This window comes from Puma concolor, chromosome B2 (genome assembly GCF_028749965.1).
Source record: "Puma concolor isolate L17-30 chromosome B2, mPumCon1.1.hap2, whole genome shotgun sequence".
Lineage (NCBI taxonomy): Eukaryota > Metazoa > Chordata > Mammalia > Carnivora > Felidae > Puma > Puma concolor.
The window spans coordinates 19,135,662-19,187,500 of NC_141671.1; the positions used below are offsets into that span (position 1 = coordinate 19,135,662).

At 38.0% G+C, this 51,839-nt stretch overlaps 1 long non-coding RNA gene across 1 annotated transcript; it reads left to right on the top strand.

Annotated features, from left to right (window-relative positions):
• The first annotated feature begins 3,008 nt into the window (after positions 1-3,008).
• Positions 3,009-44,800, top strand: LOC147580779 (uncharacterized). The gene is made up of 3 exons (XR_015251077.1): positions 3,009-3,123; positions 34,352-34,434; positions 44,682-44,800. It is a non-coding gene; the product is annotated as an uncharacterized LOC147580779 (long non-coding RNA).
• The last annotated feature ends 7,039 nt before the right edge of the window (positions 44,801-51,839 follow it).

Genomic DNA, 51,839 nt, shown 5'->3' on the forward strand with positions numbered 1-51,839 from the left:
ATCTTCGCCCTGCAGGGGCTTACTTGAGCCCAAGCATACTCCTCCGCTGAGAAATACACACACACACACACACACACACGCGCGCGCGTACATGATGGGAAGGTCTACCAGCACTCTATTCACAATTCAGGACCATGAAGCTTTCTGGAACAAACTTCAAACTTGGAGGAGTAAAGCAGATGCAATTGGCTGAATAAGAAAGACGTAGTTAGAGGAGTTAGGTGGGAAATGTACCCTGTTAATCAGATGTGTTCTCTGGTTCAGTCATCTCATAGTGGGATTCCCAGGGAGAGGGGGACCACACGGAAAGAGCAACCTGCTGAAAGAGAGAAACTCCTCAATGGAATTATGGGAGACATGGGAGTTTACAATACAGTATAGTACATGCTACCTTGTGACGCATTGGGTTGTGTTATATGCATATACTGTGTTCCCTATACTATAATTCTGTAATCCAAGGTGTCACAGAGCCTGCTGTGGGACAAGATAAGTAAGCAGATTGTGAGTTCACGTGAAACCCTCGGATGGACTCTCAGAAACAAACAAGTGAGCTTTTGGAGGCAGGTGACATTCTCATGAACTCTTTTTAATGCAATCCCGTTTTAAATCCTACATTGGTGTGATCTGGAAAATGTCTGTTAACTTCACAATTTTGTCCTGGGGTGAAAACGGTAGTTTGGAATTCATTGGTGGAAATGCTTTTGGATAAAAGAAGAGCCACAAGAGAAGTTAAGAAGTCAGAATGGTACAGAGTATATTTGAAGAACTATAAGGAACTGTAGGATTCCAGCACACGTTTGGTGATAGATTTGGGCAAAGGAGTAACTGAAGGTGAGAAATCCAGTAAGAAGGCCATCGCATCAGCCCAAAGAAGAAGAGATGGTAAGGGCTCGACATAGGATAGTGGCAGCGAGATGCAATCAACAGGGTTTCTTCAAGAGAAATGTTAAAATCGAGTCAACCGGATTTGGCAGATGAAAAGTTGTGCCATAAAGAGAAATGAGAAAATTATAGCTCGGGTATCTAGGAAGATAGTCTTGCTTTTATAAGAGGTGAGGTACCTAAAGGGACTGATTTCAGATAAAAGTTGACCAATTGGTTTTGATCAAATTGAGTATACATTTTTTAAAGTTTGTTAGTGTGTTATTTGTTTATTTATTTATAGAGAGAGGAAGGGAGAAAGACCAAGAGAGAGAGGGAGAGGGAAAATCTCAAGCAGGCTCTGCACTGTCAGCCCGGAGCTGGATGCGGGGCTCAACTCGCAAACTGTGAGAACATGACTTGAGCCAAAATCAAGAGGCAGACGCTGAATGGACTGAGCCACCCAGGCGCCCCTTGATCAAATTGAGTTTAAGGTATTGGGGAAATTAGTAAGACTGTGACCAGCTTGGAGTTGAAAAAAAAATGGATTTAAATTCAGGAGGGACATATGGGTGTCATCCTAATAGAGATGGGGCCTAAATCACAAAAAGGACAGTGGGAAAACTATAGGAAAACCTTAATTTAAGGGACAGAAGAAAGAAAAGGGTAGAGTCAACTGAAAAGGAGCAATCTGAAGAAGTAGAGGGGCGCTTCGTGGCTCAGTTGTTTGACTTCGGCTCAGGTCATGATCTCGCAGTTCATGGGTTTGAGCCCCGCCTTGGGCTTTCTGAACTCTCCACTCTCAATGCAGAGGGCAGAACCCGCTTCAAATCCTCTCTCTTCTTCTCTGTCTGCCCCTCCCTCTCCCTTTTTCTCAAAAATAAACATTTTTTTTTTAAATGAAGTAGAAGGACCAGAATGTGGTATCATGAAGGCTATGGAATTTTAAGCATCTCAAGAAAGGAGCAGGGGGTGGGTCACATCAGTAAATTACTCTGTTGAAGCACTACTCAAATTTTAAATGCATACAAATCACTCAAGGATCTAGTTAAAATGCAAGTTCTGATCCGGTAGGTCTGAGTCGGGCTTTAGACTTTGCAGCTCCTACGTGATACATGATACATTCCTCATCCTTGAGGAATGACGAAAACATAGTTTGCTTTGCAAATCAAGTACATTTTGATGCCTTTTTAAAGGATAGGTAGGGAATGAGGCACAAACCAGACTGCAATGACCAGAGGAGGGAACAAAAAAGAAGAAATGAAGGCAGTGAATATAGAAGACGCTCTCGAAAATGAGGTGAAGGAGTTTCAAGAGCAGCTTAATGGAGTGAAGGGTTGAGAGAAGATTGTACTTGTGTGTTTTTTTTTTTTTTAATGGATGAATACTTACCCCTCTCTTAATAAACGATGGGAAAATATCTGGAGGAGGAAAAATCAAGAGTGTAAGGGTCTGTTGGGGAGAATTCCCATCATAAGCAAGATAGATGGGAGAGGTTAGTCCTGGAAAGCAGAAAGGATAATTCTTCCTCTGAGGTAAAGGAGAAAAGGGAAAAAAAAAAAAAAAAAAAAAAAAAAAGCAGAGTAGTTTAAAAAACAATTCTTTGATACTTTCTATTAAGAAAAAATAAAAAAAACTAACAACAGCATAAAGAAAAAAAATTTTTTTGCTTGTGAAATTTAGGAAATGTAATAAATCACCAAGGAACAATAGTGTTACTTGGAATTCTAATTTTTAAGTGTCTTAATCTTATTAAGTACTTTCCCTTCTGGGCCCTCTCAAGATAAGCTACTGTTTTCAAAATTGCTGTAGGTTTTGGCCTGAGGACAAAATAAGGATGAACAGGGCTCTGATACCTTCTGGAAAGGCTGAGCCACACAAGTGTAGAGAAGTACTTTCTTAGAGAACATGAGATTACTATGGCATTCACTTTTATCCAGCATTATTAAGATATATTGGGACTATGTTATACTGTGAGATGGGTCAAGGATATAGGGGTCAGAAATATGCCCTCCGTTGGGGGGGGGAGCATAAGACTAGAACCATGTATCCAGGAAATCCATCTCAAAGAACCTTTGAAATAATATGATAGCTCTATCCTGATTCCCTAATTATTTTTTGCTTCAGCCTGTGATCCCGCATGGGTGCTACATGAATGCCATGTTCCTTTGCAAATAGGCATTTCATCCATCTTTGGAAGTATATTTCTTGGGGAGTCCATGGTCTCCTTCTTACTAGATCTCTCTCATCAATGACTATAACGTAAGTACTGTCATATATAAGAGGAAACAAAGAGCCCCTATTTATTCTTGCGTCATGTGCCGCATATATTGAAATCGATTAATATGATGTGAGTTTGTTAGTACGAAGCAGACCACTCGAACTTGACTAAAGATAAGAAAAAAAATTAAGACCCACTTGAAATTAACCAAAATGTGGATGAATTCCGAAAGAAGTCTATTCACACTTAAACATAAATTTGCCTGGAATCTGTGGTTCAACAAACCTAATAAAAACAGTGCTTTCTAAACTTTGCCTATACATCGAATCTTCTGTGGGGTTTTAAACAAATACTCTTGTCTGGGCTCTGCCCCAGAACAAATGTATCAAATTCTCAGGGGGCAGGACCTGGACATCACTATCCTTACAAAACTCCTTCTGGTGATCCGAATGTGCAGCCAGAGTTGAGAAGCACTGATGTGCAGCTGTTGATTGCTCTGGTTTTCTTCAATTCCTACAAATAAAGCAACGTGATTTCCACCTGAGGGTATTCTTTCATGCTATTTCCTGTATCAGGAAGAGCCTTTAACTGCCACTCTTTTTTCATCCTTCATAATCTAGTTTAAGACTTCCTTCCCAAAGAGGCCCTATTCAGTGCCTCCACTGAGTTACCCCAGGGTTCTTTCCCTTCGTGACAATTGTGCCTTCATCTGTATGTCTCCTGATCTAGACTACAAGCCTCTTGAGGATAGGCCCTAGGTCTACATCTTCCATCGCTGTACTTGGCCGTCAACAATTGCTCAATCCAGATTTGTTAAATAAATGAGTGAATTAATGCACTTCTTAGGTAATTCTGGATTACCAAAGGCGAGAGGTACGGAATGATTTTCACTTGGCCGTGACGCTGTGGTACAGGGGAAAGTAATATGGACCCAGAGTCTGAAAACCAGTGTGAATCACAAGTTTACTGCTCCGTATTCATGAAAGCTTTGTGAGATCGTTTCCTTATGTACATGAAATAAGGATAGTAGTGGCTGAATTTTTGATTTTCAAGTTTGTGGAGAGAATCAGATAAAATAGTAAACATTCTGGTAATTCATTAATCTTTTAATTTGGTTTGATTCTATTGTGTTACCTGAAACTGCTCTCTGTGACAGAGCAGAAATTCTTGCGTCCTCTCTAGCTTTGGTTCCTGAAGATGAGAACAAGGGTGGGAGGTGGCCTAAATATGGTAGGCGTTGCAGCCATGCTGGGGATGATACACTCTCAGAAGGGACTTTGAAACAGATGTACTTTTTTTTTTTTTTAAGTTTATTTATTTAAGAGAGAGAGAGAGAGAGTAAGTGTGAGTGGGGGAGGAGCAGTGAGCGAGAGAGAGGGAGGGAGAGAATCCCAAGTAGCCTCTGCACTGTGAGTCCTGAGGCCTCAAACCCAAGAATCGTGTGATCATGACCGGAGCAGAAACCAAGAGTTGGACGCTCAACCCACTGAGCCACCCAAGTGGCCTGAAACAGACATACTCTTAGATATAAAGCCTCCCTCATCTCTCGAGATGAAGCCTTGAGCTCCTTCTGAAAGCACTGGCTCCATTTCATCTTCAAGCCCCTATTTACTTGACTACATCTTAGAAAAGTCAACGTAAGGAGGTGTTGCTGGACTGCAGACTCTGTGAGGAGGGCTGGGATCTTCGTTTTGTTGATTCGTGTACCCACTGCTTACAGCAATATTTAGCACATCACAGATTCGCAGTAAATATTTGTTGAATGAGTAAGAGCATAGGTTCTGAATGCTATCTGACCTTACGGTTCCTTTCTATGGAAATAAGTCAAGCAAACAGGTTATTTATTTTATTTTTACAATCAACATACAATAAAATTTACTTTTTTTGGAGTGCTAATGTAATTTAGCACCTACCCAGATTTGTGTGATTAGCACTGCAATCAGGATAAAGAACCATTCTATTACCCAAACACTTTCCTTTTTCTTTCTGCTGTCTGCTGTGGGCCCCCCCACCCCTTACTCCATCGCTCCCACCCCCGCCAGTAAGCATTGATACTCACTGATCTCTTTACCATCACTAAAGTTTTGTACTTTCAAAATTGTTGTGGAGTACAGTAATTTTTTGTTGACAATGCCTCCTTTTAGCCAACATAGTGCCTTCGAGACTCATCTGAATTATATGTATCAACAGCTCATTCCTACTCCTGGCGGGATAACATGCCTGTGAATGGATGTCGCATCCTTTAACTGTTCACTTATTAAAGGACACAGCGATTGTTTCTATATTTTGGCGATTATGAATAGAGTTGCTATAAATATTCACATACAAATTTTCGTGTGAGTATAGTATTTATTTTTCTAAGAGATATACCTAAGAGTAGAATTGCTGGGTTGGAGGCTATGTATATTCTTAACTTTATAAGGAACTTCCCCTTGTACAGAGTGGCTGTACAATTTTGTATTTCTGCAAGGAGCACATGAGACTTTCAGTTGCTCTGCACCCTTGTCTACACTTAGTATTGTCGGTTTTTTCCAAAAGTTTTTCTAATTCACATTCAAATGAAATTTGAAATCATAATTTCAATTTGTGTTCTTTTAGTGGCTAATTTTATTAACCATCTTCATATATGCTTACTGGCCATTTATATTAATATCTGCTAAAGTATCTGTTCAACTATTTTGCCTATTTTGAATTGGGTTGTTGGTTTTTCTGTTGTTGAATTTTGAGAGTTCTTTATACATTCTGGACACAAATCCTTTGTTGGATACGTGGTTTGCAAATGCCTTTTCCATGTCTGTAGCTTGCCTTTATTTCTTTCTTGCTTTCTTGCTTTCTTTCCTTCTTTGTATTTATTTGTTTATTTTTGAAAGAGAGAGAGAGAGAGAGTGAGAACAAGTGGGGGAGGGGCAGAGAAAGAGGGGGACAGAGGATCTGAAGTGGGCTCTACATGGACAGCAGAGAGCCTGATGTGGGGATCAAACTCATGAACAATGAGTTCATGACCTGGGTTGAAGGCAGATGCCTAACCAACTGAGCCACCCAGGTCCTCCTGACTTTTTATTTTCTTAAAATGTCTTTCTCAGCACAAAAGTTTTGAATTTTGATTTATCATTTTTTTTAACGGATTGCACTTTTGAAATCGTATCTATGACCTCTCTTCACCTAATCCTAAGGCACAAGATTTTCTCTTATGTTTTTCCTTTGGAAAGTTGTAGAGTTTACATTTTATGTTTAGATTGATGATCCAATTTGGAGTTAGTTTTTGAATAAAGTGTGAGGTGAACGCTGAAGTTTTTTTTAATTATTACTATTTTTTCTTTTTAGACATGTGAATGTCTAGCTGTTCCAACAGCATTTGTTGAAAACACTATTTTTTTGCCACTTAGTTGCCTTTAGCCCTTTGTCAAAACTCAGTTGGCCATGCATATGTCTTTCTATTTTAGTGACGTATTAGGTGGCTTGGTGGGAGGCCTCTGCCCAGCGTGTACCATTGTGTTCAATCTAAGCCACGAAGTAGAGGCATAATGGAGGGAAAATTAATTAGCCACAGTGGGAACAGAAGCATAGATAGAAAGTAGCTGAAGGCCCATAATACTGGAACTCAGAACAGGGAGCCATAGAGCTCAGTTAGTATATTCATTAGTATATATCATTATATAATATTTTACATATTATTATATAAGAGGACTTCCGTGTGGATGTCAGAGCTCCAGTACGTGTGGCCAGTTTTAGACAATTCTCCACATGTTCCCCAAAGTCCTTAGGCCACCTTTCTCTCATGTGTAAGAAAAGGAAAGCAGTTTTCAGGCACTGTTAATTATCCCAGACCATAGTGGCATATACTTTCAGTTAGTAATTTGAAAGTCCATTGTTACCTTGTTTCTATGGAAGAGTTATGAATCTGATATTTGAAAATGGTATATATATGACTTCTTTGCTTTTGACAGTTGGAGTTGGGTTTGTGGAGACACTGCCCCCCAACAATTTCCTGTTAGGTGTATTTCTACTCACTCAGCTAGCTTTTAAGGAATGAGTGCATCTATAAAATGCATCCTAGATTGCAAGAACTTGGAATGGTCACTTCAGAATCACCACTTGGTGAGATGTTGAGGCACTTTTTAGATATGACATTTGTTCTTTTGGGCTTCTTGATTTTCAAAAAAAAATTTTTTTACGTTTATTTATTTTTGAGAGACAGAGCACAGGTGGGGGAGGGGCAGAGAGAGAGAGAAGGAGACACAGAATCTGAAGCAGGCTCCAGGCTCTGAGCTGTCAGCACAGAGCCCGGCATGGGGCTCGAACTCACAGACCGTGAGATCATGACCTGAGCCGAAGTCGGATGCTCAACCGACTGAGCCACCCAGGCGCCCCAAGTTTCTTGATTTTCAAATAGCATAAGTGAGTATGAGTTGATTATAATGCATGCAAAATTGAACCTCAGGGAACCACCACAGTATGTTTCCAAGTGATTAATCGGCACAAAAACTAATTACCTGCAATTTGAAGATGATTTTACTTAATATATCAGGGAAATTCATCAAATTATTTTAGATCAGAAAAATCTTTTGAAGTATTTTAAGTAATTAAAAACTGTTAAAGTGTCAAGTGGTCAAGATCAGTCAATCTTTCTTTCTCTTTCCCCTTCCTCCCTTCCACCCTCCTTTTCCTTCCTTCCTTCCTTCCTTCCTTCCTTCCTTCCTTCCTCCTTCCTTCCTTCCTTCCTTCCTTCCTTCCTTTGGTCCTTCCTTCAGATCAATGAAATTGTCATTTTGTAACTTTATTTATAAACTAAATACAATTTCCAATACGTGCAACACTAAACTCCCTAAATTGGGCTCAGCTAGGAAATTTCCACAGATGTGTTAATTGGAGGTGTAGTAAGGATTTCTTTCTCTCCCTCTCTCGCTCTTTCTCTCCCTCTTATATATATATATTTATAAAATATATATTTATAAAATATTTTGAAATATTTATATATTTATAAAATATATTTATATTTTTATAAATATAAAATTTTATAAATATAAATATTTATAAAATATAAATCTATTATATAATATATTATATATAATATATATTTATAAATATAAATATTTATAAATATATTATAAAATATATTTATTTATTTTATAAATATATATTTTATAAATATTTAGTTTTATAAATATATATTTTTATAAATATATTTTTTTAAATATATTTTTATAAATATTTATATTATATATATTTATGTATACATTTGTTTTAAGCTTTGCCTTATTGCGTGAGTTTTTTCACCATCCACTGCAGTTAATTACAGCAGTGGTTTCTGGTCTGATCCACTGCAATGTCAAAGTCATTTCAGAAAACTGCCGGAATCGAAAAAGCTTTAAACAGTCATGCAGGTCTTTAATTGTAAATTAGTTTTGACAGAACTCCGACGCAGAGTCTTGCCTGGTTCCAGAGCGATGCTAGCTGACAACCTCTCACTGCTCCAGGAGCAAAGGAACATGTGGAAGGAATTGTTCTTTTACATTTCACAGCTTGTCATTTCCTCCTCAGGGCAGCCCCTGACCCCTCTGAGAGATCCCGACACCCATAAGGGAAGTGTTCCCACTGATGTAAAGGAAGTAGAGACGCACTTTAACGCCAAGGAGGGAGGGAGAAGGGTGTGTCAAAGGGATCTGGGGAGCAGAGAGAGGAGATGGGCTTAAAACGTTTCCAGCAGGTTAGAATCCTGGCTGTGTTGCTTCCTTTCATGAGGGAAGGATGAAACATTATTTGGAAGGGTTCAAGAAATTCTGGAGGGTTTCAGGCTGCCTCTTTAAAATTCTTGTTTTGAGTGGAAATGGCAATAAAAATGAATGTGTCACGTGTGAACGATCGGAATAAAGGTTTGAGGGAAAAGTACGAATACGTGCTTGCTGCCCTATTCCAATATGTTTCTAATTACAGAGTGTGTGTGTATTAGACTGATAACCGCAGATTACAATTTGTGCTTTCGGGACATTTTACACCCTCAACGTTTTATTTGCTCTCATATATTCATCACGCTCGGTTTTTCCTCTGTACCTGGGCTGTTAAATAGCTTGGCGAGGAAACATAAAAAAAAGGCAATTCACTTGTGTTATCATTCAAACGGATTTGTCATTCTTCCCACTCAGTTGACTTGGGCCATTTCAAAACTCTTCAAGTTATTGATATTTTAAGAATCACTAATAAAGTCATTTTTGGAAACACTTTTTGAAATAATTGAAAGGATACTTACTTTCCTGAATGTGGTCGTTCATGCAGAGGTAATAAGTACTGACTCCTCCCTCCACACACACACTGTTTTGTGGATGTGTGTGTGTGTGTGTATGTGTGTGTGTGCGCGTGTGTGTTTTGTAGTCTATGGGTTGACAAATGCAAGCATGCCTTGTCTGTTCAGCAACTGCTCAAACAAATGAACTATCCATGAAAATAATCTGATTTTTCCCTGATGAAATCTCTCTTATTTAATCTGTGGATACTCAGTGCCTCAGTATTAGACAAATACCCTTGCAAAATGATATCGCAGGAGTGCATGTTGACGACAAATACTGTCATAGTTCTGGACTAAATACGAACCACCACCATCGACCTAGCAGTTTGGGAAATTTTGAACCTTTCCAGAAAGGCTTGGGAGTATTTTTTAAGGAAGGAAGGGTCGCTGTAGACCTGGGATAAAACAAACTTGTCTTTGGCCCCACTCTTCAACTGAGCATTCCAGAAGTACCCAACGCTAAATGCACAGTTTGGACAAGTTGGAAATAAGGACCTGTGGCGATAACATGTACTAAATGAATTATCAAAGAAACCATGGCCGAGGAGAATTTGCACCTCAGACATGACAAAGCAGCGGGCTTTCCGACATGACTTTACAACTGCTCTACTTGATAGGACTGATTTTAACTACAGCCTCTTTCATTTTTCTTTTTTTCAGTATTGTTTTATGGTGGTCACAATATAACATGAGATGCACCCTCTTAACCAATGTTTAAGTGTGCAATACGGTGTTGTTAATCATGTGGCTGATGTACTACAGCCAACTTCTAGAATGTACTAATCTTGCATAATTGAAACTTTCTGCCCATTGATGAAGGGCCCCCTATTTTCCCTTCCCTCCCCAGCCCCTGGCATCTACCAGCCTACTCTGATTCCCTGAGTTTGACAACTTGCAACTCTTCCTGGGAGTGCAATCATGAGTAGACATTTTTCCAAAGAAGATGTACTATAGGCTCTTTCTATAAGTACTCCGCAGGGAGCACTGCCTGTGGTCTAGCACTGTGCTTTTCAAACTGGTAAGACCACATATGAAAATGAAAAGCAAACACTATTGTGAGTCATCCCAGGAATAAATGAGTTCATTAACTCTTTCTAAACGTGAGTCTGGCTTTGAACACTTTAATGGTCTGACTCACTTAGTGCACCTTGTTCCAGTGTCTAACTTCTTATGAACATACAGTTGACTTCGTTCCAAGTGGAAATAAGTTAGAATAAAAAAGGCCAGAAAGGGGAAGTAATTAATTTTATCCAGAATGTTCCACTCAGTCTAATTAGATGATCCATATGGAATAAGAAACAGGAAATATAAATTAGAAAATAGGATTTTGAGTGAAACAATATTTCCTTCAGCCAGTCTTTTGGAAGTCTCCTTATTTCTTAGAGAAATCAGTCTGTTCTTGAATGCGGACACCTTGGCAATGAGTGACAGAAGAACTTGGCACTTTGTAACACCACACTTAACACGTGGTCTTTGAGTATTTTGCATTACTAGAAGCCAGCGAGTTTGACCCACTTTTATTTGCAAAACCTTTTTTTGGTTAAGATTATTTGCCATAACGTGTTAAATGACCACTAGACCTTAACTATTTCGGTAGGGCCTTGAGCATTTAGAAGTTGGTAGGTTTGAAGCTCTCGTGAAAAAAAAAATCCTGCAATGGTTTTGACGTGCATAGACATAAACATAGAGAAGGCACGATGCTAGTTTTAAAGGCACTGATGGTTCCTGGAGTGCAGTGAAGAGACATAGGTTGTGAAAACATGATTTAGTGAAAAGCAATGCAGAGCCCAAACCACAAATATTTTTGCCCATTTTATCCACCCTGTCTTTTCAAACGAATTCTCTTTAGTTAGTTTCCTTATGGTTAGGCCGGTGTATTGTTTTTATCAGCAAGCATGTCTTCTCCGGCGTTAAGATGTTATCAATCACACATGCACATACTCATGCATGTGTAAATTCACATAAAACTTCCTAAGGTCAAGTATTTAAAAAGTGTCATCATTTTTTTTTAAAAACACTATAGCATTTTTTAAACCATAATTAATAGCATTTCCTTTACCTCACACAGACTTATACTAAGACATCTTTTTTTTTCACCTTTTCAGACTTGCAGAAATTAAGCATCATGTGTGTGAATAATTACCATAAAATAAAGTTTTAACGAAGTGTAGTGAGTTAGTCGTTGGAGAGACGAGGAGTTTGTCGTTTCCCCCCCGTAACACATGTTATGCTGGCTAAAACCAATAGTTCTTGAATATGTGGTTTGCAAACATATCCTCTCAGTCTGCACCTTGCCTTTTCATCCTCTCAACAGGGTCTTTCATTAATTAGAGACTTTGAATCTTAATGAAGTTCAATTTATCAATCTCCTTTTATGGTTCAGCCTTTTAGTGTCAAGTCTAAGAACTCCGTGTCTAGCTTAAGACCCAAAATATTTTCTCCATTTTTTTTTCAAAAAGATGATCTATTTTAAGTTATTTTTAATATAAGGAATGGGGTTTAGGTCAATTTTTATTTTATTTTGTTTTATAATAATAATTATTATTTTTGGAATAGATGTTTAATTTCTTCAACACCATTTGTCAAAAAGGATATCTTTCCTCCAATGAGTTGGTTTTGCACCTTTCTTAAAAATCAGCCATGGAGAGGCACCTGGGTGGCTCAGTTGGTTAAGCGTCCCACTTTGGCTCAGGTCATGATCTCACAGTCCATGGGTTTGAGCCCTGAGTCAGGTTCTGTGTTGATAGTTCAGACCCTGGAGCCCTGCTTTGGATCCTGTGTCTCCCTCTCTTTCTGTTCCTCCTTCTCTCTCAAAAATAAATAAATATTAAAAAAAATCAGCCATTGAGCTTATTTCTTGAACTTTTTCTTCTTTCTCCATTCTAGTCCATTGATTTATGTGCTTATCTCAAGGCCGCACAGAAATGAATACTGTAGCCATATAGAAAAGCTATGGAATTGTTTTCACACACTGTTGGATTCAATCTACTAATAGTTTGTTGAGTTTTTAAGCTCCTGAGAGATATTGGTCTGTACTTTTGTTCTTATGCACTTTGTCTTGTTTTGGTGTCAGGGTTCAAATGGCCTCATTACATGATTAGAAAGTGTTCGCTCCTTTATTTTCTAGAGGAGATTAAATAAAATTTGTGTTAATTCTCCTGTATGTTTTTGTAGGATTGTACAGGGAACTATCTGGGCCTAGAGTTTCAAAATTGTGAATTCAGTTAATTTAATGGTTACAGGACTATTCAGATGATCTCTTTCACCTGGAATGAATTTTGGTTACTTTTAGTATTTGAGGAGTTGATCTATTTCTTCTAAGTAGTTGTACGTATGAACATTAGTTATTCAAAGCATTTCTTTTTCTTTTTTGTGACTGCAGGATCTGTAATAATATTCTGCTTAATTTCTAATATTAGTGAGTTGTTTCTTCTCTCTTTCTGTCTTTGCCAGGTTTGCTAGAGGTGTATTAATTTAATAAGTTTTTTTTTGGAAATTCAATTCAGTTTCACTGCTTTCTATTCTAATCATTATTATTTTCTTCCATCAGCTTGTTTTGATTTATTTTGTTCTTGTTTTTTCTAGGTTCTTGAGATAAGATCTTAGATTATTGACTTTGTCCTTTCCTGATGTAAGCATTTAGTGTTATAGATTTCCCTCTCACTATTACTTTAGCTGAATCTCACAAATGTTGATCTTCATTTTTATTCAGTTCTATTTTTTATTGCCTCTGAGGTTTCTTCTTTGACCCACAGACAATTTAGAAGTGTGTTCAATTTCCAAGGGCTTAAAGGTTTCCTCTTGTCTTTCTGTTATTGATCACTGGTCTGATTTCATGATGATCAGAAAAATTATTCTACATGATTGCAGTTATTTTCAGTTTGATGAAGTTTCTTTTATGGCCCAGGATATATTTGTGAATGACCCATAGGCACCTGAAAAAAATGTATATTGAGCTGTTGTTGGGTATAGCGTACATGTTTCAGTTGATATTGTGTGTTGATTGTGTGGGTCCGATCTTCTATATCCTTGTTGAGTTTATGTCTAGCGGTGCTATCATTTGATGAGAGGGGAGTGTTGAAATCCTTAACTATAATTGGGAAGTTTTCTATTTCTTTTTCAGCTCTATCAGTTTTCACTTCACGTATTTTGCATCTTTGTGGTTTGGTGCACGTGTATTTAAGTGTTATATTTTATAAGTAGATTGATCATTTAATTATTATATAATCCTCCTCTCTGGCAATTGTCTCTGCTGTGAGCTCTGTTTTCTCTGATATTCTCTCCGATATTAATCATCTATTTTATATGATATTAAGATAGCCAATCTCATTTTTAAAAAATTAATGTCTGCATGATATATTTTTTTCATTTTTCTTTTTGCTTTTAATCTACGTCATTGAATTTGAAGCACTTTTTTTTTGTAAATAGCATATAATTTGCCATGTTTTTAAATTTAGTTTCTCAATATCTGCCTTTTTATTGATATAGTTAGACCATTTATATTTAAGGTAATTGTTGATATGGTAAGGCTTAAGTCTGCCACTTTAACATGTATTTTCACATTATCTTTGTTTCTTATTTTTCTGTTCCTTTTTACTTCCTTCCTGTGTATTACTCGAATGCTTTTTGGGATTCTGTCTTGATTTATTTATAGTTTTTGAACATATTTCTTTGTGTAGTTTTCAAAGTAGTTTCTCTATAGGTAGCCATGGAAATATGTGACTTATCACAGTTTCCTGGTATCATTATTTTACCTGTTTGAGTCAAGTGCAGACACCTTACTCACATTTAAGTCCCTTTACCTTCCACGCTTTTAAATATAATCGTCTTGAATAACACATGGTGTTATAAGTATTGTCTTAATCACTAAATATGATTTATAACACTCACAAGGGAAAGAAGAGTGTATACTCTCATTTGGTGATCACTCCATTTTCCTTTTTTTCCTTCCAGATGCTTCAAGATTCCTTCTTTTATCGTGTCCTTTATCATTTCATGTTTGCAGAACTTCCTTTAGCCATTCTTTAAGGATATGTCTCCTGGTGACCGATTCTTTTAGCTTTCCTTCCTGCACCTGAAAGTGTATTTTCTTTCATTCCTGAAGTGTAGTCACTGAATATAGAATTTGTGGTTGGTGGTATGTATTTCTCTATCAGCCCTTGAAAAATGCTGTGTTGTTTCGGTGTGCACTGTTCAGTTTGTGCATCTGGGGCTCCCACCGGACCCTGCTAGTAACCTCGGAGAGGACAGAAGGAGCTTCCCCAGGCCTGGCCACCCGGTGCTCTGGGTGGGGAAGGGAGTCTCCTGCCTCAGGATGTTAAGAGGCTTCCTCGCCTAGTCACTAGTAGCAACAGGATCCACCTGCTACTGCCACTCGGCTACCTGTTGTGTCTTGGTCGGGAGGGCTGTCTCAAGCTGCAGGGGAGGAGAACGTAACCCCTGGATGCTCATTCCAGTCTGGCTTCTGGTTTACCCTCCTCTCCAATGCTACCGGACCCACTTGGTGGTGTTGGAGGGACTTCTTTCTGAAAGGTAGGTAAATGAGTCTACCTTCACCACTATCTGATGTTAGGACGGGTTTGAAGATGCTGGGTCTGGGTCTTCTGTTGGATGGTTGGAGGATGGGATTACGTTGCCTTGTCCTACATTGGTGCTCCGATTCCGTGGTCTGTAATCACTTCTCCTTCCTCAGTATACTTTCAGAATTCTCCCTTGGCTGCCTCTTACATTATTTCCGGAATCTACAGTTATGTTTAGAAGGAAGGAGAAGGGAGAGATGAGTCTAAGCCCTCTGGTCCTAAACAGAAGTCTCTTCTTATTGTTTAAGGTCCCACAGCATTTAAAAAGTTTCTTAGCATTTCATTTAGGGTTTGAAAAAATATGGAAGTAGAAAAATGTTTTTAATTGTGGTAAAAATAGAGATCGCCGGAAATTTACCCTTCTAACCGCTTAGGAAGTGTAGATGTCAGTGACATTTAGTACACGGACAGCGTCCCACAACCACCACCACCATCCATCTCTAGAAATTTGTCACCTTCCCAAACTGCAACTCTGTCCCCATTAAATACTAACTCCCCTTTCTTCCCTCTCCCAGCCCTGGACAAGCACCATACTAATTTGTGTGCCTATGAATTTGACTACTAGGTCTCTCGCATAAGTAGAATTGTAAAGTATTTGTTCTTTTGTGACTCGTTAAATACACCTAGCATAACACACCCTCATAAAAAGTGGTAAAATTTGAGTTGGCAAAATGTATTAGTCATTGAAATGTTTTAAAACATTGAGGAGGAAAGTTTTAAATTCGTAGCTAACTTGGGACCTTGAAACCTGTAAAGTCTGAGATGTAGTATGAACTCAACAGCGTGGCTATCACTATTATTTTCTTCAGTATTTTGTTGTTCCTTTCCTCCTTAGCATGAATAACTAAAAGTCAGCAGTTAGGGTGTGGAGTCAAAGCTCTGTTTTTGTTCCTTTTTGAGACAACTAGCCATAATCCCTGTCTATTACCAGAAATGCACCAATGAAGGAATCAGTAGAATTCAGATCAGTGCAGATTTAGTGGGGGTGGGGTGGGGTGGGGATAGACCTTCAATATGGGAGTCAGAGAGGCTTAAATTCGTACCTTGACTCTGACATTTAATGTCCTTTGTCAAATTCCTTAAACTCTGAATCTTTGTAGCTTCACCTTTAAAGGGGAGGTAACAGGCCCTATTTGGAGATTAGTGAAAATTCATGGTAAGAGTTATATACATATAATAGGTGCTCACAAAATCACCCTTGTTTTGTTGAGTTGATTATCATAATATTAGATACACCCTTGAGTATGTCTATATCCTGCTTCATTGTGGTATTGGGCAATGACTTTATTCTCACCTGTAATTTTCATTCAGCACTAGAGACTTACTAATGGGCAAAATTATTTACTCTTCTAAATAGATTTGGATGTTCTAAGTTCAACGAAAGTGTTCATTGATGATAACCAAAGAACACTCATGAGAAACATTAAAATATGTCTGCGCTCTTTCATGTGCTTAAGATGGGGAGTTTCATATTTTTAAGAATAATGAAAAAAAGATGCTTCCATGAAAAAAGGTAAAGTCTTCTCTTTGTTTAATGTTTATTTATTTTTGAGAGAGACAGGGACAGAATGCGAGTGGGTTAGGGGCAGAGAGAGAGAGGGAGACACAGAAGCAGAAGCAGGCTCCAGACTCTAAGCTGTCAGCACAGAGCCCGATGTGGGGCTCGAACCCACAAGCCGCGCGAGATCATGACCTGAGCCGAAGTCAGACGCTCAACCGACTGAGCCACCCAGGCGCCCCAAAAGGTAAAATCTTCTTAAGCATGGCAGAAATGGGTGATGCTTGAACATTATTCTTAGAAAGAATAGCCAAATGTCTTCCTGCTCTTACATTACGATAATATTTTATTAGGCAAGGCATGCGTGCATCAATCTATTTTTATCCTGCAAGGGCAAAACACTCAGAGATTTCTGCTGGATGGATACTGTGGCAGAAATATTTGCAGTTCTGTGCCAGCAATAAAGTTAATCAAATAGCTTGAATTAAATAAGTAGCATATGCAAATCTGTTTTTATAAACTGCAAAATACTGGATAAAGCATAACGTATTATTGCCAGTCAACTAATTGCTGAGTTTCAGAAGGAGTACCCAAGTGTCATGTGGTTCCCTGTGGACAGATTGTGGTTTAATGGTTTGGACAGAAGTGAAAGTAAGGATGGTTTTGTTGCATTTCTGCTGCCAATAATGTCAAAACATCCCCAAATATGAAACCATTAAGCTTCTTAACACTTGTAAGAAACCCAATTCATAACATATTAGGTACCCGTCACCTGTTACCAAGCACTTTGGACTTTGGAGGGAATAATCCCGGCCAAACCTGAGCTCCAATTTTTTGATACTTGCCCTTTGTCAGCGCTCAGATTTAAAGATCCATGTGTCCGTTAGTTCTTCCTGTGTAGAAAAGATAAGAGAATTTCTTGTGTCTTGACATTATGACAAACATTGGTTTATTCATGTCTGCGGCATCCAAGAAGTCACTGCTTCTAGGTTTAAACCATGCTGCTGGCAGAGAACGTTATCAACTCATTCCCTGAACTTATGTAATTCCTGGTTTGTTCGTTGTATCCTCCAATAGATATTGGACTATCACTCTAAAAGTGGTTGAAACATTTCTGTTTCCTAACTGGAACCTAGATATTAAAAAAATCACGTTTCAAAAATTGGGGACATCAATTTCTAATGTAGAAACACTATGCTAAGGCCGTGGTCTATGGTTACAGCCAGGGTCACTGCAACACGTCATCGAGAATTCATACTTTGGTGCTTATTTTGGCCTTTAGACTGTTCATTGGTACTATGAACTAGATTATATGCTTTTAACTGTCAGTTCTCTGAATGCATTTCAAGTCCATTTACTAAAATAGTCACTGTTAAGCGGTATATTTGGACAGAGTTGACACCTTTGACATTTTCTAAAATGGCAAAAATAACTGTATTTAAGGGTATGATTTATGAATGTCGTGTGCCTACAGAACTTCCACCTGATTACGGTTTTCACGTAAGCTTCTGGGACTCTTTCTACAAACTGCTGAAAGACAACTAATTAATGCCGTGTGATCAGATATTGAACACAGACAGACACACGTACAGAAACACATAAAAACATGATATCAGTCCCAAACCTATGATCTTGTTGCTTCTTGTAACCGCCTTTGTCTAACAAGAGAATGATTGAGGCCACAGCAGAGACAGAAGAAGGAAAGGAGAGAGAGGGGGAGATTGATAGTTATAGAACTGCCTTTATGAAACACATATGCTTTGGTATAAATAAGGAAAGCAACTTGCAATGATTAAAAAGTATTTCGAATCCTTAGTTGTCTTCTAGATTGCTGGCCTCTATTAAAAACTTCTTAAAATAATAGATAGCTTTAATTCTTCAAGCCAAAGAAAAATTATTATCATCTTAAAGATTTTCTATACTTATTACATAGATGTGACTTGACTATGGGGGGAAAAAAAAGCAAAAATCTCTTGTATTGCAAGTTTTAAATGTACCAGGCTAAGGTTTACTTAATTAGAACCTCGAGGCAATAAAGGAGCCCTTTTAAAAATTCTGTGATTCTTAATATGCTAAATAATGCAAAGCTTCGACTCTTCAAGCATGAGACACACATCTGGCAGCTTACCATTTAAATTACAGGGGGAAAATATTCCTCACTTCAGTAGTAATTTTCTCAAAGAAAAGAATAGAAAATGTATTATAACTAAATTTAATTTCTTTTTAGATTTCCATCCGGTCTAATTGCAGACATCTTTCTAGTTTCTTCGCATTTATATTTTTTTACCCATGTTTCCTGTACATTTTATTAATGTTTAATTTGAGATGCTTCTCACTGTTAGAGCTCTTGGAAAATTGGGGTGTATTTTACTTAGTAAATTGTTTTGAGAAATCTATCGGATCTCAAGTAATTAAGACAATGGTCTAGAAAATAAAAGGGATTGGAATTTCAGAGACACACAAAAATATTACTGACAAAAAGGCAACATTTTTCAGTCAGTTCCACTTTCAAGCTTTAATTTTTTTAGTATTAATGTTTTCTCTGTTTTGTCATTTTCTGGCTGTTTTTCATGCAAAAGTTATTATAAGCAGCATTCTTTCTTTGTATTTCTCCAAAGGATAGTGTCAGATCCTTGATTAATTTTACAAAGGTCATTTGGAAAAACCATTAAAAATATGCCAAGTAAAAAAGATTAGCGCAACAGGGAAAACACACTTTTATAAACATATGCATTTATATATAGATAGGGTACTGTAACATACAGTTTTGACAAGTGTTTTTTTTCCCTTTGTGCACCTCATACATTATTAAAAAATATGCCTGTTCCATTTATTTTTTTCTAGGTGATCCCAGCTGACACATTCCAAAGGCATCAGCAGGTTACTATTACTTGTAAATATTTTGTCTTTTTTCTCAATGTAAGAGGATCTGATAATTAAGTTGAGTAGTAGTTCCATAAAATAAAGTGAACTTTTTAAATAATTAACCTGTATTTGTATTACGAAAACATAAGCGTGGGTGCTAGCTTGCCCATGACAATAAATATATCCAATTATACTTTTTAATTAAAAACTTAAACAATAGTGAAACTTCCAATTTTGGCTCTGACAGAGTAGCTGGTATCAGACTAGCTCTTCTGTTAGAATCAATTATTAAACTGGAGAGAATGTATGAAACAGCTGTTCTGGGCATTGGCCATCAGGAAGAGCCAGACTTCCTGATTCTTGACAGAAGAGAACATTTTAAGGCAAACTCTGGATTTCTACCTGGGCTCAGTGTCCTGACAGTACAGCAGGGAGGTGGAATCCCAGCGGAGTCTCCCTGAGCTGAGGAGACAGAGCTTGGCATGCAGGACAGCTGAAGCAGCTGGGGTCTGCAAAGCAGAACGCAGAACAGAGAGATTTGCAGAAGGGAACTAAGAATTCAGTATAGGAAATCCACCATGAATCCTTGTTTCAGGGAGACTAACTAGGGCTTTGCTAGGTGAGCCTGAAAACAGAACAGAGATACTAGAGCTGGAACAGAGATGGAATTCAAACCAGGAGAGGCATGTTAATACCTCATTATCGATTTGACAGCAAATGGAGATGCTCAAAGTCTATGCAGTGGGAATGAAGAACATTTACAATTGCACACACGCACACACACACACAAGAGTAAAATACCTAGGAATAAACTTAACCAGAGAGGTGAAAGACCTGTACTCGGAACACTATCCAACACTGATGAAAGAGATTGAAGATGACCCAGACAAATGAACACATGTTCCATGCTCATGGATTGGATGAATTCGTGCTGTCAAAATGTTCATATTACCCCAATCTACAGATTCAACGCAATCATTATTAAAATACCAAAGGCATTTTTCACAAAACTAGAACAAATGATACTAAAATTTGTATGGAACCACAGAAGACCCCGAATAGCTGAAACAATCCTAAGAAGAACAAAACTGGAGGTATCACAATGCCAGCAAGATAGACTACAAAGCTGTAGTCATCAAAACAGTATGGTATAAAGAAAAAATGGAAACATAGATTAATGGACCAGGGTAGATACCCTAGATATAAACCCACATTTAAAAGGTAAATTAATCTATGACAAAGGAGATAAGAATATGCAATGGGGAAAAGATTCTTTTCAATAAATGGCACTGGAAAAACTGGACAGCTACATGTAAACTAATGAAACTGGACCACTTTCTTACACCATATACAAAAATAAACTCAAAATGGATTAAAGACCTAAATGTGAGACCTGAAACCATAAAAATCCTAGAAGAGAGCACAGGCAGTAATTTTTTCTGACATCAGCCATGGCTAACAGTTCTCTAAATATGTCTCCTCAGGCAAAGGAAAAATATGAAAAATAAACTATTAGAACTACATCAAAAAAAGAAAAAAAAACTTTTGCACAGCAAAGGAAACCATCAACAACAAAAAAAGATAACCTACTGAATGGGAAAAGATATTTGCAAATGATATTATCTGATAAGGAGTAAATGTCTAAAATATATAAAGAACTCATACAACTCAACACCAGAACCACAAACAATCCAGTTAAAAAATGGACAGAGGAACTGAATAAATATTTTTCCAGGGCAGAGATACAGATGGATAACAGACACATGAAGAGATGTTGAATATCACCAACTATCAGAGAAAGGCAAATCAAAACCACAAATTAAGCATCTCCTTACACCAGTTAGGGTGGCTAAAATCAAGAAGTCAATAAACAAATGTTGACAGGGATGTGGAGAAAAAGAAACCCACAGGCATAGTTGGTAGGAATTCAAATTGGTACAACTACTGTGGAAAACAGTATGGAGGTTCCTTTAAAAATGAAAAATAGGAATATCATATGATCCAAAAATTCTAGTACTGGGTATTTACCCAACGGAAATGAAAACTCTATTTCTAAAATGTATATAAACTCTTATGTTTTGCAGCATTATTTACAATATCCAAGATATGAAAGCAACCCAAGTGTCCATTGACAGATGAATGGATACACACACACACACACACAAAGCCATAAAAAAGGATGAGATCTTGCTATTTGTGACAAAATGGATGGATCGAGAGGGTATTATGCTAAGTGAAACTGGTCAGACTGAGAAAGACAAATACCATATGATTTTGTGCATTATGTGGAATCTAAAAAACAAAACAAATGAACTAACAAACAGCAGAATCTGACCTATAAATATAGAGAACTGGTGATTCCCAGAGGGAAGGGAGATAGGGGGATGGATAAAATGGGTGAAAGGGAGTGGGAGATACAGGCTTCCAGTTAAGGAATGAATAGGTCATGGGGATAAGAGGTACAGCATAGAAAATATTGTCAGTGATACTGTAATACCCTAACATGGTGACAGATGGTAGCTACACTTGGTGTGACTGTAATACAACATATAGAGAAGTTGAATCGCTATGTTGTACACCTGAAACTAATGGAGCATTGTGTGTCAACTATACTTGAATTTTTAAAGTCCTATATATATTAAAAAAATCATATGCTCTAAGTGGCATACTCTGAGACTGCCCTGAGGAAAACCTGCCACCATGCTTCAGCAAGATCATCAGAGGATTTATGGTTTTGAGATTGAGTTCTGATAAGTTCATGTGGCTTGAAAACCCTTGGTTGTTCACAGATAGGTTGTAACTAAATGTACATTCAAGCCTACAGAAGTTTAATGGGATTTGCCAGTAATCGAACTGTTAACTAAAAAAAAAAAATCAACACTTTCTCAAGGCAGATAACAGAATCCAGAGTCTTCTCTGGAGTACATTATATGATCTGCAATTATGATGTATGCAAAGATCAAGGGAATATAAATCTTAGACAAAAGAAAATAGTGAATAAAATAACTCCAAGATGATTCAAATATTATACTTAGCAGGAAAAGCCATTAAAACATTTCATTGTAAGTATGTTCATGAATTTAAGGAAATTAATTTCTCGTAAGTAAAGGAAAATAGGGTCTTTTTTTTAAAATTTTTTTTCAACGTTTATTTATTTTTGGGACAGAGAGAGACAGAGCATGAACAGGGGAGGGGCAGAGAGAGAGGGAGACACAGAATCGGAAACAGGCTCCAGGCTCCGAGCCATCAGCCCAGAGCCTGATGCGGGGCTCGAACTCACGGACCGCGAGATCGTGACCTGGCTGAAGTCGGACACTTAACCGACTGCGCCACCCAGGCGCCCCGGAAAATAGGGTCTTAATGAATGGTTAGATCATCCCAGCAGAGATCTGGAAACTATAATCAACAAACCAAATGGCAGTTATGGAACTTAAAGTCCAAGAATTAAAATAAATTAACCAATCTGAAGTACAGAAAATAAAAAGCCAAGACAGAAATGAAGAAAGACTCAAGAGACACAATGGGGAAATATCATATAGTTTTACATACATGTAATGCAAATCTTAGAAGGAAAGGAGGGTCATAAAATGGAAGAAATATGTATTAAAAGAGTAATGACTGAAATTTCCCAAATTTGATGGAATATATTGAATTATAAGTTGAATATCATCAGTGAACCCCAAAAGAATGTATAAAAGGGACACCTGTATTAGGAATATTGTAGCTGGGACGCCTGGCTGGCTCAGTCAGTGGAGCCTGCAACTCTTAATCTCAGGGTCATAGGTTTGAGCCCCATGTTGGGTGTAAAGTTTACTTAAACAAATAAAATTTTAGGGGCATCTGGGTGGCTCAGTAGGTTAAGCGTCCGACTTTGGCTCAGGTAATGATCTCACAGTTTGTGAGTTCAAGCCCTGTGTTGGGCTGTATGCTGACAATGTGGAACCTGGATCCCATTTTGAGTTCTGTCTCTCTCTCTCTCTCTCTCTCTCTCTCTCAAAAATAAACATTAAAAAATTAAAACAAATAAAATCTTAAAAAAATAGTATCAGAGTCAAACTGTAGAACACCAAAGTTAAAGTTAAAATTCTGAAAAGAGACAGAAGGAGAAAAAAGCCTTTATATGGAAGTGAATAATGGTATGAAAAATGGCTAACATTATCATTAGAAACGGTGGAGACCAGAAATCAATGTAATGACATATTCGAAGTGCTGAGGAAATGTCATTCCAGAATTCGTATCTGGCAAAAACATCCTTCAAAAATTGAGGTTGGTATGAGGACATTTTCAGATGAAGGAAAGTGAGCAAATATTTCTACAGCAGACCAGCACTACAAACAAACCATCAGAACTAGAGAATGTTCTTCAGGCTGGAGGGAAAATGCTACAAGATGATTGACACAGGAGAATGGAGAAGAACCAAAAATGGCACATACAGAGGTAAATACTAAAGACTAATTTTTCTGATACTTTTCTTAAAATGTAACTTACTATTTAAAAAAATAAAACGGCATTCTGTGGTGGAGATGTAAACCATGTACTGTTAAAAGACATGATTGTTATCATGGGTGGGGGGTAGGAAATAGAATCAAATTGTGAGCTTATTACATTTGTGAAATGAGAAGCACGAAGCAGACAGTGTGAACTGTCAGGTGTGAAGTGTGAAATTATACAACATTGATGATAACCAGACGTGCATTTAAAAATTTGAATTTAAAAATTCAAATCCATGCTATTAGTCTTGGGTTGAATAGTAGAACCGCCTCAAAGATGTAGAAATAATAGAAAGTAATAGAGGACAGTGTAGAAACAATAGAGAAAATAAGATATAATACTAAAAACACATGTAAGATACCAAGAAGAAGGCAGGAGAAGTTCAATGTGAAGAAAAAAGAAGCAAAAAACACAACAGCAAGATGGTAGACAAACTCAACCACATGAATAATGGCATAAAATGTCGACTAAATAATTAAATTAAAAAGCTGGGACTGTCAATCTAAATGAAAAGGCAAGACTCCACTATATGCAGTCTATGAGACATGCCCTGTAAATCTGAAGACAAAAGTTTAACTTGGGACAGCCTGGGTGGCTCAGTCTGTTAAGTGTCCGACTTTGGTTTGAGCCCCACATCAGGCTCTGTGCTGCCAGCTCAGAGCCTGGAGCCTGCTTCGGAATCTGTGTCTCCCTCTCTCTTTGCCCCTCCTCTGCACGTGTTTTGTCTCTCTCTCTCTCTCCTTCAAAAATAAATAAACATTAAAAAAAATTTAAAAAGAAGTTTAACTTGAAGATGAAAGGACAGAAAAACAGAAACCATGGAAATGCTACACAAAAGAAAGCTGATGTGGCCCCATTAATATCTCATATGAGAAATCTAAGAGTAGACTTGGAGACGAGTATAAAAGGGACAATTTACCAGGGAGATATAACAATCCTAAATGTGTGCCGAATGACAGAGATTAAACAACCTTGGAACATCATGAAACCATAAAATTTCTCAAAGAATATACAGGAGGTGAATTGTTTGATGTCAGTCTTGATGACTGTTTTTGGATTTGGTACCAAAAGCAAAGCAAATGAGCAAAACAGGTAAACAAAACAGAAACAAACAAGTGGGATTACATTGAACTAAAAGCTTCTACACAACAAAGGTAACCACCAATGAAATGAAATGAAGATAATCTACCAAATGCGAGAACGTATTTGCAAATCATATATTTGATAGAGGAATATATCCAAAATATATAAATAACTTATACAAGTCGATAACAAACAAACAAAAAAAATCATGGAAGCTGATTAAGAAATGGGCAGAGGATCTGAATAGACATTTTCCAAGGAAGATATATGGATGACCAGCAGGTAAGATGCAAAGATGCTCAATATCACTCATCATCAGAGAAATGCAAAGAGATGAAAAAGAAATCAGGAAGGATATACAAGATCTGAATGACACTACCAACCAGCCTGATTGAATTGATTTTACAAAACACTTTACCTAAAAACAGCAAAATACACCTTCTTTTTGAGGAAACAGAAGGCACGATAGATCATATATTGGGTAATATATTAGATCCTAATATATTTTAAAGACTTGAATAGTACAGCATACATTTCTTTGGCTTAATGGAGAAATGTTCAATGTTTCCTTTTATAAATCAGGAACAAGGCAAGGATGTCTAGTCTCATCACTTTATGTCCTAGAAGTCATAGCCAGGGCAACAAAACTTTTAGAAGAAAACATAGGAGAAATCTTCATAATCTTGGCAGTTTTCTTAGACAGGAGACAGAAATGACTTACTTTAAAAGAAAAATAAATGATCCATTGGATTTCAACAAAATTATACGTTTTCTAAGCAAGTTGCCATTGGGAGAAATAAAAAGGCAAGTTTTACAAACTGAGGGAAACCAATTGCAGTACATGTATCTAAAAAATGGTTTGTATCCAGATGATATAGAGAACTTTTACATTCACTAATAAGAAGAAAATAACGTACTTTTAAAAAATTATACTTAGAAGTTTCACAAAAGAATAGATGAAATATCCAGTTAGTTTATAAATATCACCTAAGAATCTTTAGTCATCAGGAAATGCAAGTTAAAACCATGTGTTACCACTTCACGATTACTAATATGCTAAAATATATAAAAAAGAAACTACCAAGCGTTAATGGTGACTTGGAGGAAACTTTCATACTTTGCTGGTGTGGTACAACCACTTTGGAAAACCGACAGTTTTTGTTAAATGAAATAAACACCTACAAAAGACCCAGTGATTCCACTGCTATTACCAAAGAAAAATGAAAAGATTTCCACAAAGAGATTTCAACATGAATGTTCATAGAAACCTGGTCACAACAGTCAAAACTTTGTAACATCCAAATATCTATTAATAGGTGAATTAAGAAATAAATTGCAGTACAATCATAAGAAGGATGGTTACTCATAATAAAAAAGTGGTGAGTATCAAAATATTGTTCTGGGTACAGCAATAGCACTGCTAGGAATTTATCCAAGGGACACAGGAGTACTGATGCATAGGGGCACTTGTACCCCAATGTTCATAGCAGCACTCTCAACAATAGCCAAACTATGGAAAGAGCCTAAATGTCCATCAACTGATGAATGGATAAAGAAATTGTGGTTTATATACACAATGGAATACTACGTGGCAATGAGAAAAAATGAAATATGGCCTTTTGTAGCAACGTGGATGGAACTGGAGAGTGTGATGCTAAGTGAAATAAGCCATACAGAGAAAGACAGATACCATATGGTTTCACTCTTATGTGGATCCTGAGAAACTTAACAGGAACCCATGGGGGAGGGGAAGGAAAAAAAAAAAAAAAAGAGGTTAGAGTGGGAGAGAGCCAAAGCATAAGAGACTGTTGAGAACTGAGAACAAACTAAGGGTTGATGGGGGGTGGGAGGGAGGAGAGGGTGGGTGATGGGTATTGAGGAGGGCACCTTTTGGGATGAGCACTGGGTGTTGTATGGAAACCAATTTGACAATAAATTTCATATATAAAAAAAAATATTGTTCTGGGTAGAAGAAGTCTGAGACAAAAGAGTAGATACTGTATCATTCCATATGTATGAATGTTAAACATAGTTCTAATCTATAATGGTAGAAATCAGATAAGTGGTCACCAGGAGTGAGCGAGTGAGTGGGGGGGGGGGGATTTGGGGAGGTGATGCTAAATGCGTTATATTTTACTTGTGGTGGGAATAAATAGGTGCATATGTTTGTCAATTGAATATGTATATTTTATTGGATATAAATTATCACCCGGCACTTTGATTTTAAAAATAACAAGACTGGGGCGCCTGGGTGGCTCAGTCGGTTGAGCGTCCGACTTCAGCCCGGGTCACGATCTCGCGGTCTATGAGTTCGAGCCCCGCATCAGGCTCTGGGCTGATGGCTCAGAGCCTGGAGCCTGCTTCCGATTCTGTGTCTCCCTCTCTCTCTGCCCCTCCCCCATTCATGCTCTGTCTCTCTCTGTCTCAAGAATAAATAAACGTTAAAAAAAAATTAAAAAAAAATAACAAGACTGGATTCAGCAATTGTGGATTTAGCCAGGGAAAATACAGAGTGTGTGGTCGTAAAGTTGCCAGTAACATCATCATCTGATTCAAGTGTTAGGTGCAGGAATAAGGGGGTCCTCCCCTTCTACCACAAACGTAGCAGGTGGAGTTAGCGTATGAGGTGGGTACCTGTATGAAGGGAGTCTGTGGTAATCCAATATTCCTCCTTTGATCTTATTACCACTCATGCCTCCAGTCTGAAATCACTGGTTCATATGCCTAGTTGGGCTAGTAACAAAAAAATGTTTTCAACATCTTTTAAAGGCTTCACCCAGCCTACAGTTTACTTCAGACTGGCCCTAAATATTAAGAAGTGCAGGCAGAACTTGGGTATATCCTTTTCTAGTTTTGAGTATTATGCTTCTACCCCTTCTCTCCATCTTGTGAATTGTGGTTATTGAGTCCTTTGTGATCTAACCAGGAACAGGACAGAGCTGAAGGCAGAGAAGGGCTTATTTCTCTGGTGTTGTCAAATGGCAGAAACTGTTGGGTTTTTAAAACATGTCCTATTCTCTCATGGGACTCTTTTATGCTTTCTTTAGACATACACTTCCATATCTTCCCCTTTGCCAGAGGTCTCTCACTTTGCACTTTTTTTTTTACCGCTCCCTTATTAGACCAGACACCGTGCGGTGCACTTCTAACTTTGTCCTTTTTGCCTATGCCTACACTCTGGAGAAAGTAATCATAATTGAATAGGGTAGCACATACAGTAAGGAAGGAAATACCAAGATAAACGAATATCATCCTATGCTAATCAGCAACACAAAGAAAAGGAAAGGAGGGAGTAGAAAAGTAAAATGAATAAAAGAGAAATAAAATAAAACATATAATATTTTAATAGTGGGATAATTTCCCCATTAAAAGATCCTGTCTAAGTGAATTAGAAAGAAAGCCCCAACTATACAGTACTTACAGTAAACAAGCATAACATAGTTAAAGAAATGTTGAACACCTATGGATGAACTGATACCAGAAAATTCAAACAAAAATAAAGCTGTCCCAGGAAACAATGTCCATATCAGGAAAGTTGACATTTGAGGTTTAAACAGGTCTAAACAGTAAAAGAACATTTTATAATGATAAAAGGTATCATTTATGAAAAAGATATAATATGACACAATCTATATGCATCAAATAACACAACAGCTGAGTATAAAATGTAACCTAATCTTGTTAGGTTTTGTATCTATGACAGACATATGTGAAATACAATAATAGAGGCCACTGTCTCTGATCATCATAGAATAATGTTATGAATTAATTCAAAGGTGATCTACTGGTGGCAAGGATTTAGAAAAATAGATTTTCTTATAAATTGCTATGGAAATATATACATATATGTATACACACACACACACACACACACATATATATATTTACATATGTATATACATATGCAAGCTTTTGGAAAGCAATCTGACAACATCTATTAGCATTTAAAATATGAGCACTCATTGACCCAGCAATCTCACCTTGGAAACCCATCCACAGGAATAAAAGCACGAGTAATGGATTTTACTGTCACATTCTTTTTGGTAAGAATATAAAAATAAAGGCACCTGGGTGGCTCAGACAGCTGAGCATCCAACTCTTGATTTCGGCTCAGGTCATGATCTTAGGGTCATGGGACTGAGTCCTGCTTCAGGCTCTACATTGAGTGTAGAGCCTGCTTTCAATTCTTTCTGCCCCTCCCCCATTCACACATGCACTCTCTCTCTCTTGAATAAATAAATAAATAAATAAATAAATAAATAAAGTATAAAAATGAAGAAAAATGAATGTCATCAGTAGGGAATGGTTAAATAAATCAAGCGACATCTGCAGTGTTAATATATTATGCAGCCATCGAATATAACAAATTAGAGCTCTAATAATTGACTTGAAGAGAATTCCATCAGATACTGTTGAGAAAGGGTATAGGCAGGTATATACAAGATATAAAATGCTTTTTGTGTAACAATGAATATCACCTCTATCAATGTGTTGTCCCTGTGTTCACATATGTGTGTGTATGTATAGATCTGGTTAAATGAGCACAGAGAGGATAAAACGTGTTATGTGGATTGGGCGGGATGGAAAGGTGTTAGGGGACTGTGGATGGAAGATATGAAGGAGGATCAAGGGGAAAATTTCATTTAAAAAAAATTTTAACGTTTATTCACTTTTTGAGAGACAGAGACAGAGTGTGAGCAGGGAAGGGGGCAGAGAGAGAGAGAGAGAGAGAGAGAGAGAGACAGGAAGACACAGAATCAATCGGAAGCAGGCTCCGGGCTCCGAGCTGTCAGCATAGAGCCCGACGGGGGGGCTTGAAGTCACAAACTGTGAGATCATGACCTGAGCTGAAGTCAGACGCTTAACCGACTGAGACACCCAGGCACCCTGGGGAAAATTCATTTTAAGTAACATACTGTTAGACGTGTATTTTATGACTCATAGAGATGACCATGATTTCTTATTATATGAAAAAAAAAAACACTTGTGGACAAAAGTATATGGCATGATTCTGTTTCAGTTAAAACTCACCACTTATCTGTGTATCTGTCCGTCTATCGATTTGCTTATACATTTGCATTTGGGAAAGTGATGAAACATACGGCTGAAAAGAGGAAGGAATGGCTATAAGATCTTCTTAACAAGGTAGAAGACAGTGGCAAATGATTAGCTGTGAGTCACAGTAGGGAAGGAAAAGTCATGGAGGAGATTTTGAGTCTGGGTGGCTTAGCGAAGTGGCGAAAAGAAATAGGAAGCAAAGGGAAGGAGTCCTTCGAGAGAAATGATTTTTGGTTTTGTTTGTATGTCTAACCCTGGGGTGGAAGGAGGACTTCCTAGTGTCACCATTGTTTACCCGAATGGCAGTGGGGGAGTATGAAAGACAATCATGCCAGAACCTCACGAGTTCCTTATTTGCTTACAGTTTATTTCTATGCACTTCATTTGACTATATAGTGTGGAAAAAATTTGTAAGCTTATAAGCAAAAAGAGAAGCAATAAAGCAAAACATTGATACTCATGATTATATAAGATTGAAAACCACCTCATACGTGCGCACACACACACACACACACACACACAGACACAACTGTCAAAGAAATTAGCAGGCAAACTACGAACAGAAAAAATATTTGAACCAGTGTGCCAGGAAAAGATAAATACGACATGGAAAGATAAAAATTCTAAAGAAAATGTTAAATACTCCAGCTGAAAAAAAATGAAGGAATAGTAAGTTACAACACAAAAGACATACATGCTCAACAAGCATAAAATAATTCACATTTTTTTTAGAATTAGAGATTGCAAATTAAAATAACAATGAGGGGTGCCTGGGTGGCTCTGTCAGTTAAGCATCCGACTTTGGCTCAGGTCATGATCTCACGGTTTGTGAGTTCAATCCCCGCGTGGGGCTCTGTTCTGACAGCTCAGAGCCTGGAGCCTGCTTCCGATTCTGTGTCTCCCTCTTTGTCTGCCCCCTCCCCTGCTTGTGCTCTGTGTCTATTTCTCTCAAAAATAAATAAATATTAAAAAAACTATAAAAAATAAAATAAAATAACAACGAAATGTTATTATTTTGTCTACCAAGTAGGCAAAACTGGAAAATATGGTGGGAGTCCGTTTTGGCAAGCATGTGAGTGAATTGGACACTCTCATACATTGCTGGCTGCAGTTAGAATATTGATAGTTCTTACCGTGAATCCTGTGTTTGATTTAGTATTCCTGATCTTAGATACTCACCTGTGAAAATAAGCACAGAGAAGTGTAAAGATTTTTTGTGAAATTTGTTCAATATGATGTGAATATACAACCAAGGGGTGGTTGGTTTAAGTGAAAAAAAAATGATATACTGCTGCGGAGCGATTAAAAATCAGGCTTGAAAGAATATTTAATAACAAGAAACAATGTAAGTATAAAAAAGGATGAGAATGGTATATACACTATGATCATAATCTTATAAAAATTATATTATGTACATATTTATAAAATGTATAACATTTGTTACATAAGGTATACAATTACATGAAGTGAACATTAATGATTATTAACGTATACGTATTTACTATATATGTCTTTACAAATAGGAAGGTAGGTTATAGAGCAAAAAACATTTTACATAAAAACAAAGAAATTGTTTAATTAAGACTTTTAGAAGACTGTCTCTTTGGTAGGGACTTTATCACCTGGACACACACAGTATTACTACATTTTAACATACAGCAATACAAATTCCGTTGCATCAGAAATTGCTCCTGGTTGGCAGAATTTTTAAGATGGCTTCCCAAAAATGTCCAAGGACTCATCCCCAGAAGCTGATCATCAGGAGGGAGACGACCTGGGTGAACCGAATCTAATTACACGAACCTTTAAAGGACAGAACTTTCTGGGGCGCCTGGGTGGCGCAGTCGGTTAAGCGACCGACTTCAGCCAGGTCACGATCTCGCGGTCCGTGAGTTCGAGCCCCGCGTCAGGCTCTGGGCTGATGGCTCAGAGCCTGGAGCCTGTTTCCGATTCTGTGTCTCCCTCTCTCTCTGCCCCTCCCCCGTTCATGCTCTGTCTCTCTCTGTCCCAAAAATAAATAAAAACGTTGAAAAAAAAATTAAAAAAAAAAAAAAAAAAGGACAGAACTTTCTCAGGTGGGTAAGCAGAAGAGGAAGCCGAAGGAGAAGCTGGAGACGTTCAAAGCGTCAGGATGCATCCTGCGGTTGTTGGCTCAGAGGAAACTGCGAGGAATGCGTGAGAAGGAAGAAAACTCTACCAGCAACCAGCAAGCTCACAACAGGATCCCAAGACCCAGATGAGAACTGCAGCCCTGCCTGATAACATTGATTTTGACCTGGTAAGATTTGAAGAAGCAGAACCAGCTGGGCCGTGCTATGCTCGGATTTCTGACCTGCAAAAGATGTAAGCGAATATATGAGTAGTAAGTCGCTAAGTTGTGGAAATGTGTTCCAGCAGCAATAAAAAATGCATGTATTGTTCAATGTTTAAAAAAGTGTAGAGGTAGAAAATGGGGTACGGTTCTCCCACAAGGTGTGAAACAAGGGGTAGATGCGTGGGCTTTGAGAACAAATAGAATTGGACCTAGATTTCAGACTTTTTACTGGTTAGCTGTCTGATTTGTGCAAGTTCTTTGATCTGAGTCTCAGTTTCCAAGTCTGTAACACTTTTGTGTGAGTGTGTGTGTGTGTGTGTGTGTGTGTGTGTGTGTGGTGTGTGGTAAACATCATAATATATATGAAGCTCTTCAAAAACGCTAAAAGTTTATTCTATTATTTCATATTTTTATATTCCACCCACCAACTGTGCACTGAGAATTTAGATTATAAGCCTTTGAAAGTAATGATGTATTTGGGACATGTGGCTGGCTCAGTCATTTGAGGGTCTGATCCTCAGTGGTAGCTCAGATCATGATCTCAAGGTGGTGGGATTGAGCCTGGTTTCGGGCTCCACACTGAGTTTGGAGCCTGCTTAAGACTCTCTCTCTCTCTCTCTCTCTCTCCCCCTCTGCCCTTCCCCCTCAAATAAAAAATATAATTAAAAAATAAAATAATAATATATTTAAAGTGTGAAACCATTTCCTTGCTTTCTTTCTTATCTCGATTTTGACCACACCAAACACACTATCAATGAATTCTGTTTAGACTCAAAATAAGGAAGCTCTTTTAAAGGTTTACATGACCCTCATCCCAATAGACTAAAGTGCCAGGCTTCTGACACAAGGGGCACTTAACCATTTGACTCTCCCTAAAGAAGGACGTTTTTTGGTATCTGCCTTCAGTTTAGCATCGTGTACTGGGAACAGAGTCAGAAAATACAATAAAACCTTGCTGCTCAAAAATGCATGAGCCACAAAGACCTTGACTGGGGAGAAGAGGCCGGCTGGGTCATCTCTAGGGAGAAGAATTTTTTTTTAAAGCATGTAGACACGGAGATGATGTCCAAAAATATTTGCACTATGGAAACCTCCTTTAAAAAACGTCCACAAGGGCAATTCCAAAGGCCAGGATGAAAATATTTAGTCCCTGGAATGGGAGAGGAGGACAAGCAGTAATCCTTTGGCTGCTTGTGGTGTATGATGCGTGTATACTCAAAAAAAAAAAAAAAAAAAAAAAGTTGTTGGGTCAACCTTATGGGAATGATCGGTAATTTAAGAAATAGTCTCCAACTCACACTCTTTCAGATCCTGTGTTAAACACTGCAGAAGAAACAAGATGAACAAGGCACATTGTCTGCAGAGAGTTTTATTATTGTTGTCATTGTTGTTACTTTGGTTTGTTTGCGAAGAGTTATGGTTCTGGAGCAGTAGTTCTCAACTGGTGATGTCTTGCTCCCCAGGAGGCATTCGGCAACACCCGGAGACATTTTTGGTTGCAGCAAGTGGGGGAGGGATGGAGGGGTGGAAGGTACTGCGGGCATCCAGTGGGTAGAGGCCAAAAATGCTGCTAAACAGTTTAGAAAACACGGGGCAGCCCCCATAACGAAGAATGATCCAATCCAAAATGTCAATAGTGCTGAGGTTGAGAAACTCCAGGATAAGTCATGCATCATATGAAAAAGTTAGCTCAGGTGGCAAATCCTGGGTACAGATGGGAACAGAACTTTTTAGCCTCAAGGTTTTATATTGGAACACTGGTATGAGGTGCAGAGGAGTGTCTTTGAAAACTCGATCCCAGAAAAACTAGCTGATAATGGAGAATCCTACCCGGATGTGGGTAGGAAAACAGATCAGACTGCTGCTGGTAAATTGCATCCCCCGTGGGGTGACCACTGGTAGAGTTCTACTTGAGGTTCGTACATCGACTGCATTAAAATTGGGAGGATAGAACATCTTAGAGCCTCCTTACAGTTCTTGAATTTATCCCCATTTGTCGGGCTTTATATACATTCTTAGATTACAGTAGTATAAGCTTACATGGCCTCTGAAGTGAAAATCTGTGATACATTTTCCCACCTTTTGTTTTTAACCCTAGGAAGCATTTCTAATAAATTTGGTCCCTGCCCTATGGACTGTGATCTCAATCTCTTAAAAGAAGACCGTGAATTACACAAGAAGGTAAGATGAAAGCTGTAGAGTTGGCTTTGGAAAGACCATGAAAACAGCAGCCCCTGATTATTAACTATGATTTCTTAAAATATATTTACAGGTAGAAAGTAATTTGGTCTTCAAAGCAGGGTTTGAAGTGTGGGACATGCTAAAGCAGCTGACGTTTGTGAAATCAGTAATGCCAATAAATTTTTATTACATCCGAATCAGACTTCTTTAAGCTGTTGAAGACTTTAGTTAATCAGTCTACAAGACTCTTTCCAGCTCTGGCAGGGTGATTAGAAAACGTGCTGATTGTACTGCGTTTTATTTGGCCTGATCAAGGCTGCCATGAAGTCTGTTCAGAAACTGTCTTGATGCATTTATATAAATTACGTAGCCTGGGTTTTCTAATGTTGATGGAATGAATTTTACCAGCGTCACTGAATCCAGTTTTTAGATAATCAGCCGTTTTCAAAGTCCATATCTGCATACAGCAAGTGACTTTGGGTTTTAAGTATTCAGACAATTTGGCCCCGGCCAGGAAATGGAAATGAAAAGATTGTCCTCCATCCCTGCCTTTTCCCATATGAATTACTTGCATCATCTTAATTTTCCACTTTCCTGACTAAATAGATATAGGTTTATAGAATCAACTTTCTGCCTTACTCTCAAGACTGACTTTAAAGTCAGTTTTCATTTCTAAATACTGGACCACCATCTAATCAAATGAATGGTTAAGTTTTTAATGTTTAGATGAATACCACAACATTCACAATTGCTATTGTTTTTTTAAAATTTTATTTTACTTTTTACTTATTTATTTTTTTAAGTTTATTTGAGAAAGAGAGAGAAAGAGAAAGAGAGAGAGAGAGGAGAGAGAGAGAGGGAGAGAGGAAGGGGCAGAAAGATAGAATCCCAAGAAGGCTTAGCCCTGTCAGTGCAGAGCCTGATGCGGAGCTCAAGCTCATGAACTGTGAGATCATGACCTGAGCCGAAATCAAGAGTTGGAGGCTTAAATGACTGAGCCACCCAGGCACCCCTAAATTTTATTTTGGAGACAGAAAAGAGAGAGAGATCACAAGCTGGGGAGAGGGGCAAAGGGAGAGAGAGAGAATTTTAAGCAGGCTCCACACAGTGCAGGGCCCGATGAGCCAGATGGGGGCTTGATCCCACGACCCTAAGCGGAAGTCAAGAGTCAGACACTCAACTGACTGAACCACCCAGGCGCCCCAACGATCACTATTGTTTCTATCACAGTCTGTATTTTAAAAGGAAGCTTAGGAATAAACAATTTGTAACGATGACATTTGAACTGAAGTATTTACTGAGTGCTTGCAAATTACTAGGTTCCAGGAAATGTTCTCAGTCCTCTGGATGGAAGGGCTCACCTTGTTCTCACAACAAACTAATGGGATAGATGCTACAATTATCATCATTTTCCCTGTTTTATAGGTGAGGCAAATAAGGAGATGGAGTGAATTAGCCAAAATAACATTGCCAATAAGTACACAGCTTTGAATCCAGACTGTCTGTTTCTGGCATCCATATTTGTATCCATCATGAAGTAATACTTCAGAAAAGTTGTGAATTTTTTTTCTCCTTTCAGCCAGGTATACATGTTCTACTTCTGGAGTCTTATACCTTAATTGAAAGCCTGGAATAAGGAAACAAAGGACAATTTCCTAGGAAGGAAAAAAGCTCATGTCCTTTTACACATATTACATATTAGGTACTATTACACACTTGTATGTACACTTTTTGGAAAGGTCAAAAAAGGATATGCCCATGAGGCTTCTAGGATATTGTGGATCAAATATTAGTCTCTTAAGTATTTTTGTGAATTTTCATACTACTTACTGAATTTAAACCTTGGGATTAGAAGAAAGGCTGAAATAGATAAGGTGAGAAAGATTACAATCATCCAGAAAACCTGAAGCTCGTCTGTATATTTTCTGAGTTTGCATGTTCAATTAAGAAATTTTTTTCATCTTATTTTTAGTATTATTTTTAGTATTTTTAGTATTATATTTTTAGTATTCCAAAATTTGTGAGTCAATTGCTTGGGATATTATGCTCTTCCCTGGGGTCAGGCACTTTGAGAAGTTGTCTTAACTGAATTGCTTTAGGAAGGAGTTTGTTCTTGTCAGGAATATGTCTAAGTGAAGTCAGTGCTATGAAATGACAGAGCCCGATACACACGGGCCACCCAGAAACAAGTGATCAAGTGCTGTGGACAAGGGCGATTATACCGCCTACTAAACCTGAATCTAAAACTCCCTACTCGAACTTAAGTGTTTTCCTTTTTTTCTCATCTTGGCATGGTTATTAAGGATTAATTTAGATCTTCAACTGACATTAAAGATCCAACCTAGGCAATTTACAAGATGGCTGTGGGCCAATGAGGTTCATGTTCAACTTCACGTGGGAAGCGTCGGTTTTCCAAATACGACGTGCCCAGAAAACAATCAGAATTTGTGGTCTCAAGTGGCCAGAAATGTCAGTTGTCCTCCAGGGGCGGGGGGCAGAACCTAGGGGGTTGGTTACTCAATTTAGAGTTTTCTCTAGGTAAATTCTACCCACCCAAGGATACCTTAGTTCTCCCTGGGCATTGCTAATGGAAAGCCTGTCTTGAAAAATTTTCTGGTACACACAGCAGATATGAATTAAAGAAAGAGGAAAGAGTATTCTTGATGGATGGCCTCAGGATTTAGGCTGGTTTAATTTGGAGCTATGATTTTTCCTTTTGGATGATAATAACAGCAAAGACGGAGTTGAACATGATGTCACGTTTATTTGCTTTGATATTTCAGATGCACCTGGTGTTTGTTGTTGTTATCTCTGACCTGCAATTCTGTGATCTTATTAACACAAGCCTCTTAGCAGAGTACCTGCACCCCAAATCTTCCTCCACTGCCTTCTTAAAAAAAAATGATACACCTCATGGGGCAGGCATTAAAGCATCCACCAGTGCTCACTTCTGATCTTCCCAGGGCAGTTCAAAAGCATTTGTAATCCTCAGGATTCAGCCTTTTATTCACTACTTCCCCTTTCTAAGACTCTGTCTTTTGATGAAACAATCCCCTCGCTCTTCATCTGGCCAGATGGGAGTGCTCCCTGGAGTCGCGCACAAAGACCCCGTAAAGAGTTTGGGGGAGAAAAAGCTGCCGCTAAGTGGAGCTTAATTGTGCTAGAACCGTAATGCCTTTCCAAGCACCGGTGCTGCTGGCCTGTGAGCTGCAAGCTCCCTTTCTCCACACACAGGCTTAACCACCTCTCGGGCTCCATCACGGCCACCTTCTCCACCAGCTGATCAGGCCATGGACGGAATTATGGCTAAGGGGCAAAACCTCTGAACCACAAGATAGCGACCCTGGGCTTTGCTTCCTATCGTCTAACAACTTAATGAGCTTATCATGTCATGAACTGGCCAACTTTGAGATTTAGTATAAATCTTCCCATAACATTTTCGAGTTAACTGCTTCATAGAAATGCTATAATAAATGCCAAAGAAAGGATGTGAAGTGTCCCATTGATCACCTGTGCTATGTAGTGCATTGTGCCAGATGCTACTTATGTCCTGAATAATCGAAAGCATTTTAAATGCTATCCTCCCCACGCCCAGAGGAATTTTATGGATATTATCTCAAGAATCCTGTGCTCTATGTAGGACAAATATTATCTCTGTTTCCCAGATTAAAAATCTTAAACTCGCGAACTCTAGATAATCTAAGTTTCCAAACAAGTGAGAAGACTTGAATGTGGGTCTCCTCGACCATCACTCGCCGACCCTTTGCACTACGCTACGCACTTGAATTTTTCAAAATTCTTTAAAACACTCTTGGCTATCATTTTGTGTTGTGTTTGAAAGAATGTTCATTCGCTGCTTCCTAAACAATGTTGCATTTGAGTGACAATCCCCACAAACCAAATATTTAGTTCTTGAACTTGAAAATCATATTCTGAATTTCAGTAATTTATGTTTTAATATTTGCTGTTGATTTGTGATGGATTAGGGTGTGGGTAGCCATACACAAAATACATAATATGTGATGTTTCAGAACAAATTTGCATCAGTGATGTCTTATGATGTCTTACAGTATAGATATTCATCTTCCTAAAGACATTGCTGTTGGAATAATTTTTTTTTTTTTTTTTTTTTTTTAGTGATGATGTTCTTTGGTTTCAGGGTATATACAGGATCTATTTTCTGTCTTTTCAATGTTGATGATATGCTAATTAAAGCATTATTTCTCCGGAATAGATTCAATATATAAATCTGTGGTTGGTGGATTGTTTTGATTCCTCTGTATAAGTAGGCTCACACATCCTGGTACTTACCTGGGGACTTCCCTGCACACACTTACCTACTTTTTGGATTCAAAACTCTTATTTATTTGTGTTTTTGTTCCTTTTGCGCTTCATTTCTTTGGACATAAACTAATTTCCACAACTTTATATCTTCTAAAATACTGATTTGAAGGAATTTTTAGCACATTAACTTAGATTTCTTTGTTTGTTTTAAGTAGGATCCATGCCCAGGGTGGAGCCCAATTCTGGGCTTGAACTCACGACCCTGAGATCAAGACCTGAGCTCAGATCAAGAGTGGGAATCTTAATTGACTGAGCCATCCAGCCCTCTCACCAACTTAGTTATCCTTTAAAAGAAATCCAAGGGCTCCTGGGTGGCTCAGTCAGTTCAGCATCTGACTCTTGATTTTGGGTCAGGTCATGATCTTGGGGTTCTGAAACTGAGCCCTGCATCAGGCTCTGTGCTGACAGCATGGAGCCTGCTTGGTATTCTCTCTCTCCCTCTCTCTCTGCCTCTCCATCTCTCAAAATAAATAAATACACATTAAAAAATACTGTTACTTACACAGGCATTACAGAGGCTGAGAAAGGTGAAGAGGACCACAGTGATTGACTGATTTTCAGGGGCTTTATTTCTTCTTTAAAAAAAAATTTGTTGAGATATAATTGACATAGCAGTGATTGACTGATTTTCAGGGGCTTTATTTCTTCTTTAAAAAAATTTGTTGAGGTATAATTGACATAGCATATTATAATAAGTTTCACAACATAGTGATTTGAAATCCATGTATGTTACAAAATGGCTACCACAACAAGTCTAGTCCCCATCTGTCACCATACGAAATTGATACAGTATTGACTATATTACAACTGCTGTACATTAAATCCCTACGACTTATTTATTTTATACCTGAAGTTTGTACTTTTTAATCCCTTCAGTTATTTCACTCTTCCACCCCTACCACTGGCAACGAACAATCTGTTTTCTGTATCTATGAGTCTGGGTTTTGTTTTGTTTGCGTTGTTTTATTGGATTCAACATGTAAGTGAAACCAATGCAATATCTGTCTTTCTCTGTCTGACTTATTTTACTAAACATAATACCATCAGGATCCATCTATGTCGTTGTCAGTGACGATGATTTCATTCTTTTTATGGCTGAGTAATATTCCATTGTATACATATGTACACTGCATCTTCTTTATTCATTCACCCATTGATGGACACTTAGGTTGTTTCCATATTTTTGCTATTGTAAATAATGCTACAACAAACATAGGGGTAAATATCTTTTCAAATTGGTGTTTTTGTTTTCTTCAGATAGAGACCCAGTAGTGCAATTGGTGGATTATATGATAGCTCTATTTTTATTTTTTTAAGTTTATTTATTTTTGAGAGAGAGAGACAGAGAGAGAGAACAGAGGAGGGGCAGAGAGAGGGAGAGAGAACGAATCCCAAGTAGGTTCTGTGCTGGCAGCACAGAGATTTGAACCCACGAACTGCAAGATCATGACCTGAGCCAAAATCAACAATCAGTCATGCAACTGACTGAGCCACCCAGACACCCCAAGATGGCTCCATTTTTTTTATTCTTTGAGGGAGCTTTATATTGTTTTGTATAGTGGCTGCACCAGTTTATGTTTCCACCAGCAGCGAATGAGGAGTTTCCTTTCTTCACATCCTGCCAATACTTTTTGTTTCTTGATTTTTTTAATAAAGTTGTTCTGACAGCTGTGTGATAGTATCTTCTTGTGATGAATTTCCCTGATTATGAGTGATGTTGAGCATCTTTCCATTATTTGTTATCCATCTGTATGTTTTCTTTGTGAAAACATCTATTCAGATCTGCTGCCCATCTTTTAATTGAATTTTTGTCCTTGTTATTGAGTTATACAAATTGTTTTTATACTTTGGATATTAATCCCTTACCACATATGTAATTTACAAATATCTTCTCCCATTTAGTAGGTTGCTTTTTCATTTTGTTGATCATTTCCTTCTCTGTGCAAAAACATTTTTAGTTTGATGTGGTGTCATTTACTTATTTTGCTTCTGTTTCCCTTGCCTTTGTAGTCAGATCCAAAAAGAGAAAAAATTGCTAAGAACACTGTCAAGGCACCTATATTTTCTTCTAGAAATTTTATGTTTTCTGGTCTAGCATTCAAGTTTTTACTCCACTTTGAGTTAATTTTTGCATAGTGTAAGAAAGTGGTCCAGTTTCAATCTTTTGTAGGTAGCTCTTCAGTTTTCACAACACCATTTATTAAAGAGATCATTCTTTCCTCATTGCATATTCTTGTCTCTTTTGTTGTAAATTAACTGACCACATATGTGTGGGTTTATTTCTGGGTTATTTTGTTCTATTGATCTATATGTCTGTTGTTATGGCAATACCATACTGCTTTAATTACTATAGCTTTGTAGTATAGTTTGAAATCAGGGAGAATGATACCTCTGGTTTTGTTCTTTCTCCAGATTGTTTTGGCTGTCTGGGGTTTTTCAAATTTTAGAATTATTTGTTCTAGTTGTGTGAGAAATGTCATTGGAATTTTAATGGAATTTGCACTGAATCTATAAATTGTTTTTTGTAGTATGGGCATTTTAACAATATTAAATCTTCCAATCCACGTGCATGGAATATCTTTCCATTTGTGTCATTTTCAATTTTTTTCATCAATGACTTATAGTTTATACTGTATGAGCAGTATGTTGATCTCTCTCTCTGTCTTTTCACCCCATTAGTCCATTTACATTTAAAGTAATTATTGACATGTATGTATTTATTGCTATTCTGTTCATTATTTTCTGGATGTTTTTGTAGTTACTCTGTGTTCTTTTCTTCTTTTTCTCAGTTTCCTTGTTGTTTGATAATTTTCTTTAGTGTTATGTTCAGATTCCTTTGTTCTTCTCTTTTGTGTTTTTACTGTAAGTTTTTACTTTGTTGTTACCATGACATTCACATTATTACCTTAAGTATGTGACAGTCAATTTTGTTGATAGCAGCTTAAATTTGAACACATTCCCAAACTCTACATTTTTACTGGTTGCTCCTCAACATTTTATATTTTTGTTGTCACTTTTAATATATTTTTATTTTATATATTTCTGAACTAATTTATTGTAGTTTTAGTTAATTTTACTACTTTTGACTTTTAATCTTAGTAGCTTTATAAGTGATTAATCTCTTACCTTTATTATATATTTACCTTTTCCAGTGACATTTTTACTGTCATATGCTTTCTTATTCTTAAGTAGTGCTATGTCTTTTCAGCTTAAAGAAATCCCTTTAACACTTCCTGCAAGGTCAATTTAGTGGAGATAAAGTACTTTAGCTTTTGCTTATCTGAAAAACTCTTGATCTCTTCTTCAAACCTGAATGATAACCTTGCTGGGTAGCATATACTTGGTTGAAAATTTTTTTGTTTGTTTGTTTCTTTTTTTTTTTTTTTTTTTGAGTTCTTTGAATATGTCATGCCCTCCCTTCTAAGCTTGCAAAATTTTTGCTGAGAAATATTCTTATAGCTTTGTGGAGTTACCCTTGTAAATAACAATCTGGTTTTCTTTTGCTGCTTGTAAGATTCTCTTTTTATCTTTAACTCTGGACATTTTAATTATAATGTGTCTTGGTGTGGTTCTCTTTGGATTCATTTTATTTGGAAATTTTGGGATACTGGGATCTGTTGCCCTCCTTAGGTTAGGCAAGTTTTCGGCTATTGTTTCTTTACTTAAGTTTTCTGCCCCTCTTCTTTCTCTCCCCTCCTTCTGGGACCCCTATATTGTGAATATTCTGCTTCAGGTTGTCTAAGAGATCCCTTAATTATCCCCATTATAAAATTATTTTATTTTATTTTTGCTGCTCCATCCAGGTAACTTCCATTGCTTTCTCTTCCAGCTCTTTGACCCATTCTTTTACTTTATCCAGTCTGCTGTTAAACATATTTTTCAGTTCAGTTCAATATTCTTTATCTCTGTGAGTTTTGTTTAGTACTTTATTGTTTCCTCTCATCATTGAAGTACTGTGTTCATCCTTTCTTCTCCAGAATTCAGTGAGCATCTTTATGACTATTACCTTAAATTCTCTATCAGGTGAATTACTTCTCTCTGTGTTATTAAGGTCTTTTTCTGAGGTTTTTTTCTTGTTCTTTTGTTTGGAACTCATTTCTCTGTTTTCTTTTTTTTGCTTGATTCTCTGTTTGTATCTATGTATTAAGTCAAACAGCTACTTCTCTCAGTCTTGAAGGAGTGCCTTGATGTAGGTGATTGTCTTTCTCATTAAACCTTGCCCTAGCTTGTGGTTGTCTCTAGACAGCTGCTTTTAAAATATGCAAGTATGTACAGTCCTTTGGGGCCACAATTATAATCTCTGCTGACCTCCAGACCAGGAGATCTGGAGGTGTGTCCTGGGCAACAGTTGCAAAAAATCAGGGCCCCAGACAACCGTATAACTAGTTTTTGGGAATTCTTATCAAGATGTAGTGAGGCCACAAAGGTGGGCAAGAATGGTCTCCATGCTTATTTTCCCTGGGAGTGCCTCCTTAGCCTTGCTTGATAGGTGGGAAACCTGAAGCTTATCCCTCAAGCTGAAGCTCCAGGCTAAGCAAATTGGACTCTTTTCACAGGAAGATCTGGGTTGTGTTTCAGCCCTCTGTGTTTCAGTGCCCTAGGGATGGTGACATGGCAGGAATAGCCATTACTTTACATTGATGGCTGCCATTACTGGATTTTGTTCTTAACGCAATCAAACCACCCAATTTCATATTAAAATAAGTAGCTTTGTTGAGCTCACTAGAGATTTGCTGATGCATCTTCTTCACCTCAGTTTCATTCTGTTTGTCCTGGTTACTGCAACCTGAGAATTCAAAGCAACATTTTGAAATTGCAAAAATATTTTAACTACAGAGTTGTACAAAAACTTGTATAAACTGATTTCAAGGAATTGCAGGTAGCTGGCCTCTTACAAATGACAACTGAATATGTTTGAAAAGAGTCTAAAGCAAATAAAAAAAAACTTTTAATGGAACTATCTTATGAATGCAGTCATGCCTACTTTCATTTTCCCATAGACCAGTAGTTTTCAAATGAATTCTTATTTGCAGAATTTTGCAATAAAATCTTACAAAAGACTGCAATATATAAACCAATGGAAATCAAACTATTTTGAACAGTGACTAAGGGAGGAGGGGCGCACAGATTAGCTGCCACTCCCCATCATGATGGGGCTCCTAAGAATGCTTGGTTGAACTACAGGACTCAGTTTCTCCAAAGGGACAGTCTGTTTGCTGGATCCATCATCATGGGTCACACAATTCTCTGAAGTTGTACTAAATTAATTGCACAGACACAGTATGGTCCTGAATTTAAATATGCTGTTGAGAGTCATTAGCTACGGAACTAAGAAGCTGTTGGTGACAAGGCTAGAAGGAAGTAGCCTGCTGAAGCAGAGAGCAGACAAGGAGAAAGGGTCCTGGTGGCCTTTGGTTCATTTGCTACCATATTCCCAAAATCCAGCTGTTTCCTTCCTTCTTCTCCATGAGCTGATTGTTCCAACTTTCCTTCAAATTCTTTTTTGCTGAAAGCTAGCTTAAACTGCATTTTCTTTACTTGCCACCAATAGTCCTGATTTATTACAAATACCATGACCATGGTTGTTGTATGTATGTATGTATGTATGTATGTATGTATTTATTTATTTATTTTTTTAATTCCAGCAACATTTGTAGAGGCTGCTCCAGGGGAAATAATGCAAAAAAATGAACATGACAGTCTTCCAGTAGAAACATGATTTAGTGAGAGAACGTGGAATGTACAATAATAATTTCAATGCAAAAACCATGACTGATTATGCTTCTATATGATCAATGATTCTACAAATCATTCTGAGGAAAATGTCACTGAACCAGGTGAGCTTTCTATCTGATATCTACTAAAATACTTTATTTTTTTATTTCTTTAATTTCATGGATAAGAGAGAAAGCCTGATAAATCACTCAGTGAAGGAAAAATCAGCTGCTTGGAGAACTGGAGAACTTGAGGATTATTCAGAGGATGTATCTTACTTGGAGGAACTGGAGAAACACAGATTTTCAGTTTGGTGAGTAGCTTACCCTGTCTTTCTTTTTTCAAATTGAAATTCATTGAATTAAACATGTCTCTATTCATCCCATTCTTTTATTATTCATTTATTCAACAAATATTGATTGCAGGCCTATTACAGGCTATATGATATATGCCCTGACTTGGGAAAGCTCATAGTCCAATAAAATATATGGATGCTTAAAAACATCAATGTTATGTGATAGTGCTGTTAAAAAAAAAAGCACAAAGTGCCACATACACACATGGAGAAGCTGATGGCTAAGTTTGCTTGATAATAGAGAAGCGTTCTTAGAAAAAGTTTGAGCCAAATCTTGCGGAGAGGAATATGTGGAGAAATGGTGACAGTTAGTTGTGGGTTGCATCAGTAGACAGAATTGAGAGGGTGGCCAGGAAGGACACATGCTTTAACCTTAGTTTACTTAAGATTCAAGCAGACAGTTATTGCCCTCTTTACCTCGTGGTGCATATACAGGTATATCTGTCTATGCAAGCATATATAGAATACATATTTTAAAAAGTACGTATAAGAAAGAGCAATGGAACTTCTTAGTGGTAATGATGATAGACCTTTGCATTGGCAGGATTCATCAAGGGTGGGGGAATGAACAGCAGTAAGTGACAGCATGATACATAGAGTAACCTAGGAAACAAGAAGAGACAGAGTTCAAAGTCATCCATTCCAAACTACTGCTTCCTTGCCCACCTCAAGATCCATGCCCTGAATGGTTTTCCCAATGGGCAATTATCTACCATATGACTGAGTTCCCAACAAGTGTTCCCTTACTCTCCCATCCTGGAACCACCATCAGGAAAACATAGTATCAGCTCAGATTTCACTTATCCAGTCACATTTTTCATAAGTTCCACTGGTTTTAGTTGAATTTAAAAGTTGGGGTACCTGGCTTGGCTCAGTAAAAGGAACATGTGACTCTTGATCTCAAGGTTGTGAGTTTGAGCCTCACGTTGGGTGTAGAGATTACTTAAATGGATTTAGAAAACAAAAAGTTTAAATACTTTCACCAGTGCTTTCCTGAAGCAGCTGAAGTGTGGTCTCCAGGCTTGTGAGTATTCTCTGAATCAAGAGATGCAAGGCTCTGCTTTAGAAACAGGAACAGGAACCAAGGAGTCCAGAGGATGGGAAATATGAATACTTCTTCTAGAAAGAAAAATAATATATAAGAAACAGTGTAAGTCTAGGCTAGGGACTTGCCAGTACAGCTCCAAGGCCAAATTCTGTTCTCCATCTGTTTTTTGTTAGAAACAAAAACAAACAAACAAACAAAAGTCTACCTGGAACCAAGAAACATCAGTTTGGTTACATATGGTCTTTGACTCTTTTTCTCTACAATGGCAGAACTGAGTAGTTGAGGCAAAATCACTGTGACCCATAAAGTCTAGAGTATTTACTATCTAGCTCTTTACCAAAAGTTTTTTCACCCTTGCTCTACACTGGTGTAAATTATTTCTCTGTTGTTCTCTCATGACACTTACACTATTTTAAAGATATTTTTATGTTTATATTTTCACCAGGCTGGGGGTCTTTGGTGTTTTGGTTTTCTATTGCTGCATGATGAATCTCTGAAGGTTTAGTGCCTTGCATTAACAGCCATTTTACTTGTTTGCACTTCTTCAGGTTGAGAATTCAGTCAGGGTCACATTATAGAAGGCTTCAGTTGCGCCATGTCTAAGGCTTCAGCTGAGGCAGCTCAGACAGCTGGGGTCTGGTTTGAATACTTCAGTTGGGACCATGTGTCTGGGATCGTGGTTCCTGCTCTCACCTGAGGTCCTCACTTTTCCACACTGGCCTCTCTCCACTGATGCTTGGGCTTCTTCTCAGCATGGTGCCTGGGGTTCAAGTGGCATCTTTCCAAGCAGAGAAGGTGGAAACTGTAGATTATCTCAAGGCCAAGCCGTCAAAGTTACACAGTGACTCCCACCATATCCTATTGGTTGAAGCAAGTCACAGGGCCAGGCAGAGGGAGAATAGATTCCACTTCTTGATGTGAGAGCAGAAAGGCGACATTGTTGGGATGGCAGACAGTGTGTGGCCATCTTTGGAAGCATAACCTACCGCATTTTGCTTCATTTATTTCTGTGTGGACAGCTCCTAGTGTCGGGCTCAACAAATATTTGTTGAACAAAACAAACGAATTAAAGAAATGAAAGAGTGTAGCCTTTATGGATAAACCTGAGTATGAATTCCAGTTTTTCCCCTGCTTGTAGCCTTAAACAATTTACTTCACCCCTCAGAGACTATTTTATCCTGTATGAAACCAGAATAATAATACCTATACTATAGGAGGCTATGGTTATAGTGAAAGTTGAAAGAAAACATATAAAAATCTAAAATGTATTTTTCATAAAGGCAACTAATATTACTAATATTAGTAATAGTGAAATTTGAGGAAAATGTCTTTTTGAGAGGTTAACATAGAGGCCAAGATCACACAGATGATGTCTCATTTCTCACATCCGTCTTCCTTTCTGTTCTTCAATACCAAGCTCATTATCACATCATGGACTTCACACTTGATGCTTCCTTTGTCTGGAATGTTCTCTCAGCTCTTAGTAGTATGGTCAGCTGTAGATGCTGCAGGCCCCAGCATCTAGTTTACCTCTCTGGTGAGGCCTTTCCTTAGTGCCCCACGTAAAGAGGTACCCACCCCTCTTCTGATTATTTACTTTCTCATAACCTTGTTTTCCTCTTTTTTTCTTAAGTGTATTTATTTATTTTGAGAAAGAGAGAGAGAGAAAGAGAGGGAGAGAGAGAGAGAGAGACAATCTCAAGCAGGCTCCACACTGTCAGCACAGAGACCAATGTGGCTCGAACCCACAAACTTTGAGATCATGACCTGACCGGAAACCATGAGTCAGAGTCTTAGCCTACTGAGCCCCTCAGGTGTCCTCTTTGTTTTCCTCTTTAAGGTACTTATCACAGTTTAAATTAATATTTTCTAGTTATTTCATTTATTTACTTCTTTTTTTTCCCACTAAACAGAAGCTGTAGGTAGGAAGGAACCCTTCTTATCTGGTCACTCCTGGGTTTTCAGGCCCTGGTTCTTGAATACCTGGTTTATAACAGACAATCAGTAAATATTTACTGAATGGTGAATAAAAGGTGAATAAAAAGCTTCTCTCTATCTCCCAACTCCTTTGGTTGGCATATCTACTTATTTACTTTCAATCTCTCCCTTCTTTTGAAATTGCTACCATTAAAAAAAAAAGTAATATGGGATAATTAACCACTATAAACATTTCTTTGTAAACCAGGATTGAGGATATGGGGGCTGCCGAGACCTCTATAAACTTGTGTTTTAAATGGTCTGAGATACAATCTGAACAATTTCCTTGATGTTTTATTAGAGCTGGTAAATCATTTATTGGGGCAGCCTTTACCTAAATCCTCTCCAAATCCCCATAAAATGCACTTAACACAGAGTACTGTACTACCCAGACTCAAAGATACATATGACATTGTGTAAGAGGTATTTGCTTCAGTGCAGCAAGATTAAATGTATGCATTTTCTTTCTCTATTTCTTATATGGCCTATCTTGCTCCCTTCCACCCTTCTTCTGTGCCTTATTTGAACATGCTGATTTGGGGAAACTTGGTAGATTGTTAGGGCTTCAGTAATTCACAGCTTCCAATTAAAAAAAATTTTTAAAAATATTTATTTATTTAAAAAAAATTTTTTTAACGTTTATTTATTTTTGAGACAGAGAGAGACAGAGCATGAATGGGGGAGGGACAGAGAGAGAGGGAGACACAGAATCGGAAGCAGGCTCCAGGCTCTGAGCCATCAGCCCAGAGCCCGACGCAGGGCTCGAGCTCACGGACCGCGAGATTGTGACCTGAGCTGAAGTCGGACACTTAACCGACTGAGCCACCCAGGCGCCCCTATTTATTTATTTTTGAAAGAGAGAGAGAGAGAGATAGAGTACGCGTGGGGGAGAGGCAGAAAGACAAGATGACACAGAATCTGAAGCAGGCTCCACACTGTCAGCACAGAGCCCAACTTGGGGCTGAAACCCACGAACCATGAGATCATGACCTGAGCCAAAGTCCGATGCTTAACCAGCTGAGCCACCCAGGCTCCCCACTGCCAATTTTTCAAAAATGCAAGTTTATCTTATTTGTAGATGTGTATAATTTTTTCAAGTTTATTTATTTCAAGGGGGGGTGGGACAGTGAGGAGGGAGAGAGAGAGAATCCCAAGCAGGCTCCGCATTGTCAGTGCAGAGCCTGACGCAAAGCTCAATCCCACCAACTGTAAGATCATGACCTGAGTAGAAATCAAGAGTCAGATGCTTAGCCTACTGAGCCACCCACACACTTCTATAATATTTTTTTTTTTTTTAGAAAGCTTCCAAACATGAGACTGTAGCATTTTCTCAACCAGAAAGATACCGAACTGAGTTGTCTCTGAGTGTGTAAAATCAGGAGTGTTATTTCAGCACGCTGCAACCCCAGTGGGCCTGTTGTCGGCAGGGTCAGGTGATCATAGGTGAGAGTCATCTGGGCTGCTCCTGGCGGAGTTTGTGTCTCCGCCATCTTTCCTGGGCTACAAGGTCTATCCTGGAAAGAAATTTACATTTTTGAGATATAGGCTGGGTGTGATGGGATGACTGTTTTTGGTCATATTTTAGATATCACTCCGTACTTCAGTTGTACATGATTTATTTTCATTGTCACTCATTGGGGTGCACAGTGGTTGGCTCTGTTATATGCTCCCCTAACACCATGCACATCTTCTTTGTGCCACTGAGCACATGGTGAGTAGGTGTTCTATAGTCTTTCTCTCCCATTAGACTAGAAGTATTACAAATTTCACAGGGGTAGTCGTGGTAAGTCTGTCATGTTAAGTCTGTTGTATTCTTTCTGGTCTAGCCACATGATTGATAAACTGCAAGCACTTAATAAATATCTGTTGAATTATTACATGAAAAATAAGAGTGACATCATAAATTGACATTTCCAGAAGGAAGTTCTGGCTGAAAGGCCAATGGCACAAAACTTGACGTTATATGCTCTGGGCCAATTTGTCTGTGGTGGCTGTTGTTTCTACCTGATGAGCATGTTTTTTCCCCAAGAATTCTTTCACTCACTCTCCTTTATGATAACAGTCACCCCTCCACCCACTGAAATATATGACTATATACCCCAAGGGGTCAGTCCATGATGTGTGTCATGTGCCTGTGACCACTATGATTGGTTCATGGGTGGGCATGTGATCTGAACAAGGCCACCCAAGCCCTTAACCAGGATTTTACATTTTGTTGCTTGGCAACAGCAATTCCTTCTCTTCTTCAAGGTCTTAAGTTGGAATGATTTAAATTTGACACTCCCTGTGTCCATGGCCATCTTTCCCTTTACCTCCTCTCGTTAATTTTTGTCATTTATAGCCTGTTTGAAGTCAGTAGATGTAGGAGCCTCACTGATGCTTTGTAGGTGACATATACATATACTGTTTTATACCAAGGCAAACTAGAAATTAACGTAGTGTTCAGAGATATCTAACTTCCAACTGGGAACAAGGTTCCGGAACGAGACAATCTAAAAATGTTTCCATTGCTATTCAGATACGAGTAGGTGGGTAAGTGACCAGAGAATTACATACTTTTAGAGCAGAAAGGGGTCCTGGGGATTATTCAGTTCAGCCCTGTCAGTTTATACAAGTATAAAGCTGAGACCTAGAGAAGTTAAGTGACTTGCCTTAGGTCATACAGCTAATAAATAATGGAAATGGGACTAGAACCTACTTCCTTTCCATCTTAATCCAGTCCCAATTATAAAAAAATAAATTCTCCCTAGAACTTTGCAAGTTGTTTTATAGTTTCCTGTTTCTATCAATTGGGAGCTGCTGTGATATTCATCAACGCGTTGAATAGAAGGCGCTAATTCTGGGGGAAAATGCACGTAATGGATTATTGCTAGTTTTCTTCTGCCATGGGGGTGGGAGTAGGCAGATGCCGCCGTGTCTGTCAAAGGCACATGTTACCGGCCACACAGAGTGTTCTCAGTGAGTCATTTATGTGCCTGACCTGAATGTGTTGCTCAGGGAAGGTCTGAGTTAACTGTAGACATCACAACAGGAAAGTTATTCTTTAATAAAAGTGATCCACTTTCCTTTTTTTTATAACACACATGTGATTTGACATTGAAATAAAATGCAGATGCTACTTTGATTGGCGTATTCCCTATTGTGCTTTTCCAAAACACCTTCACATATGGCCTGCCTCATTCCTGAGAAATGACTTGTTGTTTATGTCATACAAACAGAACAGATTGATTTTACAGTGAGTAAGGAGGATGATGAATTGTACGTTGGAGAGAAATCCTTGTCTCAGCTAAACACTTGAAAATAAATGTTACCTTTTGGAAAAGGCTCTCATGATACACCCATGATCCTTGTGTTTCATGCCCCCTTTTCTAGGGGTTAAATAATCGCACACATGCAATCTCAGCAAATAGAAAGGGTAGTTACAATAACCTCAAGATATAATTTTTCTTTTCACCATTTAAGCATGCTGTGAGACCTAACAGGTCAAAAAACGGCAGAGTTGTCCCAAAGAACCAACCCCAAACATCTATTTCAATATCGTATCTGTACTATGACCGGAAGAAAACATTTCTCATCATGGTGGGAGAGTGGTATCATTTCTTTATTTGTCAAATCAATTTTACATATGAAATTTTCATGACAGGAAGCTTTCTTAGAAGTCTCCAACTTTTATCCCATCAGGATTATTCTGCACCAGGCAGTGAAAATAATGTTATGTCCTTACTCCTCCGACTATAGGCTAACCCTATCCATTTTGCAGAATATTACTGTTTATCAATCCCTTAATCTTATTCCCATACTTTTTATTTTTTTTTTATTATTTTTTTTTTAATTTTTTTTTTTTCAACGTTTATTTATTTTTGGGACAGAGAGAGACAGAGCATGAACGGGGGAGGGGCAGAGAGAGAGGGAGACACAGAATCGGAAACAGGCTCCAGGCTCTGAGCCATCAGCCCAGAGCCCGAC